General features: G+C 43.1%; 2 protein-coding genes and 1 long non-coding RNA gene across 7 annotated transcripts; all 3 read left to right on the top strand.

The window, feature by feature from the left end:
* The first annotated feature begins 47762 nt into the window (after positions 1 to 47762).
* LOC123045059 (uncharacterized) lies at positions 47763 to 50248 on the top strand. Of its 5 annotated transcripts, none has more exons than XR_006421032.1 (4): positions 47763 to 48255; positions 48333 to 48896; positions 48999 to 49220; positions 49289 to 50248. XR_006421032.1 is itself a non-coding variant. In XM_044467976.1 (3 exons), exons 1-3 carry the CDS (start codon positions 48825 to 48827, stop codon positions 49717 to 49719), a joined length of 315 nt encoding a protein of 104 aa, XP_044323911.1. In that variant the 5' UTR covers positions 47763 to 48824; the 3' UTR covers positions 49720 to 50248. The 5 variants fall into 5 exon arrangements, 1 of the variants encoding a protein (XP_044323911.1); XR_006421033.1 differs by having other exon boundaries at positions 47763 to 48896; positions 49289 to 49495; positions 49684 to 50248; XR_006421034.1 differs by having other exon boundaries at positions 47763 to 48896; positions 49289 to 49587; positions 49684 to 50248.
* Positions 50249 to 55285: 5037 nt separating this feature from the next.
* LOC123041266 (uncharacterized) lies at positions 55286 to 56718 on the top strand. The gene is made up of 2 exons (XR_006418446.1): positions 55286 to 55868; positions 56104 to 56718. It is a non-coding gene; the product is annotated as an uncharacterized lncRNA (long non-coding RNA).
* A 7172-nt stretch (positions 56719 to 63890) lies between these two features.
* LOC123041265 (glycine-rich protein DOT1-like) lies at positions 63891 to 64531 on the top strand. Its single transcript, XM_044463911.1, has 2 exons — positions 63891 to 64230; positions 64356 to 64531. The coding sequence occupies exons 1-2, from the start codon at positions 63938 to 63940 to the stop codon at positions 64468 to 64470; spliced, it is 408 nt and encodes a 135-aa protein (XP_044319846.1). The 5' UTR covers positions 63891 to 63937; the 3' UTR covers positions 64471 to 64531.
* Positions 64532 to 72089: the final 7558 nt, after the last annotated feature.

Below are 72089 nucleotides of genomic sequence, written 5' to 3'. Positions count from 1 at the left end.
CATCCGAGCCAGGTTTTATGTGTTGATGTTATATGCACGAGTAGAACACAAGTAAGTTGTGGGCGATACAAGTCATACTTCTTACCAGCATGTCATACTTTGGTTCAGCGGTATTGTGAGATGAAGCGGCCCGGACCGACATTACGCGTACGCTTACACGAGACTGGTTTCACCGTTACGAGCACTCGTGCTTAAAGGTGACTGGCGGGTGTCTGTCTCTCTCACTTTAGTTGAACCGAGTGTGGCTACGCCCGGTCCTTGCGAAGGTTAAAACAGCACTAACGTGACGAACTATCGTTGTGGTTTTGATGCGTAGGTAAGAACGGTTCTTGCTCAGCCCGTAGCAGCCACGTAAAATTTGCAACAACAAAGTAGAGGACGTCTAACTTGTTTTTGCAGGGCATGTTGTGATGTGATATGGTCAAGACGTGATGCTATATTTTATTGTATGAGATGATCATGTTTTGTAACCGAAGTTATTGGCAACTGGCAGGAGCCATATGGTTGTCGCTTTATTGTATGAAATGCAAACGCCCTGTAATTGCTTTACTTTATCACTAAGCGGTAGCGATAGTCGTAGAAGCAATAGATGGTGTAACGACAACGATGCTACGATGGAGATCAAGGTGTCGCACCGGTGACGATGGTGATCACGACGGTGCTTCGGAGATGGAGATCACAAGCACAAGATGATGATGGCCATATCATATCACTTATATTGATTGCATGTGATGTTTATCCTTTATGCATCTTATCTTGCTTTGATTGATGGTAGCATTTTAAGATGATCTCTCACTAAAATTATCAAGAAGTGTTCTCCTTGAGTATGCACCATTGCGAAAGTTCTTCGTGCTGAGACACCACGTGATGATCGGGTGTGATAGGCTCTACGTTCAAATACAACGGGTGCAAAACAGTTGCACACGCGAAATACTCAGGTTAAACTTGATGAGCCTAGCATATACAGATATGGCCTCGGAACATGGAGACCGAAAGGTCGAACGTGAATCATATAGTAGATATGATCAACATAGTGATGTTCACCATTGAAACTACTCCATCTCACGTGATGATCGGACATGGTTTAGTTGATTTGGATCACGTGATCACTTAGATGACTAGAGAGATGTCTGTCTAAGTGGGAGTTCTTAAGTAATATGATTAATTGAACTTAAATTTATCATGAACTTAGTACCTGATAGTATTATGCTTGTCTATGTTTGTTGTAGATAGATGGCTCGTGTTGTTGTTCCGTTGAATTTTAATGCGTTCCTTGAGAAAGCAAAGTTGAAAGATGATGGTAGCAATTACATGGACTGGGTCCGTAACCTGAGGATTATCCTCATTGCTGCACAGAAGAATTACGTCCTGGAAGCACCACTAGGTGCCAGGCCTGCTGCTGATGCAACTGACAACGTTAAGAACGTCTGGCAGAGCAAAGCTGATGACTACTCGATAATTTACTGTGCCATGCTTTACGTCTTGGAACCGGGTCTTCAACGACGTTTTGAACGTCATGGAGCATATGAGATGTTCTAGGAGTTGAAGTTAATATTTCAAGCAAATGCCCGGATTGAGAGATATGAAGTCTCCAATAAGTTCTATAGCCGTAAGGTGGAGGAGAATAGTTCTGTCAGTGAACACATACTCAAAATGTCTGGGTATAATAATCACTTGATTCAGCTGGGAGTTAATCTTCCTGATGATAGTGTCATTGACAGAATTCTTCAATCACTGCCACCAAGCTACAAGAGCTTCGTGATGAACTATAATATGCAAGGGATGGACAAGACTATTCCCGAGCTCTTCGCAATGCTAAAAATAGAGGAGGTAGAAATCAAGAAGGAGCATCAAGTGTTGATGGTTAATAAGACCACCAGTTTCAAGAAAAAGGGCAAAGGGAAGAAGAAGGGGAACTTTAAGAAGAACAGCAAACAAGTTGCTGCTCAAGAGAAGAAACCCAAGTCTGGACCTAAGCCTGAGACTGAGTGCTTCTACTGCAAGCAGACTGGTCACTGGAAGCGGAACTGCCCCAAGTATTTGGCGGATAAGAAGGATGGAAAAGTGAACAAAGGTATATGTGATATACATGTTATTGATGTGTACCTTACTAATGCTCGCAGTAGTACCTGGGTATTTGATAATGGTTCTGTTGCTAATATTTGCAACTCGAAACAGGGACTACGGATTAAGCGAAGATTGGCTAAGGACGAGGTGACGATGCGCGTGGGAAATGGTTCCAAAGTCGATGTGATCGCGGTCGGCATGCTACCTCTACATCTACCATCGAGATTAGTTTTAGACCTAAATAATTGTTATTTGGTGCCAGCGTTGAGCATGAACATTATATCTGGATCTTGTTTGATGCGAGACGGTTATTCATTTAAATCAGAGAATAATGGTTGTTCTATTTATATGAGTAATATCTTTTATGGTCATGCACCCTTGAAGAGTGGTCTATTTTTATTGAATCTCGATAGTAGTGATACACATATTCATAATGTTGAAGCCAAAAGATGCAGAGTTGATAATGATAGTGCAACTTATTTGTGGCACTGCCGTTTAGGTCATATCGGTGTAAAGCGTATGAAGAAACTCCATACTGATGGACTTTTGGAATTACTTGATTATGAATCACTTGGTACTTGCGAACCGTGCCTCATGGGCAAGATGACTAAAACGCCATTCTCCGGAACTATGGAGCGAGCAACTGATTTGTTGGAAATCATACATACTGATGTATGTGGTCCAATGAATATTGAGGCTCGCGGCGGGTATCGTTATTTTCTCACCTTCACAGATAATTTGAGCAGATATGGGTATATCTACTTGATGAAACATAAGTCTGAAACATTTGAAAAGTTCAAAGAATTTCAGAGTGAAGTGGAAAATCATCATAACAAGAAAATAAAGTTTCTATGATCTGATCGTGGAGGAGAATATTTGAGTTATGAGTTTGGTTTACATTTGAAACAATGTGGAATAGTTTCGTAACTCACGCCACCCGGAACACCACAACGAAATGGTGTGTCCGAACGTCGTAATCGTACTTTACTAGATATGGTGCGATCTATGATGTCTCTTACTGATTTACCGCTATCGTTTTGGGGTTATGCTCTAAAGACAGCCGCATTCACGTTAAATAGGGCACCATCAAAATCCGTTGGGACGACGCCTTATGAACTGTGGTTTGGCAAGAAACCAAAGTTGTCGTTTCTTAAAGTTTGGGGATGCGATGCTTATGTGAAGAAACTTCAACCAGATAAGCTCGAACCCAAATCGGAGAAATGTGTCTTCATAGGATACCCAAAAGAGACTATTGGGTACACCTTCTATCACAGATCTGAAGGCAAGATTTTCGTTGCTAAATTCGGATCCTTTCTAGAGAAGGAGTTTCTCTCGAAATAAGTGAGTGGGAGGAAAGTAGAACTTGATAAGGTAACTGTACCTGCTCCCTTACTGGAAAGTAGTCCATCACAAGAACCGGTTCCTGTGACAACTACACCAATTAGTGAGGAAGCTAATGATATTGATCAAGAAACTTCAGATCAAGTTTCTACTGAACCTCGTAGGTCTACTAGAGTAAGATCCGCACCAGAGTGGTACGGTAATCCTATTCTGGAAGTCATGTTACTTGACCATGGCAAACCTACAAACTATGAGGAAGCGATGATGAGCCCAGATTCCGCAAAATGGCTAGAAGCCATGAAATCTGAGATGGGATCCATGTATGAGAACAAAGTATGGATTTTGGTTGACTTGCCCGATGATCGGCAAGCCATTGAGAATAATGGATTTTTAAGAAGAAGACTGACGCTGATGGTAATGTAACTGTCTACAAAGCTTGACTTGTTGCAAAAGGTTTTCGACAAGTTCAAGAGGTTGACTACGATGAGACTTTCTCACCCGTAGCGATGCTTAAGTCTGTCCGAATCATGTTTGCAATTGCTGCATTTTATGATTATGAAATTTGGCAAATGGATGTCAAAATTGCATTCTTGAATGGATTTCTGGAAGAAGAGTTGTATATGATGCAACCAGAAGGTTTTGTTGATCCAAAAGGTGCTAACAAAGTATGCAAGCTCCAGTGATCCATTTATGGACTGGTGCAAGCATCTCGGAGTTGGAATAAACGCTTTGATAGTGTGATCAAAGCATATGGTTTTATAAAGACTTTTGGAGAAGCCTGTATTTACAAGAAAGTGAGTGGGAGCTCTGTAGCATTTCTGATATTATATGTAGATGACATATTATTAATTGGAAATGATATAGAATTTCTGGATAGCATAAAGGGATACTTGAATAAAAGTTTTTCTATGAAAGACCTCGGTGAAGCTGCTTACATATTGGGCATCAAGATCTATAGAGATAGATCAAGACGCTTAATTGGACTTTCACAAAGCACATACCTTGATAAATTTTTTAAAAAGTTCAAAATGGATCAGGCAAAGAAAGGATTCTTGCCTGTATTACAAGGTGTGAAGTTGAGTCAGACTCAATGCCCGACCACAGCAAAAGATAGAGAGAAAATGAAAGATGTTCCATATGCTTCAGCCATAGGCTCTATCATGTATGCAATGCTGTGTACCAGACCTGACGTATGCTTAGCAATAAGCTTAGCAGGTAGGTACCAAAGTAATCTAGGAGTGGATCACTGGACAACGGTCAAGAACATCCTGAAATACCTGAAAAGGACTAAGGATATGTTTCTCGTTTATGGAGGTGACAAAGAGCTAGTCGTAAATGGTTACGTCGATGCAAGCTTTGACACTGATCCGGACGATTCTAAATCACAAACCGGATACGTGTTTTTATTAAACAGTGGAGCTGTAAGTTGGTGCAGTTCTAAACAAAGCGTCGTGGCGGGATCTACATGTAAAGCGGAGTACATAGCTGCTTCGAAAGCAGCAAATGAAGGAGTCTAGATGAAGGAGTTCATTTCCGATCTAGGTGTCATAGCTAGTGCATCGGGACCAACGAAGATCTTCTGTGACAATACTGGTGCAATTGCATTGGCAAAGGAATCCAGATTTCACAAGAGGACCAAACACATCAAGAGATGCTTCAATTCCATCCGGGACCAAGTCCAGGTGGGAGACATAGAGATTTGCAAGATACATACGGATCTGAATGTTGCAGACCCGTTTACTAAGCCTCTTCCACGAGCAAAACATGATCAACACCAAGACTCCATGGGTGTTAGAATCATTACTGTGTAATCTAGATTATTGACTCTAGTGCAAGTGGGAGACTGAAGGAAATATGCCGTAGAGGCAATGATAAAGTTATTATTTATTTCCTCATATCATGATAAATGTTTATTATTCATGCTAGAATTGTATTACCCGGAAACATGATACATGTGTGAATACATAGACAAACATAACGTCACTAGTATGCCTCTACTTGACTAACTCATTAATCAAAGATGGTTATGTTTCCTAACCATAGACATGTGTTGTCATTTGATTAACGGGATCACATCATTAGGAGAATGATGTGATTGACATGACCCATTCCGTTAGCCTAGCACTTGATCGTTTAGTATGTTGCTATTTAAATATATTATAACCGAGCACTTTTCCAACCCTCTCAAGTAATCAGTGATTTTGGCCGTCAGATCCCATCTCCAAGTCGTTTTTGGCCGTCTGATGCACCTCTTCGCTAACGTGTGGGTCGCTACTCTGAAAACAAATTCAGAGGCCTCGTGTTAATTCAGCGATGGATGGTTGTCATGGACAGTTTTTTTCTCTATAAAAAAATCAACAAAATTGCGTTGGGCGAGGCTCACCCCCTCCATCTCCCGCAAGGTACCCCATCCCCTTCCGATCTCGGCCTAGAATGAAGCCTAATACGTCACCGCCGCTGCCCTCATAGGCGTCGAGAGAGAGCTCCCTTGATTGCATCCTGGAGATAGGAGATACCACTTCACGCTCGGCCCGAACTCGGCTTGAGGCGACGGAACCGGGGGTCGGCCGATCCACCTGCAAGGTAGGGCTCCCTTTCCATCCCTCCCTCCCTTTCCTGGCGGCGGGGACGGTGACTACCCCAGTGCTCCGTGGTGCTGTACCTTCAACCTTGCACGCCCCCCACCGCTCGCAGCAGCAGGCAACACTAGGAGATGGCGATGGCAGCGGCGCCAGCTGCACTCATGCCCCTCTTCAGTCTTCACCCATCAGACTGGCTTTCGTCCTTCGTAAGTGAGCAATGTCACTTCATCTTTCGCTCTCACGGGTGACTCATGGTGCGGCCTCTATCTTTACAATTTGCTTTTTCCACCTGATGATTACATTATTTCCTCCCAATCTAAATTTTGTACAGTAATTATCTATACTGGGAGGTGGTCAATTGATTTGGTCAGATATTGGAGAATGGTTATCGCACTTATTTTCTCGAAATTCTTTAGCTGATAATCTCTAATGGCTTCCGGACAGCTAATTACTTCACGTGGATTGCTATGTCTTATCGTTTCATGTTTTATCATCTACAGTATGTTTTTACAGCATACGATTGCTCGCATAACATGTCTTGGTGTTATTCATAACTTGGTGCTGTATTTGACAGGTTAATTAGAACAGTATAGTAAAATGCACACACAAAAATGTAGCCGTACTGTTCTAGAAATGGGGGTGAAGCCTCAATATGTTCTGCTTCTATCCATAAATGAGCAAAGCTCAATAATCTTGCAGACATCTCTACATATGTATGTTGTGGATTTTGAAGACAGGTACAGGCTTTGAATCATTCCAAGCATCAGGTGAGTTTCATTCTAGAATAGTATTTCGAACAGAATATGAATTAAGCTGCAAGGAACTTCACTTCAAGAGATCTCAGATCCATGCCTAAAACTGAAACTTATCAGTTCTTGACAAACTATGAAACTAATAGTACTTATCAGATCCAAGGCTCACGTTCTTGCCGCCTTCCATGTAGATGCGGCCTTTTCCTTCTGGGATGTTCATGTGCAGCTTTGTCTAACTTACAGTATTGAATTCTCATCCAGATTATCACCGATATAACCACCAACTAATAAAATGGGGAAGAAATGACTCGTCAATTTGTTCATGCCATGCAGGAATGGATAATAAAATAAGTTATTTACTCTTCAGTTACACATAAATCTAAATAGTTCTGTTCTTTTTTCTCCTTACCATGCACGAAAGAGTAGTTATTTACTCTTCAGTTACACATAGCATCTAAATAGTAGTAAATGATTGTAACGCCCCGAGACCGACGCTCCAGAAGACTTCCAGCTACTCCGAGTTTCGTCGTGTGATTTGTTTTGTTTGTTGCATCATTTGCATTGCATCATGCCATCATGTCATTTTTTTTTAAAACCTAAATAAATTGTATGGATTTTTTGATCCATTTAAATCGAGGGAACTTACATGGTGACTTCTCTTTATAACATATCCTCCAATATTAGGGAGCTATATTAAATATTTCTTTATTTCAGAAATCACCAAAACACACTTGCAAAATAATTTCGTTCCTTTTCTGCTTCAAGTTTGGTCTCCAACCTTGCCAATATTTATTTCATCATTTTCCGGAGCTCCACCAAAAATCCGAACATTTTTGGACCTTCCCAAACCTCACTTCCTATTCAAATCATTTGAATTTAAATCAAATGAGTTTGAATTTAATCTTTCGATCATGCCCATTCTATTTTTCCTGGATCAAACTCATTTTTGTGAGTCCAAGGAAATTATCCCCTTGCGCATTTTCTTTCCCTAACCCTCCTTTTCTTTTCCTCTCTCTTTTTGCTTTTCTGTTAAAGAAAATATAAGAGAGAGAAGAGAGAGGTAAGCCCAGCCAGGCCTCTGGCCATTTCCTCTCCACATGGGCCGACCCAACCGGCCTCTCCAGCCGCAGCCCACCTATCCCTCCAACCTAAGCCGGCCCAAGGCCCAGCCGGTGCCCCTCTAACCCTAGCCCGAGCGAACCCCATCTCCCCTTTCTCTCGTCTCCCTCTCCTCCCTCGCGCCGCCAGAGGAGCCCATCTCCTCGATCTTCCCCTTCCCCTCCTTTGCGCCCCATCTCTCGCTCGATCCCGCACGCAGGAGCCCCACGCCCGATCCCCATCATCGCCGTCGTGCCCCGTCCACCAGGAACCGCAGCTCGCCGCGCCCTGCTTCTCCTCCCCTTGCTCCCGCGCTCCGCCCTCGCCGAAGAAGAGAGCCAGGCCGGAGCCCCGTTGGCCTCCTCCGCGAGCTCGCCTGCCCGCACGGCCATGGCGCCGCCGGCCTCCTTGGTTCACCCGCGCCCTGCTGCCGTTGCTTTTCTCGCGTGCCGTCCCCGACTCATTCGCCTTGCCGTGGCCGCTCCCCTCGATCTCCTCCGTCTCGCCCCTCTCAGCCTCCTGCGCCCGTGCCCCTCCTCTGCCTCGCCTCTGTTTCCGGCTGCCGCCAGCGAGCAGCTCCGTCGGAGCTCGTCCCCGAGCGCGACCATCTCCGGCCATGGCGCCGCCCTGCTGCTCCTCGCGCGCCCTTCCTCCTCTCTCCTCCACTCCTTCAGCGCATCTCGAGCAACCAGGCCGTCCCGCCTCCTCTTCCCCGATGTTGCTGCCTCGCAGGAGCATCCCGAGCCGGAGCTCATCCACGAGCAGATCGAGACGCCTTCTCCCGCTCGTCATCGACCTCGCCCTGCCTCTGTCGTTTCGCCAGATGCCGTCCCTGCTGCTGCTAGACCACCTCGGTGCCACCAGGGAGTGCCATGGCCTCCACCGAGACCCTGGGAATACCAAGAACGCCAAGTACCCCTACGAACCGTGTACGACTACCGGCGCCGAAGTCCGCGAGTACCACTACGTTTGCGATGTACATCTACACCAAGACTGGACCGACAAGTACCGCGAGAACATTTGTACCTCTACCGTCGCCGTGGATCCGACAAGTACCCCTACAACAAGTGTACCTCTACCTCGTCTTCGGAATCGCTAAGAACGTCAAGTACCCCTTCGAGATGACGAGATCGGCAAGTTCGAATGACCCCAAGTACCTCTTCGAAACGACCGAGTACTATTACCATCGGACGCTTGAACGACTACTTCCTCTACTTCCGACAACGACCGCTCCGTGAACGACTACTTCCACTACGAACGCGTTCCGCCCCGAATGCACGCTTCAAGGTATAACCCCGAGACGACGACCGCGATGAGATGCACCGTTTGCACCGTGTTCGAATTGTCACTCGTTTTCCATGCCACTAACCCGTGGGAACCCGGCAGTTGGGAGCACCCCACCATCTCTAGCATGTTGCGCACATCGGCACGCCTCCTTTTGCACCGGTATCTCCATGAGTTACCGGGACCGGAATGTTGCCGTGGCACCATTTTTGTCTCGCCGCCGTGGCACCCTTTTCATTCCGCCATGGTGACCAAATGCCTCGTATCATGCTCATGTCAACATTTTCATAAAATTGCATAAAACTTGTATATGTCATCCGCATCATGATAACAACATTTAAAATGTTTAAACTTGTTGTTGCATTAAATTGCTAAATGCATATGGGGATTTACCGGATTTGTTGTTTTTATATCCGGCCCCATTTAAATTGTTTAGATGGTATAGTTTATATTATGCTTCACCTCTTGCCATGTTTAACAACAGTTAATATTGTTGGGTAGCTTAAACGAGAGATAACTAAATAATTGATGTGGTGTTCCGTCAATATGCAGCTCGTTGCATATTAAGCTCCACTTAATTTGTAGTGTTGTTTGTTGCACTTTGCCATGCCATGTTTCATTAAACCGGACATGCATCATACTTGTTTGCGCATCATGACTTGTTTATGCTTGTGTGTTTACTATGTTGTTTGTTTCTTTCCGGGTTGCTTCTCTCGTTAGCTTTGGTTTCGTTCCGGAGTTGTGAGGATTTGTTCGTCTACGACCGTTTGTCTTCTTCTTGGACTCGTTCTTCTTCCTTGCGGGATCTCAGGCAAGATGATCATACCCTCGAAATCACTACTATCTTTGCTATGCTAGTTTGCTCGCTCTTTTGCTATGCCAATGCTACGATGCCTACCATTTGCTTGTCAGCCTCCCAAATTGCCGTGTCAAACCTCTAACCCACCATGTCCTAGCAAACCGTTGATTGGCTATGTTACCGCTTTGCTCAGCCCCTCTTATAGCGTTGTTAGTTGCAGGTGAAGATTGAAGTTTGTTCCTTGTTGGAACATGGAGATGTTGTTCCTTGTTGGAACATGTTTACTTGTTGGGATATCACAATATATCTTACTTAATTAATGCATCTATATACTTGGTAAAGGGTGGAAGGCTCGGCCTTATGCCTGGTGTTTTGTTCCACTCTTGCCGCCCTAGTTTCCGTCATATCGGTGTTATGTTCCCGGATTTTGCGTCCCTTACGCGGTTGGGCTATTATGGGAACCCCTTGACAGTTCGCCTTAAGTAAAGCTCTTCCAGCAATGCCCAACATTGGTTTTACCATTTGCCACCTAGCCTTTTCTTTTCCCTTGGGAGTCGCGCTCCTGAGGGTCATCATTATTTTACCCCCCCCCGGGCCAGTGCTCATCTGAGTGTTGGTCCAAACTAGAGTCCTGTGCAGCGCCCCCTCGGGGAAACTCGAGGTTTGGTTTTAGTTGTACGGAGCGCTCATCTGAGTGTGCCCTGAGAAAGAGATATGTGCAGCTCCTATCGGGATTTGTCGGCACATTCGGGCGGTGTTGCTGGTTTAGTTTTACCCTGTCGAAATGTCTTGTTGTACCGGGATACCGAGTCTGATCGGAGTGTCTCGGGTGGAGGTCTATTCCTTCGTTGACCGTGAGAGCTTGTGATGGGCTAAGTTGGTACACCCCTGCAGGGATTTGAACTTTCGAAAGCCGTGCCCGCGGTTATGGGCAGATGGGAATTTGTTAACGTCCGGTTGTAGAAAACCTAAAGTTGACCCTAATTAAAATACATCAACCGTGTGTGTAACCGTGATGGTCTCTTTCCGGCGGAGTCCGGGAAGTGAACACGGTGTTGGAGTTATGCTTGACGTAGGTTGCTATAGGATCACTTCTTGATCATACTTTTATCGACCGTGCTTTGCCTTCTCTTCTCGCTCTCATTTGCGTATGTTAGCCACCATATATGCTAGTCGCTTGCTGCAGCTCCACCTCATTACTCCATCCTTCCTATAAGCTTAAATAGTCTTGATCTCGCGGGTGCGAGATTGCTGAGTCCCCGTGGCTCACAGATACTTCCAAAACCAGTTTGCAGGTGCCTATGTTACCGAACAGGTGACGCAACCAAGCTCAAGGAGGAGCTCGATGAAGATCTTGCCCTTTGTGTTGTTTCGTTCTAGTTGATCAGTAGTGGAGCCCAGTTGGGGTCGATCAGGGACCTTTGTCGCATTTGGGGTTCTTCTTTTATTTTGGTTCCGTAGTCGGACCTTGATTGTATCTGGATGATGTAATGCTTTATTCATGTAATTGTGTGAAGTGGCGATTGTAAGCCAACTATGTATCTCTTTCCCTTATGTATTGCATGGGTTGTGTGAAGATTACCTCACTTGCGACATTGCTTTCAATGCGGTTATGCCTCTAAGTCGTGCTTCGACACGTGGGAGATATAGCCGCATCGAGGACGTTACAAGTTGGTAATCAGAGCCTTCCCCGACCTTAGGAGCCCCACTGCTTGATCGTTTTTAGCGGCCGAGTTGTGTCTAGAAAAATGTTTTGAGTCCTTTAGGAATTATATATCGGAGAGTTTAGGAATTCTTTTTACTCCCCAGTCCCTTCGTCGCTCTGGTGATGCATCGTGACGTAGAGTTTTGACTCTTCTCTTCTCAAATTTCACTAAAAAATATTTTAGGATCACGCGGGTATCTTGGAATCGTTCCGATGGTTTTATGATGAGAACATTGTCTTGGTGCCTCCTGTCAGGGGTTTTGTGGAAGTGTCCCGGGGAGTTGAGCTCTGAGGTGTTGTCATCATAATTTTATCGTTGCCATTCTGGTATACCTGAGTTTAGTACGCCGACATCGAAAATCTCTTTTATGCAGTTCGTTGGTGAGATAACCTCGACGCCACCCAGTACTGGGGCGGGAGTTCGGGAGTATTGCCATAACTTGTATAACGGATGCTTTTCGAAGGTTGAGGTAGATGGTTTCCGAAGTTTTCTTGGTTATGTGTTGAAGGATGGATACAGCTGGATGTAGGATTTGTTAGTTTGGGTGAGATATTATGCTTCCCCTGTATCCCCAACACCTGATTGCATAACCGGAAAATTTCGGGAGTTTCATAGGTGGGAAATCAAGTAGCTCTTAGGATATCTTTCCGACATATGTATGATATGAAATTGGGGTTCGACGTCTAGTGGTCCGCCTATTCACGGTCGTTTTTACAGTGGTCTCGTTGTGTCTTAAAGAGTCCTTGGCTATGCCGACTCGGGGACGCTTCGTATGTCATGTGCACTGCCTTGTACATGATGGTGCTGTACGATCGAGCCCGTGTAGGCCCCACCACGAAAACTTCGAACGAAATCTCTATCATATGTTTGTTCTTGCTTATTTTGCAAGCCAATCCTTTGTTTTGTTTTGAGTTGTGGTATTCGAGTTGCTTCGAAGTCAAATGTTGATTCCATACCTTTTTCAAATGGTGTTCTCATATTCCTATGTGAATACTAATCCTTCTTGATCATCGAGTCTGTCTTGTCAATCCTTTTTTTAACCGGTGTGTCTCTCCTCAAGTGGATCCGTTCACGTCAACATTTGCAAGATCATTTATCACTTCTTCTCAACGGTGTTTGTTTCATCCGTCTCCAAGTTGCCTTTGTTTTTCCCACCCTCCCTCCCTTTTGTTTTTCTTCAAGGGCTAAGATTTCTTCTTCAAGTATCCATTTTATTGATGGGAAGTTTCTCCATTCTTTTCCGTTAATGTTCTTATCCGGTGATTCTCATGAAGATTCTAATGGAGCTTCAAGTTCGTCATTCCTCGTTCTTTTCTTCTCCGGTGGATTTAATTCAAGCTTTGGTATTAAGCATACTCCTTTTCTTTTTTTTTCCAATGCTTTTCTTATGCCGGTGCACCTCTTAATCATCCATCTCTCGCTATTAGATTGTTCCGGAGTGCTCAAGATATCTCGAAGATTCGTGTTTCCACTCTGCATTCGTTCAAGCTCTTTCGAGATTGGTATCTCATTCAAGTCATTTAATTCAACCGGTGCAACATCTCTTTTAAATCTTTTCAACGGTGTTCTTTTGAGTGGGCTCTAACCCACAGGTCTTTTCCCAGGATCTTACCTGACTCTTCTATTTTCCCAGAGCTATCCTAAATTCTTCTCTAAGTTTGACGTAAGAATGAGTTATCATCAGTCAAATGCTTTTCTCCAAGATCTTTCAAATTCTTTTCATTTTTGGTTCAACCTTTCAAATTGTCATTCCGGAGTGCCTCAACAATTCATGGTGGTGTTTCTCGTTGTCATTCTCGAATTTTGAAGACCGAAGAAGAGTTCCTCTTAAATCTTGCCCGTTCTTCCAGAGATTCATGGTTCTAGCGTTATGCCATCCTCTCATAATTGTTTTCGATTGTGAGAATTCTTTTCAACTATCCGAAGCAAATTCAAGAGTCTTCTCAATTTCTTATCCGGAATCCATCTTTTCAAATATTATTCATTCTCAGTTTTCAGCTCACGTTCTTCAATTTTACCGATGCTTCGTGCAAGTGATCTTTAATCAGCTCGTGATCTCTGCGCTCTCATGTATCTAAATCCTCTCAAGCATCCTCGTTCATTTGCAAATTCTTCCGGTGATTCGTTATCTTTTATTCGTTCTTTTCAATTCTTCCTGTGGTTCGTTCAAGAGTTTTCTTCCTTCGTGTATCATATCTATGTATTTGTTATTTCAATCCTACCGGTGGTTCGTTGAAGACCTTCTCAAGTTTACGCTATATCTCTTTTAATCCTTTCTACGAGAATAAGTAGTATGCCAAATCCGTTGATTGTCATCAATTTAATTGGTGAAGGATAAGCATAACATAATTCTTATTCTTGTTCATCCAAGTGATTAATTCTTTATTCCGGAGGCCCTTAAAATTCTCGGTTTCATTTGTTTCATCTTCTCTTTTTCCCGGAGTTCCAAGCTCTAATTATCACGGAGATCCATCTAAATCATTGCAAGGATTCACCTTGTGTTTTCAATTTCTTTTTCTTTTCATTCCTTTTGTTTACCGGAGTTCTTCATGGAGGTTCTACATGACGATTCATCAAGGATTTAATTCCTTCTCAAAGTTTTCATCAAGATTCATTTCTAGGGAGCTCAAGCTTTCTTCATATTGTAATCCGGAGTGCAATTTCTTTCTACCATATTATCGGAGGTGGTATTATGTCATTCTTGATAATTTGAGTTCATGTTTTCCATGATTCACATGTTGTTAAGAATGAGTTATTTTTAAATCCATATCTCTTCGTTGGAGTTATCTTGTGTCATATTTCACCTAAAGCCTTCCCTAAGGAATGTTGTATTGTGGTGCTTATCAATGATCCAAGTTTTCTCCTATCCTCTCGGCAAAAGAAGTTTTCATCTCTTCGTTGATCTCAAGCAAGCAATTGTTTCCGTTAGTGGCCGGTTGTCACCTCATAATTTTGAGATGTTTTCCATAAGCCCACTACAAGTTTGTGATTTTCGTTGTTGATTTTCCAACAACTCCGTTCAATTCTTCTTTGCAAGGATGCTTTCCAAACTCATTTGTGGCAGAAGTTGGCATTTTCTTCTCCATTCTGTTATTCCAATGATATATCTTCTATTATTTCTTTCGGAGGCATTGTGACGTTGCTCTTTTCACTCACCATCTCGATCCGTGAGGATCGTGTTCTTTTCTTGCTTAGCCATTTAACCGGAGTGTCGTGTTTTCATTCGAGTTCTCTAATCTTATCAAGTTTTCCCTCCTTCCTCAACCGGAGAGCTGTCTGAAATCCTTCTTACCCATTGTGCCATTCTTTCAATAGTTCCGGAGGCAGAGTGTTGTTGATTTCATCAAGTAACATCCCATCTTCTCAAGTTCATGTTCTATTCCTTCCATGTTCAACCGGAGTACTGCCCGAATTCTTCCCCTCTCATCTTGTTTTAACCGGAGTGGTTTCGAATTCTAGCTTGTCCATTAAACTCTTGATTCATGTCTTTGCAACCTTCAAGTTCTCGTAATGTTCCTTGTTCCTTTTTTTTCTAACGGATTGTTTGCAATCTCGTTCTTCTCAGTTGTGCTCTTTCTTTTAAATTGCTCAACCTCTCAAGGTTCTTTGGTTTCACTCATTGGTCGAAGAAGCAACTTAGTTTTACCTCTTCTCTGTCTCTTCCGTTTTCTCTCCGGTGCCATTCTAGATCTCGGGACGAGATCCTCTTGTAGTGGTGGAGTGTTGTAACGCCCCGAGACCGACGCTCCAGAAGACTTCCAGCTACTCCGAGTTTCGTCGTGTGATTTGTTTTGTTTGTTGCATCATTTGCATTGCATCATGCCATCATGTCATTTTTTTTAAAACCTAAATAAATTGTATGGATTTTTCGATCCATTTAAATCGAGGGAACTTACATGGTGACTTCTCTTTATAACATATCCTCCAATATTAGGGAGCTATATTAAATATTTCTTTATTTCAGAAATCACCAAAACACACTTGCAAAATAATTTCGTTCCTTTTCTGCTTCAAGTTTGGTCTCCAACCTTGCCAATATTTATTTCATCATTTTTCGGAGCTCCACCAAAAATCCGAACATTTTTGGACCTTCCCAAACCTCACTTCCTATTCAAATCATTTGAATTTAAATCAAATGAGTTTGAATTTAATCTTTCGATCATGCCCACTTCTATTTTTCCTGGATCAAACTCATTTTTGTGAGTCCAAGGAAATTATCCCCTTGCGCATTTTCTTTCCCTAACCCTCCTTTTCTTTTCCTCTCTCTTTTTGCTTTTCTGTTAAAGAAAATATAAGAGAGAGAAGAGAGAGGTAAGCCCAGCCAGGCCTCTGGCCATTTCCTCTCCACATGGGCCGACCCAACCGGCCTCTCCAGCCGCAGCCCACCTATCCCTCCAACCTAAGCCGGCCCAAGGCCCAGCCGGTGCCCCTCTAACCCTAGCCCGAGCGAACCCCATCTCCCCTTTCTCTCGTCTCCCTCTCCTCCCTCGCGCCGCCAGAGGAGCCCATCTCCTCGATCTTCCCCTTCCCCTCCTTTGCGCCCCATCTCTCGCTCGATCCCGCACGCAGGAGCCCCACGCCCGATCCCCATCATCGCCGTCGTGCCCCGTCCACCAGGAACCGCAGCTCGCCGCGCCCTGCTTCTCCTCCCCTTGCTCCCGCGCTCCGCCCTCGCCGAAGAAGAGAGCCAGGCCGGAGCCCCGTTGGCCTCCTCCGCGAGCTCGCCTGCCCGCACGGCCATGGCGCCGCCGGCCTCCTTGGTTCACCCGCGCCCTGCTGCCGTTGCTTTTCTCGCGTGCCGTCCCCGACTCATTCGCCTTGCCGTGGCCGCTCCCCTCGATCTCCTCCGTCTCGCCCCTCTCAGCCTCCTGCGCCCGTGCCCCTCCTCTGCCTCGCCTCTGTTTCCGGCTGCCGCCAGCGAGCAGCTTCGTCGGAGCTCGTCCCCGAGCGCGACCATCTCCGGCCATGGCGCCGCCCTGCTGCTCCTCGCGCGCCCTTCCTCCTCTCTCCTCCACTCCTTCAGCGCATCTCGAGCAACCAGGCCGTCCCGCCTCCTCTTCCCCGATGTTGCTGCCTCGTAGGAGCATCCCGAGCCGGAGCTCATCCACGAGGAGATCGAGACGCCTTCTCCCGCTCGTCATCGACCTCGCCCTGCCTCTGTCGTTTCGCCAGATGCCGTCCCTGCTGCTGCTAGACCACCTCGGTGCCACCAGGGAGTGCCATGGCCTCCACCGAGACCCTGGGAATACCAAGAACGCCAAGTACCCCTACGAACCGTGTACGACTACCGGCGCCGAAGTCCGCGAGTACCACTACGTTTGCGATGTACATCTACACCAAGACTGGACCGACAAGTACCGCGAGAACATTTGTACCTCTACCGTCGTCGTGGATCCGACAAGTACCCCTACAACAAGTGTACCTCTACCTCGTCTTCGGAATCGCTAAGAACGTCAAGTACCCCTTCGAGATGACGAGATCGGCAAGTTCGAATGACCCCAAGTACCTCTTCGAAACGACCGAGTACTATTACCATCGGACGCTTGAACGACTACTTCCTCTACTTCCGACGACGACCGCTCCGTGAACGACTACTTCCACTACGAACGCGTTCCGCCCCGAATGCACGCTTCAAGGTATAACCCCGAGACGACGACCGCGATGAGATGCACCGTTTGCACCGTGTTCGAATTGTCACTCGTTTTCCATGCCACTAACCCGTGGGAACCCGGCAGTCGGGAGCACCCCACCATCTCTAGCATGTTGCGCACATCGGCACGCCTCCTTTTGCACCGGTATCTCCATGAGTTACCGGGACCGGAATGTTGCCGTGGCACCATTTTTGTCTCGCCGCCGTGGCACCCTTTTCATTCCGCCATGGTGACCAAATGCCTCGTATCATGCTCATGTCAACATTTTCATAAAATTGCATAAAACTTGTATATGTCATCCGCATCATGATAACAACATTTAAAATGTTTAAACTTGTTGTTGCATTAAATTGCTAAATGCATATGGGGATTTACCGGATTTGTTGTTTTTATATCCGGCCCCATTTAAATTGTTTAGATGGTATAGTTTATATTATGCTTCACCTCTTGCCATGTTTAACAACAGTTAATATTGTTGGGTAGCTTAAACGAGAGATAACTAAATAATTGATGTGGTGTTCCGTCAATATGCAGCTCGTTGCATATTGAGCTCCACTTAATTTGTAGTGTTGTTTGTTGCACTTTGCCATGCCATGTTTCATTAAACCGGACATGCATCATACTTGTTTGCGCATCATGACTTGTTTATGCTTGTGTGTTTACTATGTTGTTTGTTTCTTTCCAGGTTGCTTCTCTCGTTAGCTTCGGTTTCGTTCTGGAGTTGTGAGGATTTGTTCGTCTACGACCGTTTGTCTTCTTCTTGGACTCGTTCTTCTTCCTTGCGGGATCTCAGGCAAGATGATCATACCCTCGAAATCACTACTATCTTTGCTATGCTAGTTTGCTCGCTCTTTTGCTATGCCAATGCTACGATGCCTACCATTTGCTTGTCAGCCTCCCAAATTGCCGTGTCAAACCTCTAACCCACCATGTCCTAGCAAACCGTTGATTGGCTATGTTACCGCTTTGCTCAGCCCCTCTTATAGCGTTGTTAGTTGCAGGTGAAGATTGAAGTTTGTTCCTTGTTGGAACATGGAGATGTTGTTCCTTGTTGGAACATGTTTACTTGTTGGGATATCACAATATATCTTACTTAATTAATGCATCTATATACTTGGTAAAGGGTGGAAGGCTCGGCCTTATGCCTGGTGTTTTGTTCCACTCTTGCCGCCCTAGTTTCCGTCATATCGGTGTTATGTTCCCGGATTTTGCGTCCCTTACGCGGTTGGGCTATTATGGGAACCCCTTAACAGTTCGCCTTAAGTAAAGCTCTTCCAGCAATGCCCAACATTGGTTTTACCATTTGCCACCTAGCCTTTTCTTTTCCCTTGGGAGTCGCGCTCCTGAGGGTCATCCTTATTTTACCCCCCGGGCCAGTGCTCATCTGAGTGTTGGTCCAAACTAGAGTCCTGTGCAGCGCCCCCTCGGGGAAACTCGAGGTTTGGTTTTAGTTGTACGGAGCGCTCATCTGAGTGTGCCCTGAGAAAGAGATATGTGCAGCTCCTATCGGGATTTGTCGGCACATTCGGGCGGTGTTGCTGGTTTAGTTTTACCCTGTCGAAATGTCTTGTTGTACCGGGATACCGAGTCTGATCGGAGTGTCTCGGGTGGAGGTCTATTCCTTCGTTGACCGTGAGAGCTTGTGATGGGCTAAGTTGGGACACCCCTGCAGGGATTTGAACTTTCGAAAGCCGTGCCCGCGGTTATGGGCAGATGGGAATTTGTTAACGTCCGGTTGTAGAAAACCTAAAGTTGACCCTAATTAAAATACATCAACCGTGTGTGTAACCGTGATGGTCTCTTTCCGGCGGAGTCCGGGAAGTGAACACGGTGTTGGAGTTATGCTTGACGTAGGTTGCTATAGGATCACTTCTTGATCATACTTTTATCGACCGTGCTTTGCCTTCTCTTCTCGCTCTCATTTGCGTATGTTAGCCACCATATATGCTAGTCGCTTGCTGCAGCTCCACCTCATTACTCCATCCTTCCTATAAGCTTAAATAGTCTTGATCTCGCGGGTGCGAGATTGCTGAGTCCCCGTGGCTCACAGATACTTCCAAAACCAGTTTGCAGGTGCCTATGTTACCGAACAGGTGACGCAACCAAGCTCAAGGAGGAGCTCGATGAAGATCTTGCCCTTTGTGTTGTTTCGTTCTAGTTGATCAGTAGTGGAGCCCAGTTGGGGTCGATCAGGGACCTTTGTCGCATTTGGGGTTCTTCTTTTATTTTGGTTCCGTAGTCGGACCTTGATTGTATCTGGATGATGTAATGCTTTATTCATGTAATTGTGTGAAGTGGCGATTGTAAGCCAACTATGTATCTCTTTCCCTTATGTATTACATGGGTTGTGTGAAGATTACCTCACTTGCGACATTGCTTTCAATGCGGTTATGCCTCTAAGTCGTGCTTCGACACGTGGGAGATATAGCCGCATCGAGGGCGTTACAATGATATCCTATAAAAACCTTAATTTGGACCCATCAACTGATAATCATGCAATCAGTTAACCCCGCTGCTCACATGTCATCTCTCTGTTTATATACATGTTTGTAGCTAAAAAGTAGTAACTGACATCCTATAAATAAGATTAATTTCCACCAGCCATTAACAATTCTGCAACCACAGTTAACCTCGCTGTTCACATGTCATCTCTCTGTTTATATACATGTTTGTAGCTAAAAAGTAGTAACTGACATCCTATAAATATGATTAATTCCCACTGGCCATTAACAATTCTGCAACCATTTAAACTGATTGCTACGTGTCATCCCTCTGTTTATATAGAACGCTTGCAGTAGATATTGGAACACTCAACAATTCCTACTCTTAGGTACCACGCCTACACTCTCCTTGTGTATATCTGTCTACTTTGTACTCAAACGTAGATGAATCAATCTGGGGATGAGTCTCATCCAAGGATGGCTTAAAGCATAGAGCATGCATTAGATGATACATTGAACCACGATGAATCTACTCACTCCTCCTCAAAGGTACCGGCTATTGAATACTCGCTTATGCTTCGTACCTTTCACCTTTTCCTTCACAGTTTGCTGCTGCGCTTGCAGGCTTAGGTTCACTGCAAGTAGTTGGTATCAAACAAAAAACATGCAAGTGCACAACATAATACTACTACATAGCTTTTGTGGTCAAGTTTCAAATGATTTCTAACTTCTTAAGTTTGGAAATTTTTGTAGAAACAGGATTGATAGCGGCCTTTTGGATTGCACCCATAATAAAGCTTTAAGCTCAAGGCCTTTGATATTTGTGAAGTTCTAGAGTAAGAAGATTGACTGTAGCATCTTGGAACACACTAATATTGAAATAAATCCTTCAATATTTGTGTCGCCTTAAGGCTACAAGTTCTGTAATTTCCCCAAATATGAAGTACTTGACATTTTCTCTACCTAAATATGAGTGTAATGTTTCAGATCATATAGTCCCAATATTATTAAGCCATCATGTACTTGGAAGTTATTTGTGGCCTTAGAATGCTGCGTTTAGCAAATCTTTGGACATGCCATTCCTTCAGTTATGTACTCATAAGTATTTGGCAGATCTGAACGTGCAATCATCTGAAAGCTTACTCCTTTCATTTTTGTTCTCAATATAACATTCAAGGACCTTGAATCTGATTTGTCCAATGTGATCTTACATTAGAAAAAAACATGCTTCATTATAGGGAAAACAAAGTTGATTTAAGCAGTAGAACATTGATAACCAAATCTCTTTAGTCAATCCTCAATAGTAACTTCCTTTTCCTTTCAAATTGACCAAAAAAAAGGCTATATCAGTGTTGCTTATAATGTGCAAACAGATTTATCCCAGACAATAAGACACTACAACAATTGATGTGCAAAATTATTCCATATGTATTAATGAACTAGCTATTATCAGCTTCATGGGAGACACTATCACCTTGTATCAACATATTATTATACGTATAAGCTAACATAAACTTTATGTTTGTACATAAATTTCTAACACTCCCATGCAACATTCAAAATAGACGGGCGCGGCAACGTGCGCCATCGACGATCTAGTTGCTTTCTTCATGACGTATACATGTTCCTACAACTATGAGATTATGCAACTCCCGTTTACCGGAGGAACACTTTGTGTGCTACCAAACGTCACAACGTAACTGGGTGATTATAAAGGAGCTCTATAGGTGTCTCCGAAGGTACATGTTGAGTTGCCGTATTTCGAGATTAGGTTTTGTCACTCCGATTGTCGGAGAGGTATCTCTGGGCCCTCTCGGTAATGCACATCACTATAAGCCTTGCAAGCAATGTAGCTAATGAGTTAGTTACGGAATGATGCATTACGTAACAAGTAAAGAGACTTGCCGGTAACGAGATTGAACTAGGTATTGGATACCGACAATCGAATCTCGGGCAAGTAACATACCGATGACAAAGGGAACAACGTATGTTGTTATGCGGTTTGACCGATAAAGATCTTCGTAGAATATGTAGGAGCCAATATGAGCATCCAGGTTCCGCTATTGGTTATTGACCGAGAATAGTTCTAGGTCATGTCTACATAGTTCTCGAACCCGTAGGGTCCGCACGCTTAACGTTACAATGACAATTTTATTATGAGTTTATAAGTTTGATGTACCGAAGGTTGTTCGGAGTCCCGGATGTGATCACGGACATGATGAGGAGTCTCGAAATGGTCAAGACATAAAGATTGATATATTGGAAGCCTATATTTGGATATCAGAATAGTTTCGGGTGAAATATCGATTTTACCGGAACACCGGGGGGTTACCGGAACCCTCCCGGGGGTTAAAGGGCCTTAGTGGGCCATGAGGGAGAAGAGGAGGGCCGGCCAGGGCAGGCCGCGCGCCCCTCCCCCCTAGTCCGAATAGGACATGGAGGGGGGGCGCCCCCCTTTCCTCTTTCCCCTCCCCCCTTTCCTTCTCCACCAAGGCAAGAGGGGGAGTCCTACTCCCGGTGGGAGTAGGACTCCTCCAGGCGCACCCCTAGGGGCCGGCCGCACCTCCCCCCTCCCTCCTTTATATACGGGGGCAGGGGGCACCTCTAGACACACAAGTTGATCTTCGTGATCGTTCCTTAGCCGTGAACTGCTTATAAGAATCCTATGGGTATGCCTCCTTATAGAACTGCTAAAAGCATGTCACTTACCTCTTGAACTAGAACATAAATTTTATTGGGCAATTAAAGAGCTCAACTATGATTTCAAACTTGTCGGTGAAAAGAGGCTATTTGACATTAGCTCACTTGATGAATGGAGAACCAAGCCTATGAGAATGCCAAATTGTTTAAATAAAAGGTTAAAAGATGGCATGACAAAAGGATACAAAAGAATGAATTCAATGTAGGTGACCATGTCTTGCTATACAATTCTTGTTTAAGATTTTTTGCACGTGTAAGGATCAAGAAGAGGAGTCTAGAGGGGGTGATTAGACCCTCGACAAGCAAAAGTAGCAGTTTTTATGTTTTTCAAGTTAAGGTTGAAGATTAGCAAAATTTTAAGCATTCCCTACACACTTCAAGCAAGCATGGCAAGAGTATAAGCAGCGGAAAGAGTAAAGCATGCTAGTTGCAAGAAAGTAAAGGGATGGAATTGGAGTGTGCAAATGCAATGAAGACACGGCGATTTTTGGCATGGTTCCAATACGTGGTGCTATCGTACATCCACGTTGGTGGAGACTTCAACCCACGAAGGGTAATGGCTGCGCGAGTCCACAGAGGGCTCCACCCATGAAGGGTCCAGGAAGAAGCAACCTTGTCTATCCCACCATGGCCATCGCCCACGAAGGACATGCCTCACTTGGGTAGATCTTCACGAAGTAGGCGATCTCCTTACCCTTATAAACTCCTTGGTTCAACTCCACAATCTTGACGGAGGCTCCCAAGTGACACCTAACCAATCTAGGAGACACCACTCTCCAAAAGGTAATAGATGATGTGTTGATGATGAAATCCTTGCTCTTGTGCTTCAAATGATAGTCTCTCCAACACTCAACTCTCTCTCACAGATTTGGCTATGGTCGAAAGATGATTTGAGTGGAAAGCCACTCGGGGAAGGCTAGAGATCAAGATTCTTGTGATTGGATTGGAATGTCTTGGTCTCAACACATGAGTAGGTGGTTCTCTCTCAGAAAATGAGTAGTGGAAGTGTAGGCACGTTCTGATGGCTCTCTCACAAATGGAGAAGGGGGTGGAGAGGTATATATAGCCTCCACACAAAATCCAACCATTACGCATGTTTGCCCAATTTGGTCAGACTGAATAGAAGAACTCAGTGAGACCGATTTAGTTCAAAATGTGAATGTCAGGAATGTCGGTGGGACCGATGTGCTAGGGCTAGGGCAAAACCTCATCTCGGTGAGACCGGTCGCATGAACTCGGTGAGACCGATTTCAGCAATGAGCAAATAGAGACTTGGTCAAGCAAACTCGATGGGACCGATCGCTCCTTTCGGTGAGACCGAAACGTTACAAAAGGGAAACAGAGAGTTTTCAATGCGAACTCGGTGGGACCGATCGCTCATTTCGGTGAGACCGAAATGTTACGAAGGGAAACAGAGAGTTTGCAAAGCCATCTTGGTGAGACCGAGAGCCGTATCGGTGAGACCGAATTGACAAGGGTTTTGGCAGTGGCTATGTCAAATGAACTCGGTGGCGCCGGATAGATCAAATCGGTGGGGCCGAGTTTGACTATAGGTTTTGGACCTATATGGAAATGAGAAAGGGGTTGAGGGTTTTGGAGCAATATCACTAATCACTTTGAGCAAGTAGACCATTAAGCAACACCTCATCCCCTTTTAATAGTACTGTCTTTCCTATGGACTCAATGTGATCTTGGATCAATAAAATGAAAATGAAGAGTCTTGAGTCTTTGCCAACATTTGTCCTTAGCATTTTCAAGGGGTTCCACATCCTCTTTCACCTTTCCACGCCATTGTTGAACTCATCTGAAGTGTACTCGACAAAAGTATTAGTCCAAAACAAGAGATACGTTGTCATTAATTACCAAAATCACCCAGGGAGCACTTGTGCTTTCAATCTCCCCCTTTTTGGTAATTGATGACAACATACATCAAAGCTTTAGATAAAGATATGTATAGCAACAGGTAAAGCTTTGGAAGGACATGTAACATGCATAGGCTCCCCCTACATGTATGCAAACATGTAAATATGGAATATAAGAACATGTGAAAGCATAAGCATGTCAGAGCAAGCAATGAGTTACATGTATCTTGGGTATATGCATCAGAGCAAATGATGTTGATAGAGTAGGTATACCTACATGTTCATGAATCCTTCTTGCAAATAATATGTGCAGCAACAAGACATCATCATGCACATGAGTGTGATGCATATACTTACCTTGTGGCCTTGAGCTGGCTTTGGAAGAGATGAGCTTGAGAAAACAAGGTTAGATAACACAAGAACACTCTAAATAAAGCAAAGGAAACCACAAGAGTACCAAGACTGGGATGACATGTAATGAGTGAGTGCTTTGTACCCCATTTGGATATAGACATGTCCCCAAAGATTAAAGATATGCAATGTATTTCAAAGATTTTTTTCCCTTGGATATGAACTCTTTCTCCCCTGAATCTGATATGGGATAATGGGAGAAGGTAGGGTAAGAGAAAATCAGAGCAAGAAACATTAAAGCAATAAGTGGTACAATCAATCAAATATTAACATGTCTTTCCCCTCTTGAAGACATGTGGCTTCTCTCCTCTATTGGCAACAAGAATCTGGGGAAGCTAAGATGTGCTTTCTCTCCCATGTGATAAGCTTTGATGTGTTCACTCTCCCCCTTTGACATCAATTTCCAAGAAGGGAACTTCTGGAGTATGAGTCAATTAAGTTTGGTCCTTGAGACACGTTACAAAGCAGCATGTAGATTATGATGAGGGTAGAGGATAAGAATCATTGAGTGGAGCTGGAATAAATGTGCAAAATGTAATGGCAAAATGTTTTCTTCAGCAATGAAATCGGTGACACCGAGTGGTTTTCATCGGCAACTCCGAGATATCAGAGCTACTGAGAGTGCGAATCGATCAGACTGAGCTAGTCCTTTTCGGTTGTACCGATGAACTATATACAAGGAACCCTTGTAATTCGGTCTAGCCAATTTGCTAGACTCGGTATGTCCGAGTTCGATGTAGAGGAAAAAAACTTGTCAATTAAGCTCACTTGGCAATTGAAATTTCACAAAGATTTGCAAGGAGTTTATTAAAGGATTTGCAATAAATTAGATAAAGAAACACACAAAAGAAAACAGATCTAGATGAAGTTTTTTTTGATAAAAGGAAGCACAAAGACAGAAACAAAGAAAAACAAAGATCATAGACACACTAGAGAACTTCATCTAGAAGGGGTCGGCGACAAGGTCACCTATGTTAGAGTATATTGACTTAGGAGTCAAGTGAAGTCACTTGATCATAGGTCATACTCATCGTTTAAGCACAAAATAGGGTTACAATTTTTCTTTAAGCACTTTGATGTATTCACATCTCGTTGAGTTGCTTTAACTCATGACTTGGATCAAAGCTTCTCTAAGATGGAATAACATACTTTGGGTTGTGTTGATCTTGGTCATGTAGTTGAACTTGTGTTGGTTGCTGAAGGTTGATGTAGTCCATAAAAATTTGAGAGCACCACTTGTAGTTTGAGTTCATCTTCCTACATGGGTTAGTCTTGCAAGGAAGAGCACTTGTGCATCCAAAAATGACAAACATGAAACTTGATACCAAATTAAATTTGATATATATAAATTGTCAAAAGGATATGTTGAGTGAGGTCATTGATGTCTACTACACAACCTTCTTCTTGTAGACGTTGTTGGGCCTGCAAGTGCACAGGTTTGTAGGACAGTAGCAAATTTCCCTCAAGTGGATGACCTAAGATTTATCAATCCGTGGGAGGCGTAGGATGAAGATGGTCTCTCTCAAGCAACCCTGCAACCAATAACAAAGAGTCTCTTGTGTCCCCAACACACCCAATACAATGGCAAATTGTATAGGTGCACTAGTTTGGCGAAGAGATGGTGATACAAGTGCAAAAGATAGTAGATAAAGGTTTTTGTAATCTGAAATAATAAAAACAGCAAGGTAACAAGTGGTAAAAGTGAGCGTAAACGGTATTGCAATGATAGGAAACAAGGCCTAGGGTTCATACTTTCACTAGTGCAAGTTCTCTCAACAATAATAACATAGATAGATCATATAACAAGCCCTCAACATGCAACAAAGAGTCACTCCAAAGCCACTAATAGCGGAGAACAAACATAGAGATTATGGTAGGGTACGAAACCACCTCAAAGCTATTCTTTCGGGTCGATCTATAAAAGAGTTCGTACTAGAATAACACCTTAAGACACAAATCAACCAAAACCCTAATGTCACCTAGATACTCCATTGTCACCTCAAGTATCCGTGGGCATGATTATACGATATGCATCACACAATCTCAGATTCATCCAACCAACACAAAGTACTTCAAAGAGTGCCCCAAAGTTTCTATCGGAGAGTCAAGAACGTGTGCCAACCCCTATGCATAGGTTCCCAATGTCACGAAACCCGCAAGTTGATCACCAAAACATACATCAAGTGGCACATGATATCCCATTGTCACCACAGATAATCACGGCAAGACATACATCAAGTGTTCTCATAAAAGACTCAATCCGATAAGATAACTTCAAAGGGGAAACTCAATTCATCACAAGAGAGTAGAGGGGGAGAAACATCATAAGATCCAACTACAATAGCAAAGCTCGGGATACATCAAGATCGTGCCATAGAGGGAACACGAGAGAGAACACGAGAGAGAGAGAGAGAGAGAGAGAGAGAGAGAGATCAAACACATAGCTACTGGTACATACCCTCAGCCCCGAGGGTGAACTACTCCCTCCTCGTCATGGATAGCGCCGGGATGATGAAGATGGCCACTGGTGAAGGATCGCCCCTCCGGCATGGTGCCGGGACGGGCTCCCGAGAGGTTTTTGGTGGCTACAGAGGCTTGCGGCGGCGGAACTCCCGATCTATCTTCTGTTCTGGAAGTTTTAGGATACGCGGGTATATATGGGTGAAAGGAGTACGTCGGTGGACCGAAGGGGGGGGGGCACGAGGCAGGGGGGCACGCCCCAGGGGGGTGGGCACGCCCCCCACCCTCGTGGGCACCTCCCTTCTTCCCTGACATGCACTCCAAGTCCATCGGGTGGCTTTCCTTCCAAAATTAACTTCTCCAGTTGATTTCGTTCCGTTTTGACTCCGTCTGATATTCCTTTTCCTCGAAACACTTGAATAGGCATAAAACAACAAACCTGGGATGGGCCTCTGGTTAATAGGTTAGTCCCAAAAATAATATAAAAGTGGATAATAAAGCCCAATATTGCCTAAAACAGTAGATAAAGTAGCATGGATCAATCAAAAATTATAGATATGTTGGAGACGTATCAGTCATCCTTCCTTGTATTCCACAACCATATAGTAGAGACTTGGTGATGTAGAGATTGCTTAGGATGTGAGTGACTTGCAATCTCATGGATTTTGGGCTCATCCAAGTACCTACAAGGGTTAGATAACATGCAAGGGTACAAGTATAGATCCAAGACATATGATCATCATCTTAAGAGAAATATCAAGGATTAGTCATAGAAAGACGCATGCCTTGCATGCATCTAGATGGAGTTCCGACTCCAAATTTGAGGCATCAATGATGTTCAATTCACCTCTTAAACAGAAAAACACTTTCTCATCAAGCAGTTTGGTGAATATATCCGCCAATTGCTTATCGGTACGAACATGCTTAAGATTGATGTCCCCTTTAGCAACATGATCTCGAATAAAATGATGACGAACTTTAATATGCTTAGTCCGAGAATGTTGCATGGGGTTGTGAGAAATCTTAATAGCACTTTCATTATCACAAAGCAATGGAACATGTTTCACATGTATCCCATAATCTTTAAGGGTTTGGGTCATCCAAAGTAATTGAGCACAATGATCCGGAGGCAATGTATTTTGCTTCGGTGGTGGATAAGGATACCGAGTTCTATTTCTTGGAGGACCAAGATACAAGAGATCTACCAAGAAATTGACAAGTACCCGAAGTGGACTTTCTATCAACCTATTCTCCGGCATAGTCCGAGTTGGATTAGCCAACAAGATCGAAAGAATACCTCTTAGGATACCAAATGCCAAAGTTTGGTGTGTGAATTAAGTATCCCACTATCCTTTTCATAGCCTTAAGATGACATTCTTTAGGGGCCGCTTGATATCGTGCACACATGCACACACTTAGCATAATATTGGGTCGGGAGGCACATAGATATAATAATGAACCAATCATAGAGCGGCAAACCTTTTGATCAACCGGTTTGCCATCCTTAGTCAAGTCAAGATGTCCACTAGTAGGCATGGGTGTTTTCATACCTTTGCTTTCTTGCATGTTTAACTTCTTGAATAAGTCCATGGTATACTTTGTTTGGGAAACAAAGGTACCCTCCTTAGTTTGGTTGATTTGCAAACCAAGAAAGAATTTGAGCTCACTCATCATAGACATCTCAAACTTCTCCGACATTAGCCTTCCAAACTTCGACTTGAGTGTAGCCTTGAGCGACGAGATGAGACCTGTTGTGTACAACTTGTCCATCTTCATATTGCTTATTCTGAAACACCCATTTGGTTCCAATGATATTGTGCTTCTCATCGGGCTTTTCAACCAATGTCCATACTTGGTTCCTCTCGAAATTATCTAGCTCTTCATGCATAGCATTCACCCAATCCTGATCATCAAGAGCTTCTTCAACCTTCATAGGTTCAATACTAGAAATAAATAAGTAATGTTCACAAAAGTTAGCCAAGCGAGTTTTAGAGCGAGTAATTCTCCCGGTTTGAATATCATCAAAGATTTGTTCGACGGGATGATCTCTTGAGACTCTTGCTCGAACTCGTGAGAGCTTTTGTTTGGGTCGGGGTGGAACATCCTCTTAATTGTCTTGTTCTTCCTCTTGTCTTTCTTCAATGTCGTTGGCGTTGTTGTTCACTTGTGGAGGTGGAGAGGTAGGTTGATGAGGTTCATCTTGTTGTACTCCCTCGTTGCCTTCATCTTATCATGTTCCACTTGCGGATGCCTCCAAGTCAACTTGTGGTTCACCTTGGTGTGAAGTTGAGGCTTCCACTTGAACAGACGAGGTACTCTCCTTCACCTCTGTTGGGCGAATCTTGCCAATGGATAAGTCTTGAATAGCTTCCGAGGGATCTTTATCTCCTACATCAATTGGCAATTGCTCTACTTGCGAGTCGTTAGATTCATCAAACTACACATCTACCGTCTCTTCAACCTTTTGGGTGAAATTGTTGTAGACACGGTAAGTGTGAGAGTTTGAGCCACAACCGAGTAGGAAACCTTCATGAGACTTAGGGACAAATTTCGAACGACGATGCTTATCAAGAATGTAACACTTTGAGCCAAATACTCGAAAGTATCCAACTTGGGGTTTGTTACCAGTGAGAAGCTTGTATGCCGTCTTGCCAAGAAGCTTGTGAAGATATAGACGATTTGTTGCATGACAAGCTGTCTCAACCGCTTCCGCCCAAAAATGTCTTGGTGTCTTGTATTCATCAACCATCGTTCTTGCCATCTCAATGAGTGTTCGGTTCTTCCTCTCAACAACTCCATTTTATTGAGGTGTGTACATAGCCGAGAACTCATGTGAAATCCCTTTTTCGTCAAGAAAGGTATCCACATTTGTGTTCTTGAACTCCGTCCCTTTGTCACTCCGAACCTTCTTGATCTTCACTTCAAATCGATTTTTGGTCGTCCTACCGAAGTTCTTGAAGATATTTTGGACCCGCGATTTATCATCAAGAAAGAACACCCACGTAAATCTGGAAAAATCATCAACAATGACCAATCCGAACGAGTTACCACCGAGACTCTTTTATGCGTTGGGACCAAAAAGATCCATATGAACCAGCTTGAGTGGTCTTCTCGTGGTCATGATGTTCTTCACGGGATGACTTCCTCCAACTTGTTTTCCTGATTTACAAGCACTGCAAAGTCTATCCTTGTCAAATATAACATCTTTAACACCAAGGATATGATCACCTTTAATAAGCTTATCAAGATTTCGCATGCCCACGTGACCTAACCTTCTATGCCACAACCAACCTTTAGAAGATTTGGCAATTAAGAAAGTTCTAGGTTGATCCTTTTTAGTGGAGTCAACAATGTATAGATCACCTCTACATATTCCGGCAAAGACCATATTATGATTATCTCTTCGAAACACTTGGCAATCTACTTTAGTAAATAGGACATTGAAACCGAAATTGGCTAGTCTAGATACAGAAAGTAAATTTTAGCCAAGAGATTCAACAAGCATAACATTTTGGATGGAGCTATCATGTGAGATGGCGACCTTACCACTACTAGGGAAAACCTTATACACAACATCTTAGCAGTAGCGCTGGACAAAATAGGGCGCTACTGCTACTTAGTAGTAGCGAGTTTAAATAAACCGTGCTACTGCTACTACTTTAGCAGTAGCGCGTTCTGCTAAAGAACGCTGCTGATATACTTATACTGGGCGCAGATGGCTAGCCCCACTTAGTAGTAGTGCGTATGCCCGACCAACGCTACTGCTATGTCTCTTAGCAGTAGCGCATTTCTCTGAAACACACTACTACTTACTTACCTTATCCAGAGCGGTGCAGTTCCCTTTCACTCACTCTCTCCCTCTCACTCGCTCCTGCCCGGCCGCGCCGAACCCGTCGTCCACCGCCGCCGCACTGCTCCTCGCCGAGGTACTCCCTCCTCCCCTCCTCCTTCGGCCGCCCTCCTCCCATCGCCCCTCCCTCCTCCTTCTCCGGCCGCCCCTCCCTCCTCCTCCTCCGGCCGCCCCCTCCCCCTCCACCCCCGCCCCCTCCCTCCTCCTCCTCCGTCCGCCCCCTCCCCCTCCACCCCCGCCCCTCCCTCCTCCTCCTCCTCCGGCCGCCCCTCCCCCTCCTCCCCTGCCCCCTCCCTCCTCCGATCCCACCGGCCTCCCCCCTCCTCCTCTCTCCTTCTTCCTCCTCCCTCCATCTTTTTTTTCTATTTTTTACTATTGTATAATGTAGTTTTTTTACTGTTTTTAGTAAGTGTTTAAAATAGTTAGTAAGTAAATTAATAAACTAGTTGAACTAGTTTGGTTTTAGTAAGAACTAGTTGAATTAACAGAACTAATGTATTTTTAATAAGAAAATTAATATAAGTAGTTGAACTAGTTTATTTTTAGAAATAACTAGTTTATTTCTATTTATAGTAAGTTTATTTTTAGTAAGAACTAGTTGAACATGTCACATTTGTTGTTATTTTTTTAGTTTAAGCAATCATTCCCGCATCGACGTCGATCGACGTCGACGATGCCTATCTCACATCCTCATCGTCGATACCCGTCGTTCGCTAGGGTTTTAGTTGTATTAGTGATGTTATATGTATGATACTATTCGAGATGTATTAGTGATAACTTATAGGGTTTTTGTTTTTGCAGAAATCAAGGAGCCCCTCCATCATCCCACCATCGTCCCCGTCACCGACCCCCTCCGACCTCGAGGTGAGACCAGCCAAATCTCCATGTCAATATTAGTCCTATAAGATATGATGTAGATAAAAACATGTATATCTTGTGTTGCTCAAATAGGCCTACGTAGATAAAAACATGTATATCCGAGTGGCCTATGTTTTGCCGGAGTGTTGATTAATTTCTGTTCCAGCAAATTTCAGGTGCTCGATATGTCCTGTTTTAGCAAAGGTCATGCCGGAATTTTCCGTGAATTTTGGCATGACTTGTGCTAGAATATGTAGGAAATATCGAGTGGCCTGGATTTTCTAGAAAGATAATTAAACGATATTTCGGGTTGACTTTAAGACTGTCGAGGCCGAAGAATCCCGACTGTTGTCGTGGGGGTCGTTTCTCCTTCTTCTCCGGGTGCTAGACCTTTGTTATGCACTAGGGGAAGGAGGATTAACGACCATCACCGACGGTCGCAAATGTCAGAGAGGAATCAGTGAGGGAGAGTATCCACCATATATGAGAGGACGAAGAATCCCGACTGTTCTCGTGGGGGTAGCTTCTCCTTCATTCCCATGTGCTAGACAATTTGGTGTAATGTACTCGAGAACGAAAGGAGGAGCTACCATCACCGACAGTCGAATATATACACCACATGAGCTGAGAGTTTTCAAGAAAAGACTCGACAGACCCATAGTCAACCCGTGATGAATAATAATGATCTAATTTAGTTTTTGTAGTACATATATGTAATTGTACAAGTTTAATCTTTGAATTATGAACATAGGAAATGTCGTCGGAAGAAGAAGGTCCCGGGAGTGCTCCTGGTGCGGTGACAACCGGGGTTTCTGCGACATGCCTCACCTGGACGACGATCGGCGCTTCAGCATTAAGCTCGAGGAGGCCTTCGATTGTGAAACGGTACGCTACGACGCTAAGTGTTTTTTTCGTAATTAAGCTCGACTTCTACTACTTCAACATGTAATTTTCGTCTTTTATAATTCGACTAGCTTATCCCATGCCATGCAAGACGCTATGTCTTGGAGAGGATGGGTTTTGAAGATCATGAGAGGAATGAAACAAAGAAAATTAACCTAAGGACCCATCATGGTTTGGATTTTGAGGTAAATCTATACAATTCTAAGAGCGTATCCAATTTTGGTTGCCCGGGTTGGGAAGCACTTTGCAAGATGTATGATTTTCAAGAGGGTATGTTTGTCACCGATCTTGGTGATCCTGACATCGACCAAGATAATTTGAACATTTGGGTTCTTGTTGATACGCTTCCAATTCTACCGCTATGTGAGTTCCTCAAACATAGTTATTAAGTAATTTTTATTGTTTATTTCAAAATAGTTGACAACTTATTTCCGTTGATAGCTTACTTTCATGCTTCAAAGAGTGTGCGGGAGATGGTAGACAGAACCAACTACACCGATGGCTCTGAGTTAACTTATCAAGAGAAAAATCATCTGGTCGCATATTGTACTGACATTGAGAATTACAATGCCTTTTATCGAACTCCTCCAAATTATGGTGAATACGTGCCACTAGTGCATGTGTTGAACAACAATAACTTCCATAGAGATTTCTTGGTAAGATTTTTTACTATTACGACATCCATGCATCTTTTGCATACTTCTAAAACTGAACTACATTGCTAACTACGAAGTTATTACTATGTTTTTCAACAGAAAATCCCGATGGATTGTGTGCCTCATTTGATGTATCAGAATGGTCGCCTGGATGTTTTGAACATACAGCCAGGTCGTCCTACGAATCACACTTGTGCATACCGGGTTTCTAAAAACGGTGAACACATGATAATCAAAGAATGGAAGAAATGTATGGACATTCGTAAGGAGGTTCTTGGAAGCAACATTGCACGAAAGCAAGAATTGGAGACAGGATAATCTCCATTCTCCATAATGGAGAGTCAGGGGCTATCTTGTTTTATGCTATTTTACCCAAGATAATATAGTAGGTCCTAAGAGAATGTAGTAGGTCCTATGAGGTACAATATGTTTATGAGAGTTGATGATGATGAGTAGTTGTGATTATGTCTAGTGACCAAATTGTATGTGATGTCCCATTGATGAAAGCGATGATCATGAGGAGGTGCTATATGACAATGATGTATTATGATGATAAGTTGTTAATGATATGATGATGATGATGATATTTATTATATCATTGGGTGAAAGAACTGCGGATTAGTTTCAAGTGGATGTCCATCCACTTGAAACTAGTCCACTGTTCTTTCTCCCACTGATGTAATAACTCATTATGATGTAAAATCATTCTCTAAATTGCTGCGGTGTGAATACGACATGAAATAAAAAAGAAATATGGAATAATAGTAGTGGCACGTGCTAGGAGAAGCGCTACTACTAATTACTAGTAGCGCTCATTTTAGAAAGTGCTGCTACTAAGTCGATATAGCAGGAGCGCGGTCCAGCCCACGCTACTGCTAACCTTTAGCTGTAGCGCCTTACTAGTAGCGCGGTTCCCCGCGCTACTGATAGGCTTTAAACACGCGCTATTGCTAGGGTTTTCCCTAGTAGTGTACCAAGGCCAACCACTTTACCCTTTCAGTTATCACCAAAAGTGACATACTTTCGGGGACCATTATTTTCAGCAAGCTCCCAAAACATATCCTTGTCTCCGGTCATGTGATTGGTACATCCACTATCAAGAACCCATTACTTTCCTCCAGCCATGTAACCATGAAGGTTAGCCATAAGACCAAAGTGTCTCATTAACTCATCAAGATCAAAGTCACTATCATCATCCTCATCATAATATCCATGTTCAACATCGTCTTGTGATTGATCATCACCTAGAGAGAGTGATTTGTTAGATTTAGGATCATGACAATGTGCATCTTTATGAATCCTAATGACCTGAGAAATGATGCTACTAATGAATCCAACATCTCCTTTGGCACGCATGAGATCACGAAGCTCAAATAGACAATCATCAAATTTAGGATCACTAGGTTTCATCTTATGAAAAGCTATGGACTTTTGAAGAATCTCATCTAGATTATTCAAAGAGTAGTTTGGAAAGTGTTCCTCAAGATATCTCCATATAGTGTAAGCACATTCAAATGTAGACAAGCATACAAGCAAATTTCTAGGCAATCCTCTTATGATAAGATTAATGGCTCTAAGATTGGGGGTCATATCAAGATACTCATCAGGGGTAGGATGCAAGGGATCAATAGGAGGCGCACAAGGGCTAGTAGTGTACTTGTTCAAATCATATTCATTGAAAATCTCAAGCATCTCATTTTTCCAAGCATTAAAGAACTCTCCGTCAAGCATAGGTAGTCTACGTCTAATACTTCCAATCGTAGACTCATCCATCTTCCTCCAATGGTGATTAAACCAAAGCAATAGAGACCTTTGCTCTGATACTAATTGAAAGGATCAAGAAGAGGAGTCTAGAGGGGGATGATTAGACCCTTAACAAGCAAAAGTAGCAGTTTTTATGTTTTTCAAGTTGAGGTTGAAGATTAGCACAAGTTTAAGCATTCCCAACACACTTCAAGCAAGCATGGCAAGAGTATAGGCAACGGAAAGAGTTAAGCATGCTAGTTGCAACAAAGTAAAGGGATGGGATGGGAGTGTGCAAATGCAATGAAGACAGAGAGATTTTTTGTGTGGTTCCGATAGGTGGTGCTATCGTACATCCACGTTGGTGGAGACTTCAACCCACGAAGGGTAACGGCTGCGCGAGTCCACGGAGGGCTCCACCCATGAAGGGTCCATGAAGAAGCAACCTTGTCTATCCCACCATGGCCATCGCCCATGAAGGACATGCCTCACTTGGGTAGATCTTCATGAAGTAGGTGACCTCCTTGCCCTTACAAACTTCTTGGTTCAACTCCACAATCTTGATGGAGGCTCCCAAGTGATAGTCTCCCCGACACTCAACTCTCTATCACAGATTTGGCTATGGTGGAAAGATGATTTGAGTGGAAAGCAACTTGGGGAAGGCTAGAGAACAAGATTCTTGTGGTTGGATTGGAATGTCTTGGTCTCAACACATGAGTAGGTGGTTCTCTCTCAGAAAATGAGTAGTGGAAGTGTAGGCATGTTCTAATGGCTCTCTCACAAATGGAGAGGGGGGTGGAGGGGTATATATAGCCTCCACAGAAAATCCAACCGTTACACACATTTGAGCCAACTCGGTCAGGCCGAATAGAAGAACTCGGTGAGACCAATTCAAGTCAAAATGTGAATGTTAGGAATCTCGGTGGTACTGATGAGATCAACTCGGTGGGACCGATGTGCTAGGGCTAGGGCAAAACCTCATATCGGTGAGACCAATCGCATGAACCCGGTGAGACCGATTTCAGCAATGAGCAAACAGAGACTTGTTCAAGCAAACTCGATGGGACCGATCGCTCCTTTCGGTGAGACCGAAACATTACGAAAGGGAAATAGAGAGTTTGCTAGGCGAACTCGGTGGGACCGATCGCTCATTTTGATGAGACCGAATTGTTATGAAGGGAAACAAAGGGTTTCCAAAGCCATCTTGGTGACACCGAGAGCCGTATCGGTGAGACCGAATTGACTAGGGTTTCTAGCAGTGGCTATGTCAAATGAACTCAGTGGCGCCGGATAGATCAAATTGGTGGGGCCGAGTTTGACTATAGGTTTTGGACCTATGTGTAAATGAGAAAGTGGTTGAGGTTTTTGGAGCAATATCATTAAGCACTTTGAGCAAGTAGACCATTAAGCAATACCTCATCCCATTTTAATAGTATTGGCTTTCCTATGGACTCAATGTGATCTTGGTTCACTAAAATGAAAATGAAGACTCTTGAGCCTTTGCTAATCTTTGTCCTTAGCATTTTGAGGGGTTCCACATCCTCTTGTCCTTGCCACGCCATTGTTGAACTCATCTGAAGTGTACTCGACAAAAGTATTAGTCCAACAAGACTTATGTTGTCATTAATTACCAAAATCACCCAGGGAGCACTTGTGCTTTCAGCAGGAAAACTTCTCTCTACATGGGAAGGGCGTTACATTATCGAGGAATTTTATTGTTTCGATGCTATCAAGATCAACAACGCCGAAAGCAATAACCTAAAGTTGGTAAACATGCAAAGAATCAAACACTATATCTCAGGTACTCGTATAAATGTAGAAACCAATATTATTAATACCTTAAAACCAGAGGAGTACATAAGGGAGACCTACCAGAACGCTCCAGACCTTCGAAAAGGAATAGGTATGTGATACGGTAAGTTAACCGACTATACAAAACTTTCCCAAAAGCAATTTTACTCCATTTTGGAATATTTAAAAAATTAGGAAAATAAGAAGTAGTCCGAAAAGTGCAGGAGGAGGCGACGGCCCGTGGGGGCGCGCCCTACACCCTGGGCGCGCCTCCCGGGCTTGTGGCCACCTCGTCTGCCCCCTAGACTCCATTTTCTTGCAGTACACTTCTTTTGGTCGGTAAAAATTCATTATATAATCACCCGAAGGTTTTGAATATCGTACCACGACAATATCCTCTGTTCTTGTTTCAAGTTGTTTTTATGCCAGAGTTTTCAAGGCCACGCATCATGTCTTCTTCCTGCTCCAACAACGTGGAAGATGATGCTAGGTTGATGCAGATGGTACCCAGGAGGGATGATGCTGAGGAAGTCACGATGGAGGAGGACGAAGGAGATTCGCTTGAGGATTAGTCTCCAGCCTCAGAGAGGGTAGTCTGGCCGACATCTCGACTATCCCAAATCCCCATCAAGCAATAGGGACTACATGTAACCATGAAGGCCAAGAGATACAAGAAGGGCTTCCCCCTAGGAGGCCCTTACACAGGTTACATCGGAACAACTTTCATAATTTGGTTCATAACTACGGGGTGGAGAATACCCCTCGTGGACATATTCCCTCCAATTGGGATATATCCCGTCCATGTGAAAGTGATGCAGGGAAAGGTTCTTGGTGGCCTCAAAATAAGAATCTTTTGGAGGAAATTCAGAAGAATGCAAATATGCTCCAACGTGTACTCCAAGAATTCTAGGTCCTAAAGGGTGCCTTAATAAAACTGGCAGATACATCATCAACCCAATCATCACCACCTCTGAAGAAGGAAACTTGAGTACATGGGTATGGGCACTCCCCTGGACTTGTGCCAAGCTTGGGGGAGGTGCCCCAATATCGTATCACCATCACATCTTCACGTTTATCATTTTTCTTAGTTCGATCCTTTCGGTTATATCTTGTTTTAGTAGAATAAAGTTTTTAGTATGATCTAGCTTTGAGTTTTGCTTTGTGTTCCCTCTATGTAATCGAGTCCGAGAGTTATATAATAAAGATTAGCTTTGAGTTGAGGGCTTCGCTTTCTTGCTTTGATCTTGAGAAAAAAATAGAGATAAAAGAAATAAAAAGATTATATAATAATCTTATGGGAAGTGATGACTTCACATATAAGAAGTATGTCACATAAAATTTGTTGGGAGCTGACAAACATAGTTTTGGCCATTGTTGCAATTAATAGGAAGTAATAAAGAAATAGAGGTCTCACATATAAATACACTATCTTGGACATCTTTTATGATTATGAGCACTCATTAAAATACTATATGCTAATAAGTTGATGTTGCACAGAGAAGACAACATAATGGGTATTCCTATATCCGAATAGAAGTTACATTGTCATGGATCCTCCAACATGTTGAGCTTGATTCTCATCCCATGCTAGCCAAATCTTCTGCACCAAGTAGAGATACTACTTGTGCATCCAAAATCCCTTCACCCAGTTTTTGCCATGAGAGTCCACCATATCTACCTATGGATTGAGTAAGATCCTTGAAGTAAGTTATCATCGGTGCAAGGAATAAAAATTGCTCTCTAAATATGTGTGATCTTTTAGTGTGAAGAAAATAAAATTTATATGAACTTGTGATATGGAAGAAATAAAAGCGACAGGATGCATAATAGAGTTCTTTATCACAAGCGGCAATATAAAGTGACATTGTTTTGCATTAAGATTTTGTGCATCCAACAATAAAAAGCGCATGACAACCTCTACTTCCCTCTGCGAAGGGCCTATCTTTTACTTTTACCTTCTACCTTTATACAAAAGTCATGGTGATCATCACCTCTCCTTTGTATACTTTTTATTTTTGGCAAGCACTATATGTTGGGGAAGATCCAGATATATATATCCACTTGGATGTTGGTGTTCATAAACTATTATCGTTGATGTTACCCTTGAGGTAAATGGTTGGGAGGCAAAACTTTAAGCCCCTATCTTCCTATGTGTTTGATTGAAACTTGGATCTCATAAGTATCACGTGAGTGTTAGCAATTATGAAAGATTAAATGATGGTTGAGTATGTGAACTTGCTAAACAAAAGCTCTTACATTGAGTCTTTCCGATGTTATGATAAATTGCAATTGTTTCAGTGACCAAGTTCATAGTTTGTTGGATCATACTTTACCTTGTGAACGAATTGTTACTTTAGCAGAAATTATATGACAATATATGTTGTTGTTCTAAAGATGATCATGATGCCCTCATGTCCGTATTTTATTTTGTCGACACCTCTATCTCTAAACATGTGGTCATCATTATCGATTTCAGCTTTCGCTTGAGGACAAGCGAGGTCTAAGGTTGGGGGAGTTGATACGCCCATTATGCATCATGCTTTTATGTTGATATTTATTGCATTATGGCTGTTATTATACATTATGGTACAATACTTATGCCTTTTCTCTCTTATTTTACAAGATTTACATAAAGAAGGAGAATGCCGGCAACTGGAATTCTAGACCGGAAAGGAGCAAATCTGAGAGACCTATTCTGCACAACTCCAAAAGTCTTGAAAGTTTATGGAGAATTATTTTGGAATATATAAAAATCATTGGGCGAAGAAAATACCAGAGGGGACCCAGCCACAAGCCTGGGGGCATGCCTTACCCCCAGGGCACGCCCCTAGGGCTTGTGGGCCTCCTGGCAGGTCTCGGTAGCCCATCTTCTGCTATATGAAAGGTTTTGACCTGGAAAAAATCATAAGGAAGCTCTCTAGACGAATCACTGCCGTCTCGAGGCGGAACCTGGGCAGAAGCAATATCTAGGGCTCCGACGGAGATGTTTTTCCAGGGAAACTTCCTTCTCGGAGGGGGAAATCGAAGCCATCATCATCGCCAAACGATCCTCTCATTGAAGAAGGGTCAATCTCCATCAACATCTTCACCAGCACCATCTCCTCTCAAACCCTAGATCATCTCTTGTATTCAATCTTTGTCCCAAAACCTCAGATTGGTACCTATGGGTTGCTAGTGGTGTTGATTACTCCTTGTAGTTGATGCTAGTTGGTTTATTTGGTGGAAGATCATATGTTCAAATCCTTAATGATATTCAGTACCCCTCTGATCTTGAACATGAACGTGCTTTGTGAGTAGTTACGTTTGTTCCTGAGGACATGGGACAAGTCCTGTTATAAGTAATCATGTGAATTTGGTATTAGTTCGATATTTTGATGAGTTGTATGGTGTCTTTCCTCTAGTGGTGTTATGTGAACGTCAACTACATGATACTTCACCATGATTTGGGCCTAGGGGAAGGCATTGGGAAGTAATAAGTAGATGATGGGATGCTAGAGTGATAGAAGCTTAAATCCTAGTTTATGTGTTGCTTCGTAAGGGGCTGATTTGGATCCACGCGTTTCATGCTATGGTTAGATTTATCTTAATTCTTCTTTCGTAGTTGCGGATGCTTGCGAGAGGGGTTAATCATAAGTGGGAGGCTTTTCCAAGCAAGGACAGCACCCAAGCACCGGTCCACCCACATATCAAATTATCAAAGCAACAAACGCGAGTCATATGCGCATGATGAATACTAACTTGACAATAATTTCCATTTGCCCTCGGGAGCGCTTTGCTTTATATAAGAGTTCGTCCAGGCTTATCCTTTGCTACAAAAAGGACTGGGCCACCTTGTTGCACCTTTGTTACACTTGTTACTTGTTACCCGTTACGAATTATCTTATCACAAAACTATCTGTTACCGATAATTTCAGTGCTTGCAGAAAATACCTTGCTGAAAACCGCTTGTCATTTCCTTCTGCTTCTTGTTGGGTTCGACACTCTTGCTTATCAAAAGGACTATCATAGATCCCCTATACTTGTGGGTCATTAGTGTTCCCAGGCCTGGCGAGCCTGGAGCGGCGCTTTGTCAACATCGCCTTCATCCGTCTACGCATGCCTGGTGCTTGCAACACCGACGCGTGCCTTCGTCCATGATGTGTCCCTCGGCTTGGCAAACCCATCGCAATGCCTCGTCGACAACATCTTCTTCCCGGCGCACCACTATTTCGACACTACTGCGCCCATGACTAACTCGGCGCCTCCTTGTGCCCGCGGCTCCATGGCGACATCCTCGACACCGGCTACCCCAACTTGACATCGACCACGGCTACCTTACATGGATGCACCATCTACGCTCTCGGCTACATCGACAACGGCACAAAGGGCTACTGCCTTGCTTGAGCAACTTCATCGGTTTCCACTCTAGCCACGACTTCCGCGATGCATCGACCATTACGACTGTCGGGGATGTCCGTCGGCTTGCCTTCGGATTGTTTTCCAGTCTCACCATCTGCGTCGCTACCGTTATGACTGCGGGGGGATGTTGAGTATCGTGATTAGATTGGAAACATAGGATAGACTACGAAGTATTCTGGCTTGTCTTGTACTTCAAGAAGATCATGTACTCCTATATATCTGCCCACGAGGCTCAAGCAATAAACAATTGATTCGATCAATTCCCATCTATTCCCTTTAACAGTTTCCGTTTCCGTTTCCTAGGTCATCTACACGCTCGCTCTAAACCTCTTCAATCCACGTGTGCCCGCCCACATAGGTGCACTAGTGGGCTTCACAAATTGCACACCGGGCTTACTAAAATAGCTGCACTGCTAGATTTTTCATGGACCATAAGCCACATGAATGGGCGACAAGCGGCGAACCCTATACGTCGCGTAGGTCGCTGCCTAGCGCGGTAGCGCGTACCCCCTCAAGCGCTGGAGTTTCTCTGGGCCGATAACGAGATTCACCCCCAACCAGTTTTTGGAAAGTTCAAGAACCTTCCCTGAAGTAGTTTTTCTTTTCCTTTTCTTTTTGGTTTTTTCATTTCTCTTTTTTCCTTTCGGTTACCTTTTCTTTTTCTATTTTTCTATTCTTGTTTTTTCAATTCGCAAAAATCTTTTAAATTTGTGTTTTTTGATCGTTTCCGATTTGCGAACATCTTTTTTTTCAAAACTTCATGAACATTTTTTATAATAGTGAACAGTTCTTTGAAATCATGAACAATTTTTTTAAAATACATGAACAATTGTTTGAAATCACATACTTTTTTACTTTTCACTTTTTTGGGAATTTTTTTTTTAAATTCGTGAACAATTTTTCGTTCGTCGAATTCAATAAATCTTCATCAATGTAACAAAGCGTTCAACAATTTCAAAAAAATATTCATTGAATTCATTTTTTGTTCATCTGATTTAAACAATGTTCATCAAAAGTAAAATTTTGTTCATAAAATTTCAAAAATGTTCAACAAATTACAAATTTGTTCATAGATTTTCAGAAAATGTTCATTCAAATCAAAATTTTCATCCATTTAAAAAAATGGTTTTGATTACAAAATGTGTCCATAAATTTCAAAAAAATATTCATGAAATATAAAAAATGTTCATCATTAGCAAAAAAGATGCTCATAAAAAGTTTTTCATTAAAATTAAAAATAAGTTCATTCTTTTGAATCTCAAATATTTTTTGAATTCAATAATTTTTTTTCACAATTCAAAATTCAAATTTTCAAAAAATGTTAGAACTAAACCCAAATTATTCGAATATAGAATAGCACAATAACATAAAATAAAAAGGTGAAGTAAAAAACAAAAACAAAACAAAAGTGATGTGCCCTGCCCCGCGCATGGGCTGGCCCAACAGGGCACGCATGGAGGCGCGAGGGTGCGTGCTACCGCGACTGTGGGGCACCCCACGCGCGGTGTAGGATGAAAAACCCTATTTGACGTATTTTGCGTCAAATTGTCGGGGTACCACACGTATCGATTGGAAGCGATCGACCAAGACGGGTCGGCCTGTTTAGAAGCAAGGCATGTGTTCCATGGATATTGGTTCTGGGAACCTTCTGAAAGGTTCTAGCCAGTTATTTTTCCGGTTTTGGGACCTTCTAGAAGGTACCTGAACTGTTTTTTTATTTCTGTTTACTATTTCCTTTTTTCTTTTCATTCTTTTTCCTTTTTTCTTTTTCATTTATCTTATCTTTTTGGTTTTTTCCTTTTTCTGTTCCTCTTTTTAGTTTCTTCTATTTTTCTAATTCCTTGATTTTTTCAACATATATTTAACAATTTATAAATATATCTTTTTTCCCTGTTTATTTTGTTCATAAATTTGAAAAACAATTGAAATTTTTCAAAATGTTCATGTTTTAAAATTTTGTTAATAATTTCAAAAAATGTTCGTGTTTGAAAAAATCTTCAGGAATTTCAGAGACAATTCTCGTTTTTAAAATTTGTTCGCAATTTCAAAAAATGTTCTCGTTGTTAATTCTTTTTCAGAATTTCAAAAAAAATCGTGTTCAAAAAAACTTCACGAATTTCAAAAATGTTTTTTTTACAAATTTGCTCACAATTTTAGAAAAATGTTCATGTTTCAAAAAAATTCTCATTTTCAAAATTTGTTCAACATTTCTAAAAATGTTTGTGGTTTCTACATTTTGTTTGCTATTTCAACAAATGCTCCCATGTTTCCAGTATTGTTCACTTTTCTAAGAAAGCTTACAATACAAATTTTGTTCACATTTAAAATATGTTCTATTTAACCTTTTAATCTTAATATAAAAATGTCGTGTTTCCCATTTTTGTTCAAAATTAAAAATTATCCACGATCTTAGAAAATGTTAAGGAATTTTATAAAATGGTCGCTTTCTTCATAATTTGTTCATTTGTTTGAAAAATTTTAATTTTTGAAAATTTGTTCGTGTTTCTTTTTCGGAAGCGTCTGGCCGGCGCCCGGCCACCTGGGATGCTTAGTGAGCGGCTAACCACTTTAGGAAATTTCTTGTCTCTCTTTCTAATTAGGATAGTTTTCTCATCTAATCCATTTTCCTGGAACATATTAAATGTCAGCACATGCATCTCCTCATGTGCATGTTTTTGTTCTCTTGTGCATTTAATTTGTGGTGTTAAATTTTTAAAAAGGCATAATTTTCACTCCACGCGTCGAAATTATGACCTGTTTTCATCGTTGGAATCTTAGCAACACGCTTTCCGAAACTAGACCTCGCATGGGTATGTTTCGACAAACTTTTTGTGTGTGCAATTTAGTCTCCGTTTCATGCAACTGTCTAGTAGTCGATGTGCAACTACCTGACAGTCGTTGTGCAATTTCCCTCTACTTGTGAGCGTGCATTTTTCACTTATGCAAACAGGTGTGAAAATTCGGTTTTCACTTAAGAAACATAACTTTTGAACGAATATCAAAATTAAGATTTGCTTTCACCATAAGAATTCTCACGACGTTCTCTTCGAAACTAGATCCCGCATGAGTATATTTTGATGAAGTATTTTGTGTGCAATTTAGTCCCCGTTAGGTACAAGTGCCTAGCAGTTGATGTGCAACTACCAGACAATCGAAGTGCAACTTTTCCTCTACCTCGTGTACGTGTAATTTTCATTAGTGCCACCTCCACCCCAAACTACCCTCTACTATTGAGATGTGCAACTACGTCTACTCCCACGTCCAACTGACTAGTAGTTGATGTGCAACTTTTTCTCTGCATGTGGATGTGCAGTTTTCACTGTTGTTACCTCGACCAACTGCCTAGCTGTGGATGTGCAACTTCGGATGCTACCCCGACCAACTGTCCAATAGTCGACATGCAACTTCCTCCCGTACCATATGGAAGTGTAGTTTTCACTTCTAGACCCATGTCCCAACCACCCCTTGTTAGTTAGATCTCCAACTTTAGGGCCCCGCCTATAGGCCACTCTTCTCTTCCCTCAAGGATGTGTAGTTTTTTACCATCCAACAATCACCACTAGTGAAATGTGCAACTTCGCCTATTGTTCTAGCCAACTGTCTTGCAAACTATGTGCAACTTTGTTTGTTCCCCTGCCAAACTATGAATCCACAAGTAGGAAGAAGGAAAAGTTGCACATCGACTACTAGACAGTTGGCTAAAACAACAGACTAAGTTGCACATATCACTAGTAGGGTAGGTGGGGCAGGGTGTGCCGATAGTGAACAATACACATCCACGAGTAGGAAGGAGGGTTGCATGTCGACTACTAGATAGTTGGCTGGGATAGTAGACTAGTTACACATTTCAAAAAATTGGTTGTCATGGTTGCTAAGTTGCAACTATAGGAAATTGGATCATGCAGCTCTAAAATTGGCTTTGTAAAAAATTCCACCATGCAATACTAAAGTTGCACCATGTACTAATAGAGTTACACCATATAGCACTAAAGTTGTCATCGAAAATTTCGCCGAAACATATTCATGCATGGTCTAGTTTCAAAGATCTCGTCACAGAGATTCCAACAATGAAACCGGATCTAAATTTTGATGCATGGTTTAAAAGATATAACTTTTTAAAAATTTAGAAATCCGAAATAAATGCAAATGGATCTGTTTCCCCCAACCCGAAGTGACTAGTATAGATGCATTAAATGCCAACAGCCACATGCGCTAGAAGACAAAAAAAATTAACGCATGCATATGGGAGTCTGGCCGCTCAAGTCGTCTAACCAGCGGGCACACGATTGTGTATTTCTGTTCTTTTTAAAATTGGAATTACAAAAAAATTCCACTTCTCTAGAAAATTGGAATATGAAAAAAAATTGAGATTTTTTAGTTGTTGTATATTCATTTTCAAGAAATGTTTTCAAATAATTTACAAATCTCAACGCTGTTGTATGTTCTTATAATGTTTTGCACCTTAACGGCCCAGTGGTCAGTTGTCTATGGCGTCTGAGGTCGGGCGTTTCCTATTTAGCGCTGCAGGCGCCCGTTTGTGTGCATTTCACAAACTGGCGCTTGCAGCGCCTCATGCCAGGCCGGCCCATGTAGGGGTGCCTGAGTTTTTTTTTCTTTCATGTTTTTAGAACCAGCGGGCACATAATTGTGTATTTCTGTTCTTTTTAAAATTGGAATTACAAAAAAATTTCACTTCTCTAGAAAAATGGAATATGAATTTTTTTTTGAGATTTTTTAGTTACCGTATGTTCATTTTCAAGAAATGTTTTCAAATATTTTACAAATCTCAACGCTGTTGTATGTTCTTATAATGTTTTGCACCTTAACAGCCCAGTGGTCAGTTGTCTATGGCGTCCAAGGTCGGGCGTTTTCTATTTAGCGCTGTAGGCGTCCGTTTGTGTGCATTTCACAAACTGGCGCTTGCAGCGCCTCGTGCCAGGCCGGCCCATGTAGGGGTGCCTGAGTTTTTTTTTTCTTTCATGTTTTTAGAACCCAAAAAAAGATGGAGCAGGTTGCGACTCGAACATGGGACCTGGCTCGCCGCTAAATGCTTGTGTTACCACCCTGCCACGCAGCAGGTTTTTTTTTGAGCATCAGTACAGACACACGCGCTCATATACACGCGCATACACTCATCCCTATGAACGCACACACATCCTACCCCTATGAGCACCTCCGAGAGACTGAGCCGGCATATCATCTTGAGATTTACGAAGTCACCGTAGGCGCCTCGTCGTCGACGGGAACGTCTCCTCCCACTGAAAGCCCATCGCCAGAAATTCTGAAATAAATCCAGGAATAATGCGAGCATCAGGATTTGAACCCTGATGGATTGGGGATACCACTGTCCACCTAACCAACTCAACCACAGGTTGGTTCGCGCCACGCAGCAGGTTGTGATAAGCTATAACCTTTCCTCTCCTTTTCCCTATTCTGTTTTTTGTTTCTTTTTTCTTTTTGTACGACCAGGTTCCCCCTGCATCCCTTTGAATTTGATGAACTTTTTTTTCAAATTCAATGAACTATTTTAAAATTCTATGAAACTTTTCAAATTCGATGAACCTTTTTTCAAATTCGATATTTTTTTCAAAATCGATGAACTTTTTTTCAATTTTTATGAGCTTTTTTCAAATCATGAAATTTTTACAATTTTGATGAACTTTTTCCAAGTAGATGACATTTTTCAACATCAGTGAACTGTTTTTTCAAATTTGATGAACTTTTTTATTCAAAAATAATGTTTTTTTTTTAAAATTGGTGACTTTTTGTTCAAAAACGACGAACTTTTTCCAAATTTGTGAACTTTTTTTGAAATTTCATGAAGTTTATCCTAAATTTGCGAACTTTTTCCAAATTCGTGAAGTTTTCTCAATTCAAGATTTTTTTTTCAGTTCGTACGAACCTTTCCATTTTTATGAACTTTCTTGAAATTCATGTTTTTTATATCGTGCATTCATTTTTTTCTTTTCATTTTATCATCAAAAAATACGCATAACAGGCTGGGTGTAATAAGGGTTGTTTGTCCTCAAATTAGACACCGTACGGAGTTTGTCTTTGTGGCTGCGGTCGAATTACCGCATAGATGGTCAGAGATCGAATCCTGTTTCTACCGTATGCAGGCAAACAACTGAGAGCCCACATCGTTCGTGGGTATATTTATATCTATACCTCTCTCCTTATAATAATAAAGCACAGATTGACTTTGTCGGGTTACGCCTTTAATTTAAATTAAATTAAATTTTTTTATATATATATACTAATAAACCGGCTGGTGCTTCTGGTCGGACGTCGTCGTCCTTTTTGCAGAAAAGTCCCTGTAGTTTTTGGTAATTGAACCAGCAGTCCCTGTTTAAGTGAATCTGAGAAAATGCTTCATTTTTGCAGAAAACCCCTGCATTTATTAGTTTTCAGCCCCTTCCCCAGTTTCCCCTCTGCCCCGACTAAAAAAATCCCCTCTGCGCCGGCCGGCGCTCGACGGCCCGATTCAGCGCCTTCCGCCGGAGACCGCCCGCCGCCGACGAGGGGCACGCCGGTGATCTCCCCCAGCCCGCCTGCCCCTCTTTCATCTCCGTTCTACTCCTTCTCTCTCGGCCCCCTCGAGCTCGCCTCGATCCATGGCCTCTCCTTAAACCTAGCTCCAGTCACGGCCACGACCGGCTTCGCAGCTCCCGGCCGCCATCGCCTGCGCCTTCCCCCGTGTCTCCCTCACCTCGCCTGTGCAGCACCGTGGTTGTACATCGCCAGCGCCATCAGCTACAGCCCCGCTCTAATCCACCTGCAAGCCATGGACAGCGGCCTGGCTGCTCACTCGTCGCTGGCCTACCAGTACCTCCACCAACATCTCATCCATCTAGATCAGGGGCGCTTTAATTTCAGCAGATTTTCTTCTTCTTTGCAACATGGTAATTTTCCGGGATAGAGTCTTGATTTTAATTATTGCAGAATGGCAATCTGCTTTATGTTTGCTTTATCATCTCAGGATAATCCAGATGTTTTCCTATGCCTTGAGGAGTTGTTGATGGATGATATACATAGGCTACCAGGTGGTAGCTCCAATGTTGCAACTGAGGTCAGCAATGGGTGCTTCTCCTGGGATGGCTCACTTGAGATACCAACATTGAAGGATCTGAATTTTCAAGCTCGGCAAGGGATGCGTGTTGCACTTTGTGGGACGGTCGGCTCTGGAAAATCAAGTTTGATCACTTGAATTCTTGGTATGGTGCCAAAGCTATTAGGAGAGGCCAAGACTTGCGGAACAATGGCATATGTCAGCCACAAGGCATGGATACAGAGCGGCAAAATTCAGGATAACATACTGCTCGGCAAGGAGATGGAGAGTGAGGAGTATGGCAGGGTCCTTGAGTGGTATTCGCTAAAGAAATACTTGGAGATCAAAATCATTGGAGAGTGAGGCTGCACTCTTAGTGGCAGGCAGAAACAAAGGATTCAGATAGCCCGAGCATTGTGATGTATGCTGACAACTATTTTGTTCCATGATCCGTTCAACGCAGTTGATGCTCATACAGGATCCCAATTTTCCAAGGTAAAAATACAATCTCTCTTTGTTACTGAACCTTTTTCCTAAAATATTCGTATTTGTTCCGCTTGAAAAAACTAGGACTGATCTTTTGATAATGTTATGTAGAATCTTTGCTGAACTCCCTTGGTGTTAGTTGTTCTTGAACCGAAGAAACGTGCGGTCTGGAATTGACATCATTCAGTTCCTTGATGAAAACAAAGTTGCATGTCCTTTTAGTCTAAACGTAATATTATGCCTTGGAGCATATGATGGGGGTCAAATCGCAGTTATGAACTGCATTGCACGTGCATGAAGGCGAATGATTTTTCTGGATGCCATTGCCATCTGGTACGTTGAGTTTATCAGTGAGTAATTGGTACAAAGTTCAGATTATCAGTTTATGTTTGTCTTGGCAGATCGATGGTTTCGCCGCGGTCGTCGGGAGAAATATCATCGACGGTAGGGGAAAAGCGGGTAGGCTGAGGCGGGCACCCACACCAAGCGGCCGACCCACGAAGGCGGCCATGCAGCTCCGCCTCGTGCCTCTCTCCCCATCTTTATGTTCGTGTCAAACCCAGCGCAAGGTAGAGGCAGAAGAGGAGGCCGGGAAGAGAAGCTGCAAGGTAGGATGCTTTTGATCTGAAGGCAACAGTTGGACGATCTGCTCACAAAGACACACCTCTATTTTGAATTTCAACTTGAAAAGATTGATCAGGTCACGAATGTAGCTTGGCTATGTCTCTCACTGGCGCTGAACAATGTTTTGCTTATTTTCATCTTGGTTGCTGACATTGGTGGTGTTATCTGTCAGAGAAAGTTGTTGAAGTGGAAGAAGGTGAACCTGTAGAAGAGCTGAAAAAAGGACGTGGTAGAGACAAGGAAGCAAAGCCTAAACAGTATAATGATATGAGTTCAGATTTCATCTGTTTTCTTCCCTTCTTCATCTATATGATAGCATAGCTGTCTTCTAGATTATGCGAATGTCTTTGGTTGTCATATACTGCGGATGCATTGTAGTTTGATGTGTCGTGTGTATTAACTGCTCAACAGAGTTTCCTTGAATAATTATACAGATACTGTTCTATCTCTTATTGTTTCATAAAATTCTAATTAACCGCTCAACCTGTGACAGTACTACCTCGCCCAGCCGCGCATCCAAGACGCGACGCTTGCTGGAAAGCTGGTCAAGTAGGTCCTCGACTGCGAGATTTAGCTGATTGATCCTGTGCATTAGCCTAATTGTTACAATAAACGAACTTACAACAATGATGCTTTCTATATTGAATTCTTATATTCGACCTCACCATTGCTTAGTTTCCTTTCCTGATGTCAAGACACAAAGAATTTGAGATTCAATTTATCTTTTTTAGTTTTCACACTAGAGTGCTTCATTTATATGTATTACTGTAGACACATGGGAATCCTCAAGGTGTCAGGCTTGTTCTTATTATTGCTCATGCAACCCTAAACTTCAGTTAAATGCCTCCTAAGTGTACTATGAAAGGAAATGTGTGCCATTTTTATCAAATGCCTCCTATCCCACCCCCACCCATGTGTTTCTCCTAAGTCATCTGCCCTTCCCATGCTGCCTTTGCCTCCTTTGTGTATCACCAGATCATCATCGATGTTGGCCGCACCCGCACCATTGTCCCATCCACTTCTTCATCCTCCTCTCTACTACCTGCAAGTGTCGCAAGCTACAGACAACAATTTTTACTATGTTCTTGACATTGTAAAAGTCTCACGTTCTGGAACCTACACACTTAAATGTCTGTTAGAGATGTTTATCGCATCATAAACTATGTGTTCTACACATGCCAACGACATGGAGGGAAGGAAAATAAGCGGCGATATGGATGAGATATCGTGTTGAAATAGAGGACCTGGATCTGCTCTAGGGAGGGGGCCTTAACTAAGGACCTGAGCTATTTTTGTATCTCCCGTTGTAACGTACGGGCATTTTTGCTAGTTTAAATTTAAAACATATATGTGAGATGGTACTAATTCGGGAACCACGTCGTATAAAAAAGACGATTCATTTCCTCGATCCTTCTTTCATCCCCAGCAGCCCGTCTCGGTTCGCATAGGCTGGCCACCCCCGCCTGGGCCTTAGCCTATCTATTGCCCAAAACAGCATCATGGCCCAACTACAACCAGAGACGAGGTAAAAAATTGCCATGAACTACCGTGCTCCCCTTCTCCCCCTATCTCGCGCTACAAGGGCATGGCCCTGCGAGCGGCCGCGACGAGGCTCGCGTCCTCCAGCCTCTGCTGCCGCCACGGCCACCTCCTTCCGGTCGTGGGCGCGCTTCGCTGTGACCTGTCCGCGCCGCCAATCCTCTCCGACCTCCTCAGTATCCTTGTCAATCTCGGACGAGCTATTCCGTGATTTGGATGGACAATGGGAGGCCGTGTCCTCCAACACCAAGCAGTCTCGAATGAGCTATTCCCTGGCCTTTGATCAGGAGCGCGCTGATCAGGAGAGCTGTAGCGCTACCATATGTCATAGACACGGAGCCAAGCGCTACCATTCACGACACAAAGGCACAGTTCAGAGGAGACAAGTGGGCAACAAACACAACCAGAAAATACAACTTGTTTGCTATAAGAAGGAGCAGTCCTCGGCCGAAATCTCCATTAGATTGCATTCTTGGACCATAAGCTCCATCAAAGCCCGTCCAAATTGCTTTTTTTGACGCAACGTACAATGTCACCGTCGAGTTCGCCGGAGGAGGAAGTGCCGAGTTCGCCGGAGGAACAAGACCATCTGTCCAACCGTCCAATTTTGCCTGCTTCGGCTACACCAGAGGTAATGTATTGCCTTCATATTCACTGGATGGAATCCCCTATTTGTCCCCTATCTCTTGTCTCCGATTCTGTTCTGTAGCATGACTGAAATAAGTGACAGTACTTAATTTATAAAGCATGAGAAAACTGATGGAGGATGGTTAGTACAGCAGCAAAGTTTTGTAAGCTCAAATTTGTAGACTGATTTAGTAGTCTATGTGATTGCTACATGCAAGTCAGTTTAGATTTTCTGAGGGGAATGGCCTGGTCCATCTTTTCATGTGATATGAATTATGATGTAGGACATGGCCACAAGGGTTATTTCTTCTGTTGGCAAATAATCTTAAGACTTTTTTCCCCGGGTGATTCGTAAGACAGATTACCCTACACAATTCACAGTTTTATATTTCTTATGCATCTAAATATATCTGTAACTTAAAAAAATCAGGTTCCCGCAGGTTTTGACTTGACTAACAAATTTAAGTGAATTTGTTATTCCTTTTTGTGCTCTTCTTTTTATTACTCAAATAAATCTGTAATTTAGCCAGGCTAACATCAATGGGCTGCAGGCCATAACTATGCTAGCTTAACCTGAATTTATAAAAGAAAAATTACCAATTCGTTTTGAAAATATCTTAGGCATCAAGTCCAGCAAGTTTGAGATGTTCACAGAAACATGTCGGTTTCAGGCAACTATAATTCAGGATTCTTTGCCAAACTGTAACGTTTCAGCCATTCAAAAACATTGCCCATGATGTTAATATGTTGACTAGGGCCCTTTTGTAGAAACTGAAGTGTGGCATCTCTTTTGATGGTTCAATAGAATTAAGTGTCTGGAGTCACTTTATATTCAGAATTGCCCTGCCATCCATGCAATAAATAAAAAAATGATTTGGCTTGGTTTTCATGTCTCTTCTGTGTATGCGCGTGCAGATGGCAAAGGCGTCCAATCCAACTCAGGTGGAGGCCAAGGAGGTTTCAGTTTTTTTTCTTCAACACGTCTATATTTATTTTCTATATCCAAGGTGGCACTAATCTTTGGTAAATTTGCAGAAAAGCCCCTCACTTTTTATAGAATCAACCCGCAGTCTGTATAGAATCAACCCGGAAGAGAAAAAAAGCCCACGTCGTCCGTCTCCCACACACGAAACAAAGCAGTTGATTTTCTCTATAAAATCCCACATCACTACTTCGCAATTAATTTAATCAGTTCATATGCGTGCGCCTTGATGATTCTAACAAGAGGCAATGGAAATCAACGGAGGAACGAATCCAGAGAGGTGTGCAGCGAAGGAACCAAACAGAACCCAGAGAGATGTGGAAAAAATTGGGATGATGCTGATAGAAATTGGCCTGCTAGCGAAGGGAAGGGCCTGCTCCGGGCAAAGGAGAGGACGGCCCGAGGGGAGCAACCCTGGCCTTGCTCGGCCACGAGCTTCATGGTGGGGCGGCGTTGTGTCCCTCGTCAGCCGGTGGCGGCTGCTATGGCATCTCCATGGCGCAAGCAGGGGAGGCGAAAGCAGCGGCTACGCCGCCTCCAAGATGCAAGCAGGGGAGGCGAAGGGCGCAGCAGGAGAGGATGGAGCAGCGGATGTTGTGCTCGCCGGCAACGGGCCCTTGCCGGCTGGCTGCAAGATCTTGGCTACCAACGGAGCCACTTCACACCGCGGCACCGCGGCCCTGCAGCCCCCATCGCCACCAGCCACCCTCCACAAGGAGGAGAGGGGCTACACCAGCATGGCACGCGGGGGGAGGGGAGGAGGGGGTGGGGCGGGATCACGGCAGCGGGCGCATCCCGGGAGGGGAGGTCAGGATGGACTTGGCTTGGCGAGAGCAGGAAAAGGAGGAGAAAAGGAACGGACATCTCATGAAGTACGTGGGAGAGAGACAACGATGATAATGTTGGAAGGGGACAACGGTGCATGGGGATCCCGATTAATTTTTTCAATGGAAGAAGGATCCCCATTGTCTTAGATCTTTGTCGTAGCAGTACATGCATTTGTTTGCTTCTCCAAATCTACATGCACACAATTTTTCTTCTTCTTGAAGTTGGATTTGCATCCGTTTGTATTTTTTTGATGTATACTCATACTGACTACATAGGCCAACACACACGACGGAAATATATATGCCTGGACACCCAATAAAATAAAGTAAATTTCTCGCCATAGGATGGACACCATTCAAATGTATTGTGATTGCGTGGGTATTGAGATCACTATCGGCTAGAGTGGGGAGGAGGATAAGTAGCAACACAGATGGGACGCCATGCGTTGAAATAAATGATGTACATATTATGGTCTCGAGTCATAATTATTGGGTTAGGAGAGTGTGGTATTTTTCCCGTTGCAATGCACGGCCTCTTTTGCTAGTCTTTACCTAATAATAAAGCAAATTGGGTTTCTTTCGTCCGTCATGGCATTTTTCAGAAAAGTCCTATTTCAGAGAAGTCAACCCGCAGTCCTGTTTTAAGTCAAAACCAATCGTTTTTTTGTATTTTACATAAAAATCCTTGTGTTTTGTTGAAATCAACCCGCCGTCCGGATTTAAGTCACACCCGAACCGTTATTTTACGTTTTTCAAAACCCCCCTGACGCTTTAGGTAATTCATCCGCGGACCATATGTAAGTCAAACAAATACTTTTTTAAATCATCCATATCTTTTAAACCGTAACTCCGATTTGAACATGTTATATATGAAATTTGATTAGAAAAATATGTAGAATATGAATATGAGATTATTTTTACCTATTAAGTATTTTTAAAATTATTTTGGAATATATTTAAATCAAACAAATGATTTTCTAAATTATCCGTATCTTTTAAACCGGAACTTCGATTTTAACATATTATATACGAAATTTTATTAGAAAAATGTGTGAAATCTAAATTTGATGTTAATTTTACCTGTTAAATATTTTTAAAATATTGTTTTGAAAGCAAATTTATAATTTCTAGCGCAAGATCCGTTTTTCTTTCGTACCGGCGGCGATCCGGATTGCAAATAAACACCCCAGTATAACCATATAGGCAAAAGAAAACATCAATAACTACACATGCATACCTCTAAAAAATATCGTAGGAAAAAACAACAGATTTCTCATCGCGAGAATGAGAAAAAGCGAGAGAGAGAGAGAGAGAGAGAGAGAGAGAGAGGAGAGAGAGGGAGAGAGAGGCCTTAGAATTAACCATATTCAAATACGTTTTTTTTATTATTTTGTGTGAACACCGAGGCCATCGCCGGTGAGGGTGAGAAGGAGGATAAGCGGCAACACAAATATGATGCCTCGCAAATATAAAGGAGATGGACCTATTGAGTGATGGTTGTTGGGTGTTATGTTTTTCTCCTGTTGCAACGCACGGGCTCTTTTGCTAGTTTTTTTACTAATAAAAGGGCTATCGCTTCTTACCACCGTAAATTTCGTCGGTTATTAGTTTCGTCCGTCCGTAGTCCATCAAGTATAGTTCGTTTCGTCCGTCAAGTTTTTTTTTGAGACACGTTTCGTCGTCCGATCGGAGCCAGGCCAACTGAACCCAACCGTGCGTTGTGGCCCAATAAATCCGGCCCAACCCAATTCTTCCTTTTTCCTTATTCCCGTGGCTCTTGTCCCTGTCGCTCGCCCAATCTCATCTTCCGATCGACGCGCCTCCAACTCCGCCTCCACCTCCTCTTCGGTCTTCACCTAGAGCGTTCCACAGTGGCAGGTCCGATCTGCCTCCCAACGACGTGATGGCCTGGCTCAAACCCTGACGACCTAGAGCGTGGGGTGCAGCGATGTCGCCCATGAGAACCCGTCTTCTCCTTCCACCGCTGTCCGCCACTTCTCCACTTCTTCCTCCTGCAGATCCCCTGCTCCAGAGCTCGCCCAGCGGCCCAGGCCGACGCGTCCGTTTTCTATCTAGCGGTTCGACCATGAGGACCATAGATGTTGTCTATTGAGGGCAAGCGACGGTCGGTCGGGCTGGGCAGAGGCGGCGATCCGGGTAGACCATCCCCGTCAAAGTCTGGTCTGTAAGACGCGGCCATCATCGATCGAGGGCCAGCGACGGCTGGACCTAGGGCAGCAGCGGCGATCCGGATAGATTCTTCTCTTCTGCGTTATCATTGGTTTGCAAGGCGCGTGGCAACATTACCAACTTGAGGGAGATGGGAAAAGACGATTCAGATGCTGCCTGTGCACGCCTGAACCATGTCCAACCATATACCAGGTTAAATCAATGAACTGCTATATGTGTAATTGCTACAAAAATCATGTCAATTTCCTCTACCCATGCCTGTACTCTATAAAAAATTACCACGTATGCTGAAATCCCTAATATATTCTATCCCATGCAGCATTTATCACAAACACTAAATAGATAGGTTTGTACTGTAACATATCATCTACAAAAATCGCTTTTGTAAATTACTCTTTTTGCATTGCTCTTGCCGATTGTGTTGTAGGGAGCAGAGAAGAGCAACATGGGGTGGTCTGCGTCACCTCCAGTTGGGACATGTACCTGTATGAATAATTATGAGCAGCTTAAGCCCTGTGTTGATCCTTCATCATCCTTTCCATAGATGAAATTGACCTGATAGCTCATCTCTTGCCTTTCTCTAAAATTAGATTAATTACATGCCATTTGTGTGCTCAAGGAACTGTTGGAGAATAGTTTTCTAGCTATAATCATTTAGTAGAACATGGCATTGCATGATATGCATGAGACCAACGTATCCGAAGATGCTTCTAGGGGCACTTGAGCTTGCCCGTGGGGGTTGGTCAGCAAATGAATTTGTGGATCAATGGTGCCAGCAAAGTAATCTGATAATTTGTGGATCTATACTACCTGCAAATTCTATTAGTTCAGATAATTTGTGGATCAGTACAGCCAGCAAATGAATTTATTGGTATTTTATTTTGCTTACCAATAATTTTGCTTTCTGTTGTTTAACGAAAAGGATGACCCTCTTTGTAAATCTTTTACTTTGCTTTCCGGTGAAGCTGTAGTTCTCTGCAAATTGTAACCAATTTTGGGATCACACTAAGCAGGCATCACTTGTCGATTTCAGTAGTCTGTACATTGGGTTGTTGAGTATGACAGCTGAGCGGCCTCTGTTGATACGAAAATTCTTCCAAAATCTGGTAAGAAATTTCCATAGGACATATATTCAGCTCCTGAGAAGTACTTAAACATCAAAGGATTGCATACTTTATATGTAAATATCTTACTCAGAAAAGTAGATCGTCGAAGAGTCATCTGTACAGTCATTCTAAAGATTATGTTACCCAAATTACAACTCACATTAGAAAAAAGCTGAACATATGCAGCTTTTTCTTCCTGAGATTGCAAAAGCAAATTAAGACAACATGCCTGCCGGTGTCCTGGAATCAGTAAGTTGTATCTAGAATACCCAAAGTAAAACTGATATATGTCAAATGACCTACATTTAGGGTGGTTTTTACCAGAGAGAGTATCATGTATGGCTCACACGGACTCCAGATGTGGCACCTCTTTGAAAATTTCATTGTATGAATGATGATCCTACATTTTCTTTGATCCGAACATTTGGTACACAATTTTGAATGTTTCATCATTTGTCAGTCTTTATAAAGTAATCTGAACATTTTGTTGGTTGCTGGACAACTTTGTTCTCCAGTGTAAGGACATTTTGGTAACTTTATTATTTTTTCAAGGTTGATTTACTTGGCGGAGAAAACTTCCATTTGCTCTAAACAAGTGAACATGACATGTGTGATGTTCCGAAAAAAGAGCTTTTGTGTGTTGGCTGGCAGCCCTAATGAACTTTAGACATGTATCTGAGGTTTTGTTGGCTGTAAACCAGTAGGGTCAGCAATTTGAGTTTTAGCTTTCTACCAAAAAAAATTAAAACTTAACTACCGGTACTTTCAGATTTAGAATATTCCTCTGCTTTGGGACGGATGATGGTTATTTGCAGTGATTGGGATAAATACTGCCCATTGACTACACATGAATTTACCATTCTGCTGAAATGGGTGGAAGTTCACAAAGTGCACGTGTATAAACCTTTCGTCCATCACCTTAGTGTTGACATGTAATAATTTTGTAAAGGTTACAATGATGCATCATTCAGAAGTAGCCTTATTAAACTCTCAAAGAATATGCTCCAAAGTCGAAGGCACCCGATCGAATTCCTCAGTACGCCCATCCCTCTCCACCCGCAGCGCTCTCATCGTCTGCTAAATGGACCAAAATGATGTTTGGAATTGCTTGCTGCTGCTGCAATTGTTATTCTAGGTTGGTTTGCTTGCTGCTGCAATTACTTAAGATTATTGATATTGCTAATTTTTCTGGTTCAGAAACATAAATTTACTCGGAATAATACCGGCCCCGTGTCATGAGCTCATGCACAATCCTCAAATGATCCATCTTTTTTTCTCATGAGTGTCCATTGTACCATGACACAGTTTCCCAACTAGGCCGACTGTTGTTCATTGGAACCTATGTTTTTTTCCGTTGCAATGCACAGGCATTTGTGCTAGTATTAAATTAAAGAAAGGACAGAAGGGTGGATGCGCACACTGAATGAGTAGGCTATATGAGAGGAAGGAATTGAGGCGCTGAACGAGTATACTATGTATCCGTATTAAACAAGGAAGAAGGATGGATTATGATTGTGGGCAGCAAGGTATTCTCACATGAACGGAAAGGACGGTGCTGCTTATTATGAATGACCGTGGGAATATGCAGCGAAGGGACTTGTTGTATTACTGTACGCTGCACATATAATGTGACAACGGGAATTGACCTTATTCTAAGGGAACGGAAGAAAAGAATACCTAGATCTTTCCAAAAAAATATGGTGGAGTTAATTAACCAAATAAATTTCATAGGATCCCTTAAAAAATCATAGGATTGGTCACTTCTTCCATTCGCTAATTTGCATTTAATTAAAATGATATTTCATATTTTCATTTGATTCATCAACATATATTTATTCAGGTACAATTTTATTTTAAGATAATTTGACTCACATTTGCTACATTTCTTTGAGATGCCTGATGAAATATTTGAACCTTAACTTGTTCGTAAACTTACTTTCCATGCCAGAATCCATTATCCCTAAATTTGGTGTTCATTATGCATCAACAGTTCCTTGACCTAAGTTTGCTGGAATCCAGTATCCCTAAATTTTATGTTCAGTATGCATCAACAGTTCCTTGACCTAGGTTTGGTGTTGCGACACATGGATCTTCTGCTAGAGTATGACGCTAAGCACATCTCCTTGGGATTGATCACTTTCGTCGTGAATAGATGGACAATATGAGCACAACACGTGATGGTGACAAAGATGAGAAATGGCAACATAACATAATAGGTTGCTAGTGTCGTGTGAGAATTTGTTTCTCCCGTTGCAACGCACGGGCACATTTCCTACTATCATCTAAGTAATCTTATCGTGCAGCAAGCGTGGTGAGTAATCTTCAAATCATTAAAAAAAATCTAGACAATCTTAATAATCACAGCTATATCTCAAATATCTAGACAATTTGGTGTGATCTGCATTGTACTCCAACTAGCGATATAAATATATTTTCACAAAAAAGAAGTATTATAAATGTAGGTATTTGCACAAGTATTAATGCACCAGTGTCTGATTCACTGTCCTCCCTCCCGTGTCTCCACCTCCCCCCTCTGTCTTAAACAAGAGCTCTTTTTTTGAATGAAAACATTCACTTTATTAATTGAAAATAATGATTATATCATCTATAAGAAAAGGTACAATATTTTTCATAGGCTCCTCAAACCAATCTCTAGTTACACAAACTTTAGCTAGCCTAGCAAGTTCATGAGCAACCTTATTAGCTACCCTATTACAATGTTCAAATCTAGTCAACGGAAAATCACATGCCATGAAGTAGCAATCCTCGAAGGCTGCCGCCGCAACTCCTGCCGATTGTCCTTCATTCTTCATTGTGTCAATGACTTCCATATTATCAGAGTTAATAATAAGACGATTGCATCCCGCCTTTTATGCAAGAATTAAACCATACCTAAGAGCCATCGCTTCTGTTGTTAGTACATCAGCACACCAATCGATCTTCCAATTTCCGCCAACAATGAATTTTCCTTTGTCATCTCTGAGTACATCACCTGTCGTGCTCCTGAGCAGATCATGGTCAAAAGAAGCATCAACATTTAGTTTAACAAAACCCATAGGAGGTCAGCTCCATCCTTCTTTTCTACTAGTCGCACTAGGGGAGTGGACATTCACACAGTTTGCCGTTATAGCACGAACCCCCATCGAAATCTGGTTCAAATCTTGAGACTTCCCTTCATGAACCAACATGCGTCTCCCCCACCATAAATACCAACCAGGTATCGCGATTAATTCACTTGCATTCTAGCAACCTAATATAGATAGTTCTTGGTGCAACATAAGAACTAAGAATTCAAGAACCTCCTCACCCGCACAATCAATAACACAAGCTTTCTTAATTACCTCGTACATCCCCAGCTTACCCCAAACCTCTTTTGCCTTCTGACACAGAAACAAGATGTGTTTTCTATCTTCTTGCCCATTCGAGCATGATGGACAAAGGGGCGAAACTTTCTTATGTCTATTGGCAAGTGTAACACGACACGGTAGAGTTCCATGCAACGTTCGCCAAATAAATATTTTTACCTTTGTCGGACATGATAATTTCCAAATCTTACCTCAAATAGGATTGACATTGATACGACCCATACCATTAGTATATTGCAATTTCCTCCCATGTTGTTGGTTCCATTCCTCCAAATAAGCTGATCGAACAGTGAATACACCATTTTTTGTATAGCTCCAGGCAATAAAATCTGACATATTATGCATAGGGAGGGAAATCGCGAGGACCCTTTAAACATCAATTGGCCACAAAGTTTGTCTCACCAAATCTTCATCCCAAAAATTCGTGATTGGATCAATAAGATCAGCCACCTTTGACAAAGTAGCCCACCTCTAGGAGTAATAATTTTCGTATTCGCACAATTCGGAATCCATGCATCTCTCCATATATCGATGTTTTGTCCATTTCCAACTCGCCAGATATAACCATTTCTCAAAGAGTTCACTCCCGCCATAATGCTTTGCCAAGTAAAAGAGGATCCCTTCTTTAAACTTGCGTTCATCAAATCTCCCTCAGAGAAATATTTAGCTCTCAAGATGGTTGCACATAAAGATTCAGGATTATCACGAAGACACCACGCTTGTTTAGCTAATAGCGCCTGGTTGAAACAGTGTATATCTCGGAAGCCCATACCTCCTTGGTCTTTTGTAACACACATTTTCCACTACGTCATCCAATGCATTCTCTTCTGATTGTCCTCGTCACCCCACCAAAATTGCGACACCACGTCAATAATTCCTTTGCAATTCTTTTAGGAATTTTAAAGACGGACATGGTATAGGTGGGGATGGCTTGTACAACAGATTTGAGCAAAATTTTCTTCCCTCTAGAGGATAACAATTTTTCCTTCCATCCACTAATTTTCATAATAATTTGATCGATCAGGAACTAGAAACAATCACTTTTGTCCATGACCACATTTGCCGGCAAACCCAGGTATTTGTCATTGAGGGCTTCAGCCATAATATTTAGAATTGTACATATTTGTGCCTTGTCTTCCACTTTAGTATTAGGACTAAAGAATATACTAGATTTTTCAACACTAACCATTTGCCCTGAAGCGGCACAATACGAATCCAAAAGTGATTTCAACGCCTCCGCACTCATGGGATTGGCTCGCATAAGGATCAAAGATTCATCAACAAAGAGAAGATTAGAAATTGATGGGGCATCTCTGCAAACCTTTATACCGAAAATGTTTCCATTCTCCTCCGCATTAGCTAAAAGGATAGTCAAACCCTCTGTACATAATAAGAATAAGTAGGGAGAAAGGGATCTCCCTGCCTCAATCCTCTAGTTGGTTTAAAACTCTTTGTCTCATCATCATTAATACAGACCCGGTACTCCATAGAGGACACACATTTCATAATTAAATTCACCCAAATCTCTTTAAAACCCAATTTCAGCATAATTTCCTTCAAGAAACACCACTCCACTCAGGCATATGCTTTGTGCATATCTAATTTGATGGCACACAAACCCTCTTTACCCGCCCTTTTGTTTTTTATTGTATGGAAACATTCATATGCCACCAAGATATTGTCTGTAATCAATCTTCCACGCACAAAAGCACTCCGAGTTGGGCTAATAATATCTAATAGGATTATCTTTAGACGAGCAACAATCATTTTTGAAATAACCTTATACACCAAATTGCACAAGATGATTGGTCTAAATTGGGTTACCTTTTCAGGAGAGTTAATCTTTGGGATTATTACAATTGCAGTATCATTCCACCCTGTTGGTATAGAACAGGCATTTACCGCTTGAAGAACCTCTTCGGTCAGGTCATCTCCCAACATAGACCAAAATCTTTTGTAAAAAATAGCATGGAGTCCGTCAGGACCTGGCGCTTTTAAATCACCAATATCAAATAAGGCCTTTCGAACATCCTCGGCCGTATAGGGGGCGAGAAGAGCATCATTCATTTCATCGGTCACTTTTCGTTGGACAAGAGATAGAACCTCCGAGTTAGGATGGGAAACTTATGATGTAAAAAGGTTTGAGAAATACGCCATAATGTGATTCTTCATCTCTGCACCATGCACCCAAACACCATTATCATCAAGCAATTTTTAATCTGATTTCTTTTCTTTCTGGCCGTTGCCGCATTATGAAAGAAGGAGGTGCTACGATCCCCATGCAATAGCCAGTTTGCGCGACCACATTGTAGCCAGTAAATCTCCTCTTGTTCCAACAGATTTTCAATAAGGACAAGAATCTCCTTTTGTCGCGCTTGAGACTCCGCACACATAGCTCCCCTCCGCAGCCTTTCTAGTTCTTTTTTTTAGTTTGTTAATTTTTTTTCCGGTCCCTTCAGAATATCGAGATCCCAAATATGCAGATCCGCCTACACCGTCCGTGTACGCTCAGTGAGAGACGGCCCAATACCCATCATCTTTGCTTGATCCCATGTTGTACGTACAATTTCTACAACTGTCTCTTCTTTGAGCCATCGAGCTTCAAATTGTTTTGCTCAACCCCTTGGGCGATTAAACATACTCGCATCAAAGTAATCTGTATTCAGGATGAGGGGTCGATGATCAGAGTGTACGTGTTCTGTATTTATGATCGCAGCCCGAGGAAATTTATTTGCCCAGTCCACATTGCAAACTGCACGGTCAAGTCTCTCCCTAATTTCGCCTCTCTTAACAAGGGACGCAGCAATTCTGCACCGAGGTCCAGATGCTCCCAGGTGCGAACAGTAAAAATATTTAAAATAGCAAAAGAAAAATTTATGGTGCAAGATGGTCAAATGCGCGATGCCCGTGTCAAAATTAGATGGAGTTTGGACAATCGAGGAGCTCGTGGCAAAAAAGATAAGTTTTGGGCATGTCAGAAAGTTTGAAAAAACATACAAGTCATAACCAATTTTATCTTTTTTTCCGCAAGCTCCTTGAATATCGTTTACCCATGAATTTTTGCACATACCTCATGCATTGAAGCATCTCGAATGAAGAAAGTTTCAGATTTTTATGAATTTTTTTTACTTTTTGTTTTGATTTTACTGTTCACCGGGTGTACATGAGTCCTAGCTCTGAATTGAATTATCGTCTTGAAGAGTTGCTATTAGTACTGTCAAATCAGTACTACTTTAGCCCTAGTTGTCATCATCGAAGGTATCTGTCACGACCCTTCTCTTCTCAGTACCCTTCCTCTCCCCTGTCTAGCTGCCTCGGCGGCGGCAAGAGAATGGGACATTCGTTTCATGTTCTTTTTCTTTGGTTTTGTTTCTTTGGCGGCATCGATGAGGTGGCACCGAAAATGGTATATTTGAATAAGGTGACTCTGGTCTCTCCTTACTTCGACGACATTCACTCTAGCATTAACGAAGGAGAGAATTCCTTATTTGGCCCTTGATTAAAATCTGGTTCCCTTTTTGGCCCTAAAAAATTTATTTTTCCTTTTTTGACACAACAACTTCATTTTCTTCCTTCTTTGACACTTCCGTTAGTTTTTGCCGTTAACACCGTCAACTGCAACTTGAAAAGTCATTTTTACCCTTGTTGTAGGCCGCTGAAAAAAAAACAGGAAAACAAAATCCCGCTGACCAAACAGTCAACAGCGTAGCGAGCCCTTCCCTATTCTCCCGATTCCCCTTCTCCTCGATCCCTAACCCTACACAGCGGCCGCGCGAGGCTGGAGGAGCGGATGGAGGAGGGCGTGGCCGACGCTGCTCCGGGTGAAGGGATGGACGGCGCTGTGGAGGAAGGCCACGGCGCTGCACCGGCCTCATCCTCGGGCGACCATGGCGGGCAGGAGAAGGGCGGCCATGGCGGGATGAAGGAGGACGGCCCAGGCGCGGCGCCAGAGGGCGGCCATGGAGGGGAGGTGGAGGGCGGGCAAGGTGCTGCGCCGGAGGGCGGTCAAGGTGCGGCGCCGAAGCAGGGCAACGATGATGGTGCGACGGCCACAGATGCAAGTACTCCGGCATGGCTTGAAGGGTAAGTGCCTCTCTTCTCTAGCAGATTTGAGTATTTGCTTCACCTCTGTTCATATAAAACAGTGTTCTTAGAGATGGATTGAAGATGCATCAGTGTACTTAGAGATGGATCTTTTGCTTTCACAGGATGGATCCAGACTCAACTTATTTACTGAAAATCAACTTGCTTGGCAACCCCAAAAAAGCTAGGAAGGACATCAGATGTCAAAAAGCTAGGAAGGATATCAAATTGAAGAAGTGATTTGAATTAATAATCGTTATGCAGACAAGCTAAATAGCATATTCTGTTTCATTCGGCACTATATTCCAATTCGTATTGCCATTGCTTTTGACTTCCAGTTCACAATTTTGGTCACAAAATACAGCAGGGGTAAAGTGGACTTCTCATGTGGTATTTAACGGTGTTGGTTGTCAAAACTAGCAGAAATGTCACAAAAGGAACAAAATGAAGTTTGAGTGTCAAAAAAGGAAGAATTTTTTTAGGGCAAAAAAGGGAACCAAATTTTAAGAAAGGGCCAAATAAGAAATTCTCTCTTAACGAAGTGTCTGTGAGAGTATGCTTCGCCAGTTCTATTGGCTCTTCGTATCTTCTCAGTGGGTGTATCTGTGAAAGAGAGCAATTGGCCGGCTATTGTTGCAGCTACTTCGACATGTTTTCTCGTGATGTTTTGCGACATGGTTCAATTTTTCCTACTCTTTACACCGGTAGTGATGGATAGCAAGTTTGTGTGGTGCGGGGTGATGGTTCAGCTGATATTGTTTGATTGATTCCATTCCTATTTGAAGAGGCGAGTAACTATTACGGTTTTTGAAGCGGCATGATGAAGACGTTTGCATGTATATATTTCTTTTACTATTACTTCGTTGTAATTTTCAATCTCTAGCTGGCAGCATACACATTTAATGTAATTTAGTTTCTATTGATTGTTCTGTGTCTAGTTTTTTCATCCTACTGGTTATTTTCCTTAATAATTATCTGATTTAAAATAGTTCAAATTCAACAAGATTAACTGGATGTTCGAAAGTTTTTCATGAACGGATCGTGGCATCCTACACATACTGTCCCTTCAGTTTCATCCAACAGCTTATGTGCGTAAATAGTCGTCCCTCTATCCTGTGATACTTCGCGGCAGCGCGTACAAGCTGCACAACGTGTGAGCAACATTGAGTGAATGAATTATTCAATCAACAAGTTGAGCAAGAAGCAAACTTACGATCTCCAGGATACCATACGCAATGGCCACCTTGCCTCCAGCCGATCAACCACGCCGCAAAACTTGGTGACGGTGGTCTGGATGTTGTACCATTGATACGATAACGACTTGACATTGCGTTCATGGATGATGTGCATGTCGCGGGACGCAGTGTACTTTCGCGCGTGAAATGAATCATGCACGCACTGCCAGAAGAGCCCCTTTTTGATACTGCATACGAAATCCACATATGCAGCCAACCACGCATCGCACGAGAACTCATCGTCCATGCTCGAGTACCCCATCATCCTTCGTACTCTAAAAAAAGACATGTTCAAAAAAAAAACTCAATGACATTTGGCCGAGCACCTATCGGGTGTGGTGATGATCATGGACGTCGTCGACAAGTGGGGCGGAGGTACCTGACTGTGGACGGATCCTAGGTGGACGGCACCATAGTACAAGGCGAGCGGGCGCGTGGGTGGTGGATGCGGATGTCCCGCAATGCCTGGGTGGCGGCCGAAGAGGTACTACGGCCACATCGTCATCGTCGGAGGGCACGAATGCAAATCAAGGGGGGCCAGGGCGGAATGGAAGAATTGGACCGGAGGGGAGATTTGAGTGTCCGGGGATGTCAAAGTCCTACGTGGCTGATGTTCGGACTCCTGTAACATCTCCCCACTTTTCGTCCCGGTTTGCTTCCAGTTTGCCGAAAAATACGTTCGGACGTTTGCAGACTGCTACAGTCCCACGTAAGATGGCGAAAAACTTTCAAATCCGGACTAATGCGGGCAGTTTGAGATCCATTTTGCATATGCCCTTGCGCAATTCTTTGGAACAATTTGCAAATGATGGCATAACATGTTGCAGGACAAAGCATCGTAGTGCATGCATGCTTAGCAGACTGCGATGTAGCAGAACTGATCCATTACTGGTCGTTCTTTCTCTTAACAAAGTTCGAGGCAGTTGGTTGCTCGGATTTTTTAAGCTGTGCCGATGGCTAGAGATGGATTAATACACACATACTCCCTCCTTCCATCTATAAAGTCTAATGACTTTTTCAAAACCGTCTTTGACTATTGATAAATTTAATAGTATATGAGATGTATAATGTAAAAATTATGATATGCTTTGTGTAACTTGCATGTCATAAATTATTGCTCTAACATTTGATCAAAATTAGTATCGAAAAACGCATTAGGCCCTTAGAGATGGATGGAGGGAGTAGTATTAAACTAGTGTTTGGGCTTGGATGGATTGTCAAATAACAAGGCTGACAATTAATTTGAGACTAGAAGGGTTAGGCGCACTTTGCTACGTCGTTGGTATTGTTGGGTTTCTCCAAAAAACTAATCACTTTGTTTTTCAAAATATAAAATGTATTATTTTGTAAAAAGTCAAACCTTTTAACTTTGATCAAATTTGTAGAGAAATATATCAAAATCTATAATATCAAGTCGGTATTTTTATATTCACCATGAAATGAATTTCTATATCTTTTTGTTTAATATTGTGGATGTCGATATTTTTGCTCTGAACCTGGTCAAAGCTAAAGAAATTTGTCTTTCTATAAAACTAATACCCCTTATGTTTTGACTTTAGTTTGGTAGGTGGGGAGATGATAAAGTGTGTTTTATTTTTAATTATAATGTGGTTATTTGGAGGGCCTTTCGTGATGTGATTATGTCTTATCCGCTAACCAACATATATTTATGTGGGGAAATTCTATGCCGGTGATCGCATGTACTACTATATTGGTGCTACAATATCACATGTCGGCTCTTCTTTTTTGCCGATGGTGAGAGGGTGCGCGGGATTGATACGTTTTTATAGGCCGGTTGCTACTGATTGATTTAAAAAATCGTTGGCCCGGCCAAAATCATAAACCAAATCCAAAATTGAATAGCTCAATTGAATGAAAGAGCTTCAAAATAAATAACATAGTGAATAGAAGGAATTGAATGGGAGAGCTTGTGAAAGTGTTGACCCGGTCAAAATTGGTTGATCCAATTATAAATTGAATACCTTGATTAATTGTGAGACCTTAAAAATTAGAAAGTATAGTGTATAATATAAGAGAATTGAATGAGAGAGTTTTGAGAAATTATTGACCCGCTCAAAATCAGCCGACCCAATTCTAATCGAAGACGTCAATTAAATGTGTGCTCTTTAAAATAAAAAAACTTAATGTTATAAAGGATAAGGCTATACAACCTTTTTAATCGAGAAGTAGGTTCTAATCATTGTTGGTTTGCCTTTAATGTTTTTTTCTTGTGCGACGGTGGTGGGGGGAAAGTTGCACAGAGGCAAAACAATAATATTGCATTTCTTACCGTCAAGTAATTCAAATTCGGTCGTGAACGCTAGTAGTTTCAGTGAAACAAAATTACAGCCAAGGAAAGGCAGGCCTTGCTCCTTACTAACCAACAGAATATTGCAATTTGGAGGAAAATGAAGAGAGTGAAGTGCACAATCAAGGATCGAAGCAGCGGACGCAAGCGCGTATCCATTGCTTGGGCCGGGGAGCGCGAGTGTGCATCTGAGAAACAGTACGCGAGTTGCCCCACCTAGGTATGGGCCCGGTACGGCCGACAACGATGCGACTGGAGACTGCAGCTCGCGCAGAAGTCCCGCGCGATTCGCGGGGCATTTCCTGCTCAGCCCCTTTTCCTTTTCTTTTCTCCAGCAGCAGCGGTGGCTGCCTGCTTCGTGCATCATGCTAGCACACACGGGCTCACGCTGCACTGCGTCTCCTCCCTCCATCAGCGTCGAGTCTTGCTGGGCCTTTTCACCTTTACTCTACGGGCAACTTCAACGCGAGCTTTACCAAATCGCTTCTACATGTTCACAACGGACAGCCTAGACATTTTTGCAATCTACTCCCCCGTTTTAAAATAGATGACTCAACTTTTTACTAATTTTATACTAAAGTTCGTAAAAAATTGGGTCATCTATTTTAGAACGGAGGGAGTAATACCGTGTCAACAAATTTTTCCAGACTGGTCTTGATGTTTGAAATCCAATAAATTGGAACCAAAGGTAGGGAAAGTTTGCGAGCGCCCGGACCTCCACTACGTTGGACTCCGGACACGCCCGGCTATAGAAGAATAGGTTTTGGCAATGCAACTCTCGATGTATTGATCGGGTGCAAATTGAGTTGGAAGACAATAGGCTGAACTATTCTATGTATTGATCTGTCCACGGATCGGTCACAACATATACACGCGGTTGAGTACAATAGATAGCTCGATGGAGTCGACACGCAGGCCTGGGCAGCAGTCATGATCCTATAAACTAGGGAGTAACACGCACATGAGTACAAAGTTGCACACATGTCTGCAAACTGAGAGCTGGACGGTACATGCAATACACGAGCCTCACCGAAGGTCACTCGATCACGAACAAAATGAAGATCAATTTCAATGTGCTTTGTACGTTGATGCTGGAACGGGTTGGAGGCAATGTATGAAGCGTTGATGTTGCCACAATACACAATGGTGGCTTGGGAAGGAGGTTGTCAAAGCTCATGCAATAGTTGACGAAGCCAACAAGACTCGGCCACGCAGTTCGCGACACCCCTGTACTCCGCCTCTGCACTCGACCGTGAGACTGTAGCTTGCCTTTTGGGAGACCACGACAAAAGATATACACAAAAATCGGATGTGGACTTGCGGGTGTCGGGACAAACCGGCCCAATCCGCATCTGTGTAGGCCACAAGCTCATGAGAGGAGGACTTATATAGTCGCAAGCCATAGCGAGAAGTGACACGCAAATACTGGAGGATGCGCTTGATGAGCTACATATGGGAATCGTGTGGTGCATGCATGAAGGGGGAAACTTGATGCACGACATAGGCAAGGTCGGGCCGAGTGAGGGTAAGATATTGAAGAGCTCCGACGAGGCTATGATACAAAGTGGGGTTGTCCAAGAGGTTCCCATCCCCGCAGAAAGCTTAGAGTGGGTGTCAACTGGTGTAGAAACCGTTTGCAATTAAGCATGGTTACCCGTTCGAGGACCTCTAGAGCATATTGTTGTTGACACAAAAATAGACCGGAGGTGTTGGGTGTGACGTTTATGCCAAGGAAGTGATGAAGCTCACCAAGATCTGTCATGGAGAACTCCCATTTGAGAGCATGGATGACGTGATGGAGGGTGTGGGGGTGCTAGCAGTGAGGATGATATCATCCACATAGACAAGGAGATATGCAATGGAGTTACCATGATGCAATATGAAGAGGGAGGAGTCACTCTTGGAGGCTAGAAAGCCAAGGGAAAGGAGGAATGACCAGAAACAGTTAAACCATGTGCGGGGGGTTTGTTTCAAGCCGTATAGAGACTTGCGAAGTAAGTGCACATGATATGGATAGTGAGGATCAACAAAACCGGAAGTTTGAGTGCAGTACACCATCTCCTTGAGATCTCCATGAAGAAATGCATTCTCGATGTCGAGTTGATGAATGGGCCAGGAGCTCGTCGTGGCAAGATTGAGGACAACTCGAATAGTAGCCTATTTTACCACCGAACTGAACGTTTCTTCATAATCAACCCCTTCCTTTTGTGTGAAACCACGGACAACCCATCTTTCTTTGCACCGGGCCAAGGAGCCATCAGTGTTTAACTTGTGGCAAAAAATCCACTTGCTGGTCACCATGTTGACACCTGCAGGTCTAGGAACCAAACACCAAGTCAAATGCTTGATTAAAGCATTGTATTCATCACACATTGCATGTTGCCAATTGAGATCTTTTAGTGCGGACCTATAGGTGGGAGGTATATGGGAAATAGTAGTAGTGGGTGTGTTGGCGAGAAAAAGTCGTTTGGGTTGGTAGAAACCTAACTTGGCACGTGTACGCATTTTGTGTGTATTGTGTGGCGGTGGAATTGGAAGTGCATGGGCTGGGAGGCGTGGCAGAGAGGGAGTGGCTCGCACGGAATTAGAGGAGGATTCAGTGTTGTCAGCTGGCGAGGTAGGGGCGAGATCCAAGGAAGATTCGTGGGCAGGTGCGCGATTCGAGGAATCATGTGTGGATCACGTGGGACTCGCGCCAGCGGTGCTGGGTGGGGCGGGCGTGGGGATCGAGGGCAAGTCAGTACACCCATGGGAACCGGTGGAAGGATGACGCGTGGGGAAGGCGGGACCGGGTGTGACGCCCCCGATTCAATCGTACACTAATCATGCACGCAAATGTGTACGATCAAGATCAGGGACTCACGGGAAGATATCACAACACAACTCTACAAATAAAATAAGTCATACAAGCATCATAATACAAGCCAGGGGCCTCGAGGGCTCGAATACAAGTGCTCGATCATAGACGAGTCAGCGGAAGCAACAATATCTGAGTACAGACATAAGTTAAACAAGTTTGCCTTAAGAAGGCTAGCACAAACTGGGATACAGATCGAAAGAGGCGCATGCCTCCTGCCTGGGATCCTCCTAACTACTCCTGGTCGTCGTCAGCGGGCTGCACGTAGTAGTAGGCACCTCCGGTGTAGTAGGGGTCGTCGTCGATGGTGGCGTCTGGCTCCTGGACTCCAGCATCTGGTTGCGACAACCAGAAAGAAAGGAAAGGGGGGAAAAGGGGGGAGAAAGCAACCGTGAGTACTCATCCAAAGTACTCGCAAGCAAGGAACTACACTACATATGCATGGGTATATGTGTAAGGAGGCCATATCGGTGGACTGAACTGCAGAATGCCAGAATAAGAGGGGGATAGCTAGTCTTATCGAAGACTACGCTTCTGGTCACCTTCGTCTTGCAACCGGCAGAAGAGGGTAGGTTGGAGTCCTCCAAGTAGCATCTCCAAGTAGCATCTCCAAGTAGCAACTCCAAGTAACAACTCCAGTAGCATCTCCAGCAGCATCGCAGTAGCATAATCCTACCCGGCGATCCCCTCCTCATATCCCTGAGGGAGAGCGACCACCGGTTGTATCTGGCACTTGGAAGGGTGTGTTTTATTAAGTATCCGGTTCTAGTTGTCATAAGGTCAAGGTACAACTCCAAGTCGTCCTGTTACCGAAGATCACGGCTATTCGAATAGATTAACTTCCCTGCAGGGGTGCACCACATAACCCAACACGCTCGATCCCATTTGGCCGGACACACTTTCCTGGGTCATGCCCGGCCTCGGAAGATCAACACGTCGCAGCCCCACCTAGGCTCAACGGAGAGGCCAGCACACCGGTCTAAACCTAAGCGCACAGGGGTCTGGGCCCATCGCCCATAGCACACCTGCACGTTGCGAGGGCGGCCGAAAGCAGACCTAGCCTAGTGGCGTTCCAGTCCAATTCAGCGCGCGCCGCTCCATCGCTGACGTCTGAAGTGCTTCGGCTGATACCACGACGTCGGGATACCCATAACTACTCCCACATAGATGGTTAGTGCGTATAGGCTCGTAGCCAACTCAGATCAAATACCAAGATCTCGTTAAGCGTGTTAAGTATCCGCGAACGCTGAACAGGGCCAGGCCCACCTCTCTCCTAGGCGGTCTCAACCTGCCCTGTCGCTCCGCCACAAAGATCCACACAGAGGGCCGTCGGGACAAAGGTCCTTTTAGTCCCCAATCCGTGAATCACTCGCGGGTACTCTTCGAGCTGACCCGACTTTAGTCACCATCTGTATAGTATGTATGTATGTATAGTATATACCCGTGATCACCTCCCGAG

Source organism: Triticum aestivum, chromosome 2B (assembly GCF_018294505.1).
Source record: "Triticum aestivum cultivar Chinese Spring chromosome 2B, IWGSC CS RefSeq v2.1, whole genome shotgun sequence".
In the NCBI taxonomy this organism is placed as follows: Eukaryota; Viridiplantae; Streptophyta; class Magnoliopsida; order Poales; family Poaceae; genus Triticum; species Triticum aestivum.
The sequence above is the reverse complement of the archived record's forward strand: the minus strand, read 5'-3'. Positions and strand labels throughout refer to the sequence as shown.

Excerpts from the sequence above, each read along its gene's own strand:
- LOC123045059 (XM_044467976.1), top strand. The coding sequence starts at position 48,825 with ATGCTGACAACTATTTTGTTCCATGATCCGTTCAACGCAGTTGATGCT. Across the intron at positions 48,897-49,288 it reads CAGGATCCCAATTTTCCAAG|ATCGATGGTTTCGCCGCGGT; the intron begins GTAAAAATACAA and ends TTGTCTTGGCAG. Across the intron at positions 49,496-49,683 it reads CCGGGAAGAGAAGCTGCAAG|AGAAAGTTGTTGAAGTGGAA; the intron begins GTAGGATGCTTT and ends GTTATCTGTCAG.
- LOC123041265 (XM_044463911.1), top strand. The coding sequence starts at position 63,938 with ATGGAGGAGGGCGTGGCCGACGCTGCTCCGGGTGAAGGGATGGACGGC. Across the intron at positions 64,231-64,355 it reads ACTCCGGCATGGCTTGAAGG|GATGGATCCAGACTCAACTT; the intron begins GTAAGTGCCTCT and ends TTGCTTTCACAG.